General features: G+C 42.5%; 2 protein-coding genes and 1 long non-coding RNA gene across 4 annotated transcripts; 2 read left to right on the forward strand and 1 right to left on the reverse strand.

Annotated features, from left to right (window-relative positions):
* The first annotated feature begins 2,350 nt into the window (after positions 1-2,350).
* On the forward strand, positions 2,351-23,421 carry LOC308584970 (cytochrome P450 2J6-like). The gene is made up of 9 exons (XM_081190381.1): positions 2,351-2,994; positions 11,698-11,860; positions 13,523-13,672; positions 14,849-15,009; positions 15,539-15,712; positions 17,266-17,407; positions 20,470-20,657; positions 21,092-21,233; positions 23,084-23,421. The coding sequence occupies exons 1-9, from the start codon at positions 2,824-2,826 to the stop codon at positions 23,281-23,283; spliced, it is 1,491 nt and encodes a 496-aa protein (XP_081046507.1). The 5' UTR covers positions 2,351-2,823; the 3' UTR covers positions 23,284-23,421.
* Positions 23,422-27,926: 4,505 nt separating this feature from the next.
* LOC308584979 (cytochrome P450 2J4-like) lies at positions 27,927-44,946 on the forward strand. Of its 2 annotated transcripts, none has more exons than XM_081190394.1 (9): positions 27,927-30,597; positions 34,584-34,746; positions 36,795-36,944; positions 37,149-37,309; positions 37,697-37,873; positions 38,996-39,137; positions 39,748-39,935; positions 40,482-40,623; positions 42,265-42,756. In XM_081190394.1, the coding sequence occupies exons 1-9, from the start codon at positions 30,430-30,432 to the stop codon at positions 42,279-42,281; spliced, it is 1,308 nt and encodes a 435-aa protein (XP_081046520.1). In that variant the 5' UTR covers positions 27,927-30,429; the 3' UTR covers positions 42,282-42,756. The 2 variants fall into 2 exon arrangements, with proteins under 2 accessions (XP_081046520.1, XP_081046519.1); XM_081190393.1 differs by lacking the exon at positions 42,265-42,756 and adding an exon at positions 43,570-44,946 and having other exon boundaries at positions 27,929-30,597.
* On the reverse strand, positions 31,993-34,160 carry LOC308585205. The gene is made up of 3 exons (XR_014007148.1): positions 33,972-34,160; positions 33,538-33,728; positions 31,993-32,885 (listed from the first exon to the last, which is right to left on the reverse strand). It is a non-coding gene; the product is annotated as an uncharacterized lncRNA (long non-coding RNA).
* Positions 44,947-52,006: the final 7,060 nt, after the last annotated feature.

Below are 52,006 nucleotides of genomic sequence, written 5' to 3' on the forward strand. Positions count from 1 at the left end.
GGGAAGGCTTCCTTTTTAGGTAGCCTTTAATAAATTGCTTGTGGTGCCTATAAACCCGCCCCCCTCCCCACCGTTTAGCGTGCTTCCCTTAGGGTGGGTTCTGACTACGTTTGGATAGATACCGGTCGCCACTTAAAGGAACCACCACGTGGTTGGATCACTGTTGTACAGGCATCTTAACGTGGGAGTATTTCTCCTTAAAACTTCCGTTTCAGTAGCTGTTTGCAATTTATCACACTTTTAAAACTTTTATAGGGATTTAATCAAAGTGCTTCTGCGCTCCAAGGTTACTTTTGATCTGAATTATAATTAATCAATTGATTTAATTAAAGTGCTTGGCTCGATAAAACAAATTGTCTGGCAATTACCTCACAAGTGATCTTATCTCTCTGTTGCATTTAGATAAATTCTAATTTGGTTCGTAGGTAAATTTAAAGGGTGATTTAAGGAGCAATTTAAATCTGCAAGGTGCTGCATAAGGCAATTCAGCCTTCACTGCTTCACTGCTTTATTACTTTATATTACTTTGTTGATATTATTTTACTTTGCTTTATTTTACTTCGATTTTATTTTTATTTATTTTATTTTAATTTATTTTACTTTGCTTATATTACTTTACTGCTTGACTGTTTGATTGCTTTCCTGCTATAGATTGCCGGGTGACAATCTATAGTATATAAGTGAAGGTCTTGGGATAGCTCACGCATTCCCTATTTCCCTCTCCTCTCTGGTATTGCAATTACAGTTTCAATAAAAGTTCTATAAAAGTATAATCAAGTGAAAGGTTCTAATTGAAGTTAATTGACTAATCAAAATAATCAAATAGGTAAATAAATAACTTAAATAAACAATTAATAGATCAAAATTTTGTTGCAGAGTTAATTAACTAATCAAATATGCAAATAAGTAAATAAATAAATAAATATTTACATAGATCAAATTTCGTTGCAGAGGATTCATTAAATCTAAAGCCAGCTTGAGTTCATACCAGTGCAGACAACACTGAACTACTGTTAAATTGCTAATTGCTAGACACAGCTGGCAGGGTTGGCAATTTTGGTTTGCATTAAGACTTACCAGTGCAGACAATACTGAGCTACGCTACTGTTGCCTGCCGCTCTCAAATATAAACCAATCTACGTGCCACTGTTTGGTTTAAGCTAGGGTATCGATAGCAGTTATGTCGGCTCAAGGTAACCAGAAAAATGCTGTTGTATCCGGGGGGGGGGGGCAAGGGAACCAGGAGGAGTCCCAGCCATTTATAATACCAAGTAACCCGCAGGCGTTGGCGCAGTTTTTCACAGCTTTTCGGGAATTTTACAAGCAAAGCAGGTCTACAGGCCAAGTGACACCCACAACAGGGGCAGCAGCATCAATGATGGTTAACACTATATCGGGGGAGTCTCCCGCCGAGGCACGTCGACTAGGAGCTCCCCTGGGTCACCGCTCGGGGGCGTGCCTTTGGCCCACACCTCCATAGGCTTCGGACAGGGCCACGCGCCCCGGAGTCCTTTAACGGACCACCCTTCGCTCACTGGGGGGAGGTGATGGCGTTCCTCCACACACACACACACATCCTCTTAACCCCTTCTTACCAATGCCTACCGCCAATGCCGAAGAGTTGTGACGAGTTGCTACGAGGTAGGCAAAAAACCACATGGCTGTAAATTGCCAATTGGGAAAAATTCCTACCATGCCCCATGCGGCAACAGACCGAAGTCCATAGCAAAGTCAGAGACCTACCTAGAGCCTACCTAAAGGAATGGAGTGCAAAGGGGGGAAACCCCCAGAAGGAAAAAAAAAAGGCCCAAATTGGTTTCAGCTCTAAAACTAGAGATAACAACTCCTGAACATCAAGCAGTTTAGAAATCAAGCAACACCAGCAGCGAATGCTGGAAATTCTCTGTAAAAGGAACTTGCTTGGACAATTCAACAACGGAATCCTCCAATAGATTTTAACCTTTGCTGGATCCAGAACCACAGGGATTAGAAGGGACTCAGGCATTATGCAGACTAAACCCCACAAACTGACGACAGTTAGTCTATGTGCATATAAGTCTCAGATGAATTTCCTGTTTGTCAAAACACGAACTTATCCAGACATGTAAGCCTACTCAGACCTGTAAAAGCTGACATGAGTTTTTACTTCTTTTTAACTCAATGTTGAAGAGGCAACAACAAAGCCGCTGGGCTGCCCTTGAGTTCCTGGAGCAAATGAAGCAGAGTCGAGAGGATCCCAATCTAGGGTGAGGTTTGTCTCAGAAGCGGTGTTGGGAAAGCCCCAAACTGTGGTGGTGAGGAGTTCCTGGAATGGGAGGTGCTGTGGAACTATTGTGTATGGGGTGGGACAGGGAGATATTCCAGACAGGGGAGCCTTGATGCCAGTGCACTGGTTCTCTCCATGTCTGAGTGCAAATGAGGGTGTCATTGCTACAAGAAGGCACTGGCAGCGTTGGTATGGAAGCTGCTCCCCCCTCCTTGTAGTTCTGGGCGGGGTAAGGGTAGGGCATTGGCTTGGCATATTTATGCCTGCTGGGTAACTGGTGTGCAGGATTACTTTGACCAAACAGGCTTTTCAACTACTGTATTGGTTAAAATGTTATCAGGCTTAACTATCTTGATAGCAAACTATCACTAATTGAAGATGCTGCAATGAAATCTTGTCACTTGCATCTTTGGCTGGGGAGTATATAACATGCTGTTGATGGAGAAACAGCCGCATTTGGCAGCCGTCTCAAAAAGAAGCAACAAACCACAGGAGAAATCACAGTTAACTGACAGCTGTACAAGGAGGATACAAAGACAGAAAGAAGAAGCAAAGAAATGGCAGGGATCTGGGAACTTTTTATTGTCCTGTCCGTGAGTCTTCTGATTCTGCACTTCCTGAAACAGGTCTGGTCACGAAGACACTACCCTCCTGGTCCTCTTTCACTTCCTATCATTGGTGGTCTCTGGCGGATCGGGATCATAGCTACTCAAGAAACGCTCATTCAGGTACCTTTTCCTAATAATTAATCAGCCGGGTAAGAAGCTTAGCAAGAAGAACTGCAAATTATTTTCTTCCTCAGGTAACTGGGGATAAAAGTGTTTTGTTGGAAAAACCTTGTGTCTACATTAATCAGTCCAGGGATTTTGGCTTGCTAACGATTCTACCCAATATTCTCTCCTTCTTGTTGACTTCTCCACCAAAAGTAATTTCAAAACCAAATCCTTTGAGGGGTGGTTGAAAGAATTGGGAAAGTTTAGCCTGGAGAAGAGAAGATTAAGGGTGTGACATGACAAAAGTCTTCAAATAACTGAATGGCTATTATCCAGAAGATGGAGCAGACTTGTTCTCTGTTGCTCAAGAGGGAAGGACTAGAACGGATGAATAGAAATGGCAAGAAAGTAGATTGTGACAAAAGGCTTAAGAGAAACTTCAGAATTGTAAGAGCTGTTGAGTAACAGAACTGACTTCCTTAGGAGGTAGCGAGCTTTATGGTCTTATGCTAGGGATACTGTAGTAGTCAGTACTATTTTTCTAGAAAAAGAGGAGAACTCCATGAGCTTCTCCTGTGTTCTTTTAGAATGGCAAAGGTGCCCACCTTAGAGGTGTCAGAGCTCAGCTGCTGTGAACTGGTGTGTGGGAAGCCCTGGTAGTAGTTGTAGCCTGCATTGCAGATCCTGTGCTGAGCAAATGTTAGAGCAGATCAGACACATAAAACCGGTCGACAGCAATTAATAGGCAGATCGTCGGGTAGTTCCTTATCAATCACGGTCGATCTGCATCCCCCGCCCCTGTCAGTATTTTCCTCCGCCTCTGGCTGAAATCCCAAGGAATGCCTCCTGTCTTAGTGTTTCATTATGCATCATGATGTAGCCCCCTAAAAAAAGCAACTCTTGCAACTCCCCCTAAAAAAATCTCAACAACTCTGGCAACTCTCCCCTAAAAGAAAGTTCATCAGCTTTTGGCAATTCTCCCTAAAAATAGTTCAACGACTTTGGGCAATTCTACCCCCAGCCCACCCCCTGCTTCCAGTTAGCCACCACCTTCCACCCACCCACCCCATACATGCTCCTCCTCCCTCCAATAACAATGGGTAGATCACTGCCAGTTTTTTTTTATACTGGGAGTAGTCTCTTGGGAGTTGGACATGCCTGGAGTAGATTACCTTCAAGGCTCTCGCATGCCCTTCTGGCTTGCACTCTTTATAAATACTTGAGGAATGAGATTATCACCCCTCTTTTATTGTCCATTCCGGGTCACCCAACCACTGCCACAGTGTCCTTTCTTTTGGCAGATCAAGATGAGCAGGTGACAGCAAAGGTTGCAAGGTTTTTAGCTGGGGCAATCAGAATAAGATCCACTATTTGATTATTGATTCAAAACCCTAAAATGTATTTTATATCAGTGTTTCCCAACCAGTGTTCCGCGGCACACTAGTGTGCCGCGAGATGTTGCCTGGTGTGCCGCGAGATGTTGCCTGGAGGGAGGCGGGCGAGTCGGGCGGCGAGAGGCGGGGCGGCGGCGGCGAGGAGAGGCCGCCCAGCGCGGGGCTCTCACCGTCTGCCTGCCTGGCTGCCTGCGAGCTCGGCAGGCAGCACCTCCGTCCGCAGCGCCCGCCTCGCGGCTCTCATTCCCTGCCCCTGCCAAAGCTCACCCAGCCAAGCCGCGCTCTCCTTCCTGCCTCGCTTTGCTGCCTCCCCACCCCCACCCCCAAAGCTTGGAGGTTCCCCGGCAAGGGGGAGGGGAAAAATTGAAACTTACACTTTCGTGCGTCCCTCCCGGCGTGACGCTGCGCGCTGACGTCACGGGGCTGTAATGGTGGTGTGCCTCGAGATTTTTTTCATCAAACAAGTGTGCCTTTGCCCAAAAAAGGTTGGGAAACACTGTTTTATATAATTACTTTTTATTTCTATCTGTCGGATGCTGTGTGGTGGTTGCTCATGAGTAACCAGGCAGGACTCCGACCTGTCTTTTGCAGGTTTTACCGTGCAAACTATTTACAGTACAGATACACAAAGTTCATGTCCGTCTTAGTCACTTGCAGAATCCGGGAGAGGCCCCTTCCGGCTTCTCCCCCAACATAAGAACTTCGGCACCCCAAGCCTCCACCTCCCCTCCTTGCGTTTCACCCCTCTGCACAAGGTGGGCAATGGAAGTGGCATGCGTCCCTCCTGGCCAGCCTGCCTAGGTGAGGTGCTGGGGTTCTCAGCAGCATCCTCAAGCCATTCCCTCGCTTGGCTGGCCCCTTCCCTCTCTTCTCCACTGGAGGTGTGGCTTTTCCCACCGCTGGAAGAGGAACTGCTCCTCAGGATTTTCGGGGGCTCCCTGTATCCCAACGGCCCCCCTGCCTCCCTCCCCTGTTCCGATGGCAGTCCCCTGACACTATCCTTTCCATATTGTATTGTTGTTTTATTGCTATGGCCGATGGCTCACAAAAATAAATATTCATTCATTCATTCAAGGCTCTTTGCAATTCCATCACATGGTGTCTCCTATTGTCTCCTATTGTACTAATGTCCCACTTGTAATTTAATTTGGCACCTTCTAGCAAGCATCCTGCTTCTTGGGGAAAATCTCAAGCAATATGTGTCACATTGATGGAACAGGTTCTTCTGCATATGGTTACTTTTTGCCAACTGCTTTGAGGGTTTTTGACGATCAAGCTGTGTATACATTTTATGAAACTAAATGACTGTAAGAAAAAAAACCTCAAAGCAGTTTACAAAAATATAAAACAGAAAAATGAAGAATCATTCACAACCCTGCTTTAAAACATACAAAAATTAAAAGATAAAAAAAAATTAAAATCTTTGAGTTGGGGCATTGTTTAGCTGGTTTTGGTTTTGCTGGTATGGCTCCAATTGTCTAAAATGATTTAACTGTATTTAACTGTTCTTAACTTATATGTTTTTTAATTTGGTGGTTTTGTGGGATGTGCCTGGGAAGAGAGGGTTGTCCCAGCATGTTACCAGCCCAACACACGTGGCAGGTTATACTCTGGACCTTGTTTTCTCAACTGGGCAGGAAGGGGGTGATCTGAAAGTGGGAAATATTGAAATCAGCCCCTTGTCATAGTCAGATCACCTCCTGCTGAGATTTAGGCTTTCAGCACCTTTTCCATTGTGTGAAGGCAGGGGGCTGATGCATCCAATGGGTTTCTAGACAGCTTTGGGGGAATTTCTGTCTTGTTTGACTGGCGCTCCTGACAAAGCCCTGGTCAGCCTCTGGAACATCCAAGTGGCTCAGGCCATTGACACAATCGCTCCCTCTGAAGGAACAGGCTTAGGGCTACTTCTGGGTCCTTTGCTGTCACTTGAGGCTCAGGTGGCCTCAGTGGCACAGAGTGCCTTTCATCAACTTTGACTGGCAGCCCAGCTGCACCCCTATCTGGAACAAAGTTATAAATGCAAACCAAAAAAGCAGTTGGTCCCTGGCGGGTTCCCCAGCCAGTTTAGCCCTCTGAGGCTCAGGGCAAATATACCCAGCTGCCTCCCTTCCTCTGCATGGGTCTGGACTGAAGTGGACAGTTTTCTGAAGTGCCAAACCAGGATCCGAACAGTTTTGTGGTCAGTGCACACCTCTACTAGTACACACACACACACACAAGGGTTTCAACTGCAAAATGATGTTGAAAACGAAATATCCAATGGAGATCTAACTTGCAATATTCCCAATTAATGAACAGTTAATGACCTGTCCCCCATAACGTCTGGTAGTGCTGATTTGGCATTTGGTTGCTGATTTGGCATTTCCCATGTAATCTAACAGATTACTCAAAAAGTTGTCTCAGAGGACCTTCTCAGTAGTGGCACCCACCCTGTGGAACACCTTCCTGTCAGATGTCAGACAAATAAACAACTATTTGACTTTTAGAAGACATCTGAAGGCAGCTCTGTTCAGTGAAGTTTTTAATGGCTGATGTTTTGTTATATTTTTAATACAGTGGTGCCTCGCAAGACGAAATTAATTCGTTCCGCAAGTTTTTTCTTCTTGCGAGTTTTTCGTCTTGCGAAGCACGGTTTCCCATAGGAATGCATTGAAAATCAATTAATGCGTTCCTATGGAAACCGCTTGCCAGGCTGGCAGTGCGGAAAGAGTTTTCTCCCCACCGCAAGCCTTCAGGACAGGTACGGGAACAGAGGGGAAGGGGCGCAGCGCTTCTCCTCTGTTCCCGGGGCTTGCGGTGGGAGGAGGGTTTTTCCTCCCCACCGCCAACATTCAGAACAGCATTCTGAATGTTGGCGGTGGGAAGGAAAACCCTCCTCCCACCGCAAGTCTTCAGGACAGCCATCCGAAGGCTGGCTTTCCGCCCCACCGCCTGTCAGCATCGCCCTAGAGCCAGTGCACCAACTGGACTCTTGCACCTCAACCCCGACTGGGCTAGGCGAGCTGGGTAGCACCGCCAGAGACCTCCTTTCTCACAGGAACAGGTCACAGTGCTGTGGACTCACTATCTCAATAATACAGTCGTTGTGCAGCAGTGTTTTGCAGAGTCTTGCAGAGTATAAACCACTCGGAGAGCAGCTCTGTAGAATATCTTCCTTTTATTCTGTAACTACAACTATGATACAAAACTATATACAGAGCTGAATATTCTAAGCATAAATCAATGCTACACTGAGAGTCTGCAGCTGCTCTTAGCAGCAATCTTATCTCTAGGATCTCCAACACTCTCACTCTCTCCGATACACTGACTGACTGACTCTCTCTCACACACACAGATATGTTGCTGGGCAGAATAAGTATATAGGCAGGACATGCCTCCTACTCTCTGTGGAGAGTCAGCAGAGACCATCAGGAGATGGTCAGGAGATTCTTGGGTATGGGTGGGGTGAAATCTCCTCCCCGCCAGCCTTCGGAGCAGCCTTCCGAAGGCTGGCGCGGGGAGAAGGGCTTTCCGCCCCACCGCCAGCCTTCGGAGGAGCCTTCCGAAGGCTGGCGCGGGGAGAAGGGCTTTTCTCCCCACCGCCAGCCTTCGGAGGAGCCTTCCGAAGGCTGGCGCGGGGAGAAGGGCTTTCCGCCCCACCGCCAGCCTTCGGAGGAGGTCCGAGGACAGTGGGGAAGAAGCGCTGCGCTTCCCCGCTGTCCCGGAGATTTCCCTATGGGCTTTCGTCTTGCGAAGGAAGCCCATAGGGAAATTCGTTTTGCGAAGCGCCTCCAAAACGGAAAACCCTTTCGTCTAGCGGGTTTTCCGTCTTGCGAGGCGTTCGTCTTGCGGGGCACCACTGTACTTTGTTGGGAGCCGCCTAGAGTGGCTGTAGTGACTCAGTCAGATAGGTGGCATATGAATAATACACTGTTGTTGTTGTTGTTGTTGTTGCTGCTGCTGCTGCTGCTGCTGCTGCTGCTGCTGCTGCTACTGTAAACCTGGATTCTCATTAAGGAAGAAACTATATTGAAAACAATACGGCTTACCAAATGTTGTGGCCATTTACTTATGAAACACAATTCCATGCACAACTGCATTCTAATTGTAAGATGGAGATGTTGAAAGCAAAAGATCCATTTCACAATCCACAAGATGGCTAAACATGCCCAAGGAAACATGTCTGGGGCTGTGTTATGCCAGAGGCAGAGCTAGCTGCTCTGGGACCCGGAGTGCTCACGGAGGCGGGGCTAGCTGCCCACAGGGGTGCACCGATGCCGGCGTGCATCCCAGGGGGTTGCACCGGTGGCGGGAGTGTCCCGGGTGGTGCCGCCCGTGGCGATGTCACCCCCCTAGGACGGCACCGCCCCCACCTTTCTCTGCTACTGTGTTATGCTCACTCCACTTCTCCCAACAATGAGGATTCCCAGGGATATACTGCTTATCAGGATCCAGTTTCTTTACGTCAGAGACTTATGTCATTTTGTAATATATAGGTGAAAATAGTCAAATCCACTGATCCCATGCCAGATTTCCATCTAAATGTTGTTAGCTTACAGAGTGCAATGTCTGCTCTCTTCCTTTGCCTTTAGTCACATCTACACTAAATAATCCTTCCTCCCAAAGAATCCTGGGAACTTTTGAGGGTGCTGGAAATTATCATCATCAATCTTTATTATGGTCCAGAGACCAAACAAATCATTACAAAGCAATACACAATTCATACAGCCTACCTCCAGGTTAAACAAGCATTTTGTTCAGAATATAGGGATCATTTGTTTTTGCAACCACTGATAAAAACTTTGCCACTGCTAATGTTCTAGCATTTGTCCAGTCTTCCAAAAGGAACCTGACATAGTGAGCCTCTGATTTTCCCGGAAAAGGTACCAGCAAGGGTAGTATCAGTTCAACCCTGGCTTGCTCATATTTTGCACAATGCAACAAAATATGTTATATGGAATCGATGTATTGACCACATGAGCAAAGTTTGTCCTGGTAGGGAACTCCTCTCAACCTGCCATCCAACACTGCAGAAGGAAAGACGTTTAGTCTGGCTTTGGTGAAAAGCCTTCAATAGTTTGGTACTGTCAGGTTTTTAATGTAAGATGTTAACTTAAAGACATACCCATATTGTACTCCTACTGCCAGCGGACTAGAGACTGCGTGTGATCGAGATCGCAAGTCACTGTGTGCATTATCCCATAATCTTTGCTTTAACATCTTTTGGGCGCCTTCATAACCCAGGTAATACAGTTGGGGGGGGTGACAGACCAATAGAGGTGGCTTTTTTAGACATGGTTTTCTGCCATTTGCTGACAAATTCCTCATTGGTCAAGTGTTGGTACAAACCCTTCCCTAGATCAAACACTGAAATCCTGAGCCAATGTTTTAGGGCAACCCACCACACTTTAGTTGAAATTGGGCACTCGCCAGCTTCTAACAGAAGTATGGAGTTGGGGACACAGTTGGGTACCTGCACCAGAGATTGTAGAAATTTTGCCTGAAAGCCATCTAGCTTTGGCAGGTCCCCATTATGCCAGACATTTGCAGTGTACAGGAGTTGGGAAATGGGTTTTGCGTTGAAAACCCTTAAGGCTGCTGGAACATATTTGCCGCCCTTTGTGAAAAAGAATCTGAGTATGGCTAGCTTTGTGATCTCCGCCTTTTGAAGGGAGGTTTGCCAGTGGTGCTTCCAAGATCCTGTATGATGGAATGTGAGCCCTAGATAACTGAAGTATTTGATCTGTTCAAGGTTATAGCCACCCAGCACCCATTTAGACCGGGAGAAGCTTCTTTCAAAAACTAAAATTTTAGATTTGTCATAATTAATGGATAAACCATTTCCAGAACAGTAATCAGAAAATTTCCTCAGCAAATAATTCAAACCTGGTCTGGAACGTGAGATGATGGCCGCGTCATCAGCATATAACAACAAGGGGGTCCTTCTCATTCCTGTTTTTGGAAGGTGTCTATCTGGGTCCATTAAGTTCTCTTCTAGGTCATTTAAGAATAGACAAAACAATGTGGGGTCCAGAATGCATCCCTGTCTCATCCCCCAAGTCATCTCGATGCTGTTCGATAACTGTCCCTGCTGGAAATTATAGCTGTGGTTGACACCCGCAGGAAGAAGACAGGTGTTAGCTTTGGGCATTGACTCTACACTAGCATGTTAACGTTTGTATGAATGGGATTGCAGGATCATGAATGAACCATTGTGGAATAATTTTTGTGTTTTGTGTGATTTTGTGAACAGTTTCCATAGCATAGTAGACCCAGTAAGTGATAATGTGGTGGTGTTTTAGCACAGACCAACCGATACAGTTGCACTTACACTGACAGTAGCAGGAACATTTTCATAACCTTAACAATACGTAACACTACATTTATACAGAAAGATACGCTTATAGAAGAAACATATACTTATAGGCTGAAACAAAACATACTTATAGGAGAAACTTATATATTGAAACAACAATACATTTGATACATTTTCAAAGAAGATTACATAGAATCAGTATTGAGAAGTAGTATTGATATGTGTTTTTCTGAAATATCACAATGGTGTGCAGCTTTATTAATACAATAAATCATTTCTCATAACAAGAGCTATGTGGAGAGTTCCTGGGATTCTTTGGAGGAACTCATGTGCTTTAAATGTAGGGGATGGGGGTGACCTAGAAAATGCAGTCTACTATTCTACACTCCCAATATCTTACCCCTTTTCCACAGGCTAGTGGATGGTAATCAGGACAGGACATTTTCCCCAATAATCTCATAGCTTTCTTAAACTGTTAACTTACTGTATTTACTCAAGCCTAATGCACCATCGAATCTAAGGTGCACCTTATTTTTTGCAGTGGTAATTTGACCAAAAAGGGTGAGCATTAGATTCGAGTAAATACGGTAGTTTCCCAAACAAAGGGTGTGTGGGGCAGCTCTGTCTATCAAGGAACATTTGCGATCATTCTGGTCCCATTAACCATCTCCTAGCTAAACTCCCAATTTCACTAATGGACTGTTTGTCACTTAATGCATTGTTTTTCTGGTTGTGAAGAACCTTGTCAGTATCCCCACGCCTGTACTGTTCTAATTCTATGCAAGAGCAAGGCAGTCAGGGACAGGAAGGGGGTGTTTGCTTCAAATGGGTGTTTGGAAGATGGAATGACCCAGAAGAACGAAGGGAAGGTGATAAGGCAAGCAATAGGAATCTGACAGGAAGAGAAAACTAGAGGAAAGCTGCACACAGCCAGAAGCTGGAGCGGTGAGGAAGGCTGTAGTCAATGCATTAACTTGAATTGATCTGCTTGGTTTGAATGCGATATTTCTCTTTTGATCCAAATGGCAGATAGCAAAGCAATATGGAAATGTGTACTGTATATGGGGAGCATATGTACCAGCAGTAGTACTATCTGGATACCAAACAGTGAAAGAAGGCCTTACAAACCATTTTGATGACCTGTGCGACCGACCAGTAACCCCATTCCTGAAAACTGCACTTAAAAAGAAGGGTAAGTTTTTGTACCACATTTGTCAGCAATGTCTTTAGGCACTGAGATTACCACATCATCCTTAGTTTATATAGTCTGTTACATAAAAGCCAGAAGTCTACAAAAGTTATGCAAATGTGGAAGACATAGATTATCAGGAGGTGCTCAAAGAGGAAGTTTTGCTTGCTTGGAAGGATGAAGTGACTGATAAGGAGCAGAGTAATTGAATGTACACGAATCTGGGGGGAAATCTAAAAGAATCCAGAGTAGGTGGTTGTAAGGAGGATAAACGAAGGTAGTGTGGGACTTGTAACTTAAGTTATCCTTTGGGAAATGCCTATGGAACACTGAGTTCTTGAACCTGGCAAGCCCTGCAGCAAAATCTGCATACATCCTGAACAGTGTTGATCTGCCTGTTGGCCAACTTGGCAAGCCATCAAAGAAAACTGATGACGTTTGGGCCAAGTTGCCCCAAAATGTCAGCCAAAAGGTGCAGCTAGGAGTCTTGAGCTGAGTGACATCCATGTGCGCCTAAAACATGTGGCTCCTGGTACTTTTGGATAGAATCTATGGATGATAGCTCAAGTCCAGCTTGAAAACATGTTGATGGAGAAACACCTGTTGCCTTCAGTGGCCATGACATGGGCTGCTAATTTAGAACAGAGGCACAAGATGTGCACAGGTCATCCCACTGAGGGCTCTCTCTCTCTCTCTCTCTCTCTCTCTCTCTGGAACATATAAGGTTGTAGTCAATATTAGGCATACTCAGAGCAGACCCACTGAAATAAATGGGTGTGATGAACTTGGGTCTATTAATTTTAATGGGTCTGCTCTGAGAAACTGGATACAGCCAGTGTTTTTTTCCCCCTAGAAAATTGCCAAGGTTCCAGGTTCGATCCTGCATGGGACAGCTGCATATTCCTGCATTGCAAGGGGTTGGGCTAGACGATCCTCAGGATCCCTTCCAACTCTACAACTCTATGATTCTGTGATGTCCATGAACAAGTGAAGGCAGTGGCCCAAGCAAACTGGAGTTAGTAGGCCCAGGGTCTTGGATGGCAGGCCAAGAGAACCAAGGTGCAGATGCAGGGGCATGTTAATAATAATAATAATAATAATAATAATAATAATAATTCTACCCCGCCCATCTGGGCGGCTTCCAGCAAAAGATTAAAAATAGATTAATACATAAAATACATGTAGACTATACAAATTGCTTCAGAGAAGCCTTTAAGCAACTGGTAGAGCTTTCTTGTCAAGATGGGTTCCCCACCCACTGAGTGCTGCATCTGGACAGCTGTAAGGCTGCACCTCAGCAGTAATAATAATAATAATAATAATAATAATAATAATAATAATAATAATGCATTTATTATTAATACCCCGGGCATCTTGTTGCAGTCCCAGCCCACATAAAGCATGTTTAGTTGCTGGCCTCACCTTAGTGTTGCTGGACCTGTCCCCAATGAGCGTACATCAGGGGTAGGTCAGATGTCAATTACATATGTAGCAGTCCTTGTCCGTACAAACAGGAGGCTCAGAGTTCTGCTCTGCCCTGTCAGTGAGCAGCCCTCCAGTTCCTGCTAGGCAGGGGTTAGGGGGACATGAGAGAGCAATGCCAGATAAAACACTTCTTTGTAACACTGTAAGTAATATTTTCTCATTGATTCTTGATTGTCTTAGGCATGGTATTTTCAAATGGTCACATCTGGAAGCAGCACAGACGTTTCGGTGTGATTACTATGCGGAAGCTGGGGCTGGGGAAGAAAGGTATGGAGCACCAAATAGAAGAGGAGGCCACTGAGCTTGTGAAGATCTTTGCGCAGGCAAAGGGTATGTGATGCTGGATAATGACACTGGATGATGGTGATGGATTTTGTAAGAATCAAGCTTGATACCAAGCTCTGCATGTTTATGAATGTTTGCAAGGTGATCAGCAATATTTAGCAGTGCAGAATTTTTTTGCAGCAGACAAAAAATAGTAAACCAAATGACAAAATTTTCAAACATCCATTAATTCTACAACTCAGCTCGTCAGCTCTGAATTGTTTTATTGAAGTGCTAATTAACATTAACATTCAGTGGAATTCAGTGGAACATTCAGTGGAATTATTGGGGGGTTGGTAGCTTCCCTTTTTCTTTCAGTAGCTGCTATCAGCTGGAAGGGAGAGAACAATAGATGGGAAGTTGAGGTGATGTTTCTAGGAGGAAAACTTAAGTCTAAGCAGAACTGGTGTGTGCTATCACTAGTGGGGAGGGGAACAAAATGTGGGAGAATCAGCTGAAGAAGGTTAAAGGGAAGGAGGAAACTGAGCAGCTACAGTGGTGCCTCGCAGGACGAAAAGAATCCGTTCTGTGATTCTCTTCGTCTAGCGGTTTTTTCGTCGAAGCAAGCCCATTGACGGATTAGCGGATTAGCGCTATTAGCGCTATTAGCGGCTTTTAGCGGCTTATCTGCTGATCGGATCAGCTGATAAGCGGCTTAGTGGCTTAGGAAAAGGGGGGAAGGGGGAAAAACCAGCAGGAACTCGCAAGACATTGTCGTCTTGCGAAGCAAGCCCATAGGAAATTCGTTTTGCGAAGCACCTCCAAAACGGAAAACTCTTTCATCTAGCGAGTTTTCCGTCTTGCGAGGCATTTGTCTTGCGGGGCACCACTGTACTATTAAGCTCCAGGTATGGTGGTGAGAAAGGGCTTTCAAAGACTCAGCAACAACCACCTCCAAGTCTTGCCAGCAGAGTCCCATGCACATTTACTCAAAAGTAAGTTCAATTAACCTTATTTCCAGATAAATTTGCACAGTATTGCACCCCAAGCACATTTTGGATAAGAGGCTAGCTGTTTCTTTGCAAAAATATATATATATTTCCAAAATGCAAGAGCAAGCTGAGTTAATTAGCATTTTACAAGCTTCATACAAAATGAGTTCATGCAAGGGCATTTCAAGAAAAAGAAAACGTGTGAATTAATGCAAGCCTCATCAATATCTGTAAATAACTTCATTTTCAGGACAGCCACTTGATCCATCACTGCCCATCACAAATGCAGTTTCCAATTTAATATGTGTTTTGGCTTTTGGGTACCGATTTTCCCTCGAAGATGAAAAGTTCCAAAAAATGATGGAAGGTGTTGATTTTTGCTTAAAACATGGAGGTTCCATAATTCATTGTGTGAGTATATTTTTTTTTCCCCTGATGGGTGTCAGAGAGGCCTTCACCACCATAAGTATTCACAGAACTATTCTGGTACTACTCTTAGAGTAGTATGTCATGAAGGTATTCAAAGCAGACTTGCTAAGCACTGGACTAATAACCTCAACTCACACACTAGAAAAACACGCTTAAATAAGGATAGTAGTGAATATTAAGGGAGGTAGAAGTTAGCAGGTGCAGAAGCCTACTAAATAAGATTAACCTATTGATATGTTTGCCTTGGACTTCATCAGATTTTGGAATGTGGCCCTAGGTAGGCAGGAAAAAAATTTCCCCAGCCCATTTTAGAGAGTTTGGCTTAGGACAATGGGTTGTTTTAATCTGTGCTCACTATCACACAAGTGTACCTACTTCTCAGGGTTGTTTTGAAAATAAAGTGGGCGAGGGAGATATATCACACTGAACCGCTTGGAGAAAATGTGAGATTAAAATGTATTGCTAGACCAAATCATGAGAGTGACAGGTTTTGTTTTCTTCTTCCCTGCAGATGTATGAACTCTTCCCATGGTTGATGAAACATCTCCCAGGACCTCACAATAAGGCATTTTCTTCCATAGAGCTAGTACATTCATTTGCAAAGGAAGAGGTAGAAAGGCATAGAAAGCAGCAAAAGGATGAGCCTCAGGATTTCATTGATTTCTATCTACTTCAAATTGAGAAAGTAAGTATCCAATAATAGCTCAAGACACTTTAGTGCATGAAACGAAGCAAACTCGGTTGGATTTAGCAGAAGTCCAACACCTGGAACCATCTTGCTGCACCATTTAGACACACATTCCTGGTCTCATCTATGAATTCTGAAGGCAGAATCAGAATTCAAAATGACCTTAACAGATTGAAAAACTAGGCCCAAATTAACAAAATGAATTTGAATAGGGACAAATGTAAGGTTCTGTGTGCTATGTGATCATGATTATGAAGCCCAGCTCCCATACTTCTGAGGATTAGTGGCTATTCCACACATGATTCTGTCCTACAACAATGGAAAAAGATATGTTACATGCCACCACAATCTCCACAGCAGTGCGAGAGTCCAGGGGTCTGGGACTTTACCCAGGGTCTGTGTATCCTTTGAAAATGTGGCACAGTAGAAACGGTGGTATCTTTATGATATATGGTTTACACATATATACAGCCTGAGAATGCCTTGGAGAGGTTCAGAGCATTCACACCCTAAGAAGGCCTTGCTTCTCCCATAAATACAGTTCTGGATTCAAACAGAAATCAAAGATGCTCCAAAACATCACTCTGGCCCCCCTCTATAGCTTGCTGACTACCCTCCCTCACATATCAGGCAAACTGCCGTCCTAAGATTTTCCTCCCTCACATATCAGGCAAACTGCCGTCCTAAAAACTACCAGAAGCCTTTTGTCTTACTAACTAAAACCAGGGCCTAGGGATGGGCTTTACCCATTTGAATTTCTGGCAGTGATTCTCCTAATGATCTCTCTACTTTTTCTTCAGTTCACAACTTAGTCTTTACCAGGCTTTGTTCCCCTAATGACCCACTGTCACAAGGCAGGAGTTCAATGCATAGCACAGTTTAACCCCCAAATTGTGATTAATTCTAACTTTTATTGGACCCAGGAATTTAGGATGTCTCGCACCCCACAAACTCATATCAGATCTATCTATCTATCTATCTATCTATCTATCTATCATCTATCTATCTATCATTTATATGCTGCCATGTAACATTATGTTCTTGGGGAAGAACTTAAAAGCAAGTCCTATCAAAATGAAAGATCCCCCCCATCCCCACCCTTCACCCCATCACCTCTCATGCTGTGGGTGCTTCCCCAATCAGTTTGATTCCATTTTGGGGGTAGGAGAAAACTGGTTGATGAATGGTTTTCGGACAACTGAGCTGCAGAGCTATTCAGAAGTGTAGGAAGTCCCAGATCTGCTTTGAGAAACATTGTTAGTGGGGTGATTTGATTTGGAAACTTTTCCCAGATCACCCCAGTTCACCTTGTAATTCTGTGTTTTCTTTTTATTACCTCTTATGGTACATGTCTTCAGAAGAAAAGATCATTTCTTGTACCCTTTACACTGTAATGCTGTTTTAGATTACTACTCCAATCCATGACTCTGTACAGATATCTCCCAGTACACTCATCTGCAAAACATATTATTAGGTGTTGCAAGGTCAGATAGATTTTGTGTGGCCTGTAAATAATTCCAACATTTCACTTTTTCCATTATCGTCAATAGAGCAAGGATGACCCCAACTCTACCTTTGATGAAGACAACCTGGCACAGTGTGTTCTTGACCTCTTTATCGCAGGGACAGAGACGACTGCTGCTACTCTGCAATGGGCACTGCTCCTCATGGTGTCTTATCCAGATGTTCAAGGTGAGGGAGAACTTTGCAATGGAACCAAGCACCTCCCTGGATCCCTGTAGGGAAGAGCTTAGATTTATCTGCTTTTTTAGTAGTAGGTTGTGATTCTTCCAAGGTTTCATAATGGGTGGATGACAAATATTCATTCATATCTGACAATCAACTAAAATGTATATATATATGTATTTTTAAACCCACACAAAACACTTCAGGCCCAACTGTGATTGGGCTCATCCCTGAAAGGGAGGGTGAAACGGATTATAGAGATGAGGTGGAGCGGCTGACAAGAGTGGTGCAGAGCTAACAATTTGCTCATAAATACAAGGAAGACAAAAGAGCTTGTGGTGGACTTCAGGAGACAGAAGAGCAACGTCCAGCCACTTTTGATTGATGGGGTCTGTGTGGAGAAGGTAACAACGTTCAGATTTTTGGGCATTGAATTACAAGAGGATCTGTCCTGGAGTGTCAACACAAGGGGGCTTGTGAAGAAGGCGCAGCAGAGACTGTATTTTTTAAGAATACTAAGGAAAAACCATCTCCCGCAGAAACTGCTGCTTGCCTTCTATCACTGTGCCATTGAGAGCGTGCTCACTTGTGACTTATGTGTGTGGTACGGAAGCTGTACTACCCAGGACAGGATGGGGTTGTGCAGGGTTGTTAAGGCAGCAGAGAGCATTGTTGGCTGCCCACTCTCCACCTTAGAGCAGATTTATGCCACAAGGTGCCATAGGAAGGCACTGGACATAGTAAAAGATCCATCGCATCCTGGTCACTGTCTCTTCGAGCTCTTGCCGTCGGGACGGAGATACAGGACGATGAAGACAAGAACGAGCCGTCTTAAGAACAGCTTCTTCTCCAGAGCGATCTCGGCCCTGAATGGGAAGCCCGGACTTTGAAAGTCATCTAATCTCCCTTGCTGTAGTATACTGTATTGTTTAATTAGTGTTTTTATGGAGCAGTCAAGTAATTTCGTTGTCCCCGAAGGGGGCAATGACAATAAAGATATTATTATTATTATTATTATTATTATTATTATTATTATTATTATTATTATTATTTTATTACCTATCTTTGAAGTTTAATTGAATAGGTGGGACATGTTCCAAGGAAAGGTTTTATGGCTGTTTTGGAAAGACTCAGTGAACTGAACTGAAAATATTTGATCTATATCTGATATGCAAATGTAGTTTCTCCTACACTTGGCCGTACATTAGAAGCGATCATCAAAGGCATTCTCAACCGCAACAGCTTGGTACATTAAAATCAAATAGATAGAAGTTCAGTCTCCCCCTGGGCATCTAGCACTTTGGCGGTATTTCTGTCTACTATTTATTTATTTATTTATTTATGTATGTATTTATTTATTTATTTATTTATTTATTTTATAACCCATCACTGACTGAACCAGTCCATACTTCACCTGTCATACCAATTTCCACTGAATGAATCAATTTGGGAAGCCTGAGTGGGAAAAGGTGAGCCAGATGGATTTGGCAAAAATGTTGCTTGTTGTGTGTCAAGTAAGCTATGTGGGTGTATAATATGTATATTTAGCTGTCTGCAGATTAATACTACCTATTAGAATATATGGGAACAGAGATTCTGTGCTGACTTGTCAACTGTACTAGATTAGTCTGCTGGGATAATGTTATTGCTTCTATGCAGAATGCTCAAAAAGGTGCTAAAATGCGTCACCACTTGGATAATGAACATCTCTCAGAGGAAATACACAGAGAAGGGCTTCAGGTGGCAAACTTAGAGCATGAGTAGGTTTTATGGAGAAAGGCAGCCCCCAATGTGCTGGGGTCCTGAGCCAAAGAAGTCTTGGTCTGTGTTCTAATGTAAGCTACTGTCATCAACAACGTAATTTTGTCAGTATCCCCCCCCCCCCCGCTTCATTGGAGGCTCACAGCTGCCACTCTGCGCTTTTTACATTCTTGAGCCTCATAAGGGAAAAGGAGGGGAGTTCTATGATCAGGATGGGGAAAGCACAGAGCTCTCACCACTGCCATTTTACCTTTTTACATGGAAAAAGGAGGGATAGCTGATAAGGATAGGCCTCAGTCCTGCTGTTAGCCATCCTTTTCCCCTTTCCTGCCCTGTCTCTCTGAGGCACTGAGAGGAAAAGGCAGGCCAGAGTGACCAGGCTGCTGCTGGTTACATTCCTGAGGTAAAAAAAGTGAGGAGAGGCCCCAGAGGACTCTGTGGGGCTCTAGTTGTGGCCAAATGCCATTTTGCTGCTGCTGTTGCAAGCTGCTTCACCCCTGCTGCTTCTGCCACCTCCTTGGTGTTCTTTACATGGCGTCCCAAGATGGCAGCTGCAGGAGGGTTGGTTGGCCCTCAATCCGACTCAGGAGCATCATCGCCAGCTCTCCTCCTCTGCAATGCATTTGTGCTTGCTTTGCAGATTTCACCACAGAAGCATTCGCTGCAGCAGAAGGCCTTGGGGCATGGCTGAGCAGGGCACGGTGTTGGTCGCCACAGTGGCCAAGCAACCACTTTGCCCTACTCCTGGCCAGGAAGAAGACAGGGGGGAATGGGCAGCCATATAATTGTGCCAACTAGCCCCTTTTGTTTCCGTGCCCTGGCTGCAATCCTGACTGACAGCAGCTCTCCAGGGTTTCAGAGAAGGAACACTCCCAGCCATTGACGTAGCCAGGATTTTTGTTAGTGGGGGCAGGCCTTTTGTTAGGAGGGGGCAGAACCTCAATTAGCTATTTATTTATTTTTATTGCTATAGGGGGACATCTGCCCCTACCTGGCCCCCCTCCCTGGCCCCCCTTGGCTATGCCCATGCTCCCATCCCTGACTGGAGATACTGGGAATTGAAGCTGGCACCTTCTGCATTCAAAGCAGATGTTCTACCACAGAGCAATAGACCTTTTCCACATGCAACTGCATTTACTTAATTGTTAACTTCTTATTTTCAGGATGCTGCCAGCATATATCAATGAGCTTCACTTAATATATCAGGGTCTTTTCATCCCACCCTACACAGCTTGATTGTCAGAAGTTTCTCACATTTAAACCAGGGTATTTTAAAATAAAGCTTCATTTCCCACTTTTTCCTGCAGATAAAGTCTACAAGGAGATGGAAGATGTTTTTGGTTCCTCCCTTCCCATATGTTATGAAGATCGAAAGAAACTGCCTTACACCAATGCGGTGATGCATGAAATTTTGCGTGCAAAATATCCCTTATTAGTTGGGATTCCCAGACGAAGTGCAAAGGATATGAAGATGCGTGGTTTTCACATTCCAAAGGTAGGAAACATCTGTATATTTTGAGAGAAAAGAGCATCTGATGGTGACACTTTGAATTAAGCATCCACATGTGTAATGCAGAGTCTGAGAAACTAGGGGGGGGGGGAACCCTGAAGGTTAATAAACTGTTACGATATTTATAAGCCAGAGACTGATTGTGTAAGCAATGTGGGATGAAGCCCAGATGCTTAAGACATAACAAACTTTATCAAGATTAATAACTTCCCTTCACTATATGATGACTTTAGAATCCAGTTTAATTATCTTTTTCAACTGAGTCCTGGTTAATATCACTGTGTTGCCTGGGGACAATGATGATACAGTCTTCCCATAAATCTACTGCGTGTGCCAGCCTGCCAGCTCCTAGTTTTTCAAAGCCATTCTGAAGTGTGCTGGTCCGGATGCATTCTGAGCCAACTGTTTCTTCTTTTCAGGGGACATTTGTTGTTCCAGATCTGAATTCTGTTCTTGTTGATCCCACACGATGGGAAACACCTGAAGAGTTCAACCCACACCACTTTTTGGACAAGGATGGAAATTTCAGGTCTAGAGAAGAATATCTCCCATTTGGAGCAGGTATGCACAGAAATAATTTACAGTTATATTTAGTAGCTTGCTTCAAAGAAACTGATGGTCAAATGTGTGTGAACAAATAAAAATGTGCAGGCACCATTCTAACTAGTTGCTTTGTGGGTAATGAATCTGCTCCCACTTTTCACTGTTTTTAGCTAAAGACTACTAGAGGGCCAGTGTACCTGCAGGAGCATCTCCACCCCTATCATTTAGCCCAGACACTGAGATCCAGTGCCAAGGGCCTTCTGGCGGTTCCCTCACTGTGAGAAGTGAGGTTATAGGGAACCAGGCAGAGGGCCTTCTCGGTAGTGGCGCCCGCCCTGTGGAACGCCCTCCCATCGGATGTCAATGAAAAAAACCACTATCTGACTTAGCAGACATCTGAAGGCAGCTATGTATTGGGAAGTTTTTAATGTTTTATGTTTTATTTTGTTTTTAGTGTTCTGTTGAGAGCTGCCCAGAGTGGCTGGGGAAACCCAGCCAGATGTGCAGTGTATAAATATTATTATTATTAATAAAAATAATTAAATTTAGACAAACACACACAGAGTGGGATAGGCACCAGACAAAAACATTCCTCTTTACCCAGGCCTTTGGCTGCTATAATGTATGGCCTGTTAAATGTGGATGAGGGGAACTGATGTTATGATTATTTTATCATTTTGCTGTATATTATTTTGTTGTGTGTTGCGGTTTTTATTATGCTGCATAAATTATGTTCTTAATGTTATACACCAGTTTGGGATCTTAGGATAAAAGGTGGTATATAAATTGAATCTTGTTGTTGTTGTTGTTTGATTAAACAGTGAGAGGGCCATGGAAGGATCACATGTGGTTTAAAAATCAGGCTGGGGTCACAGTGCTGAGAGTGTGGGGATTTAACACTTTTCTTCCATGTCACTTTTCCAATGTGAATTCTCCTTCAAAACACTTTTTATGCCTTAGAGCAGGGATAGCCCTCCGGATGTTGGACTACAGTGCCCATCATCCATGACTCTTGGCTATGCTGCCTAGAGCTCGATAGTTCAAGAACCAGACGGAACCACATTGACTATCCCTCCCATGGAGCAACTGTCATCTCTTGAAGAGAAATTCAGTTTGGGGAAATGGTTTAGAAGTAAAGGGGTTAAATCCTCAGCTCCACCAGCCACACAGCTGCAGTAAGAATTGGGGCATTTGGTTCCTGTGCTTGTTTTTTTTGTGGGTTTTTTTATTTATTGGCAAAACAATATAGAAAAAAGAATGGATCAGTTAGAAACCGTAGCTCTGCTGTAAATTGCATGCACTTCCATGTACAGAATATTTTTCTCTGCATGGCTACTGCAGGAGCTGAGCCCAGAACAAACAGCTGCTCCAGCCTCTTTCTCTCTTTCCATCTCTTCATTTCTTCTTTTTGTTGTAGCTTCTGTTACCTCCATCACGGTTGGACTTGGTAGCTGCCACTATTGGCCACCAGGTGTCAGCTCTGAGATCACACACAGGCAATGTGTGATGGAATGCACTTTGATTTATTCCTTCTCTTATGTCCTTCAGGCAGTAGTTAGACCTGCTTTCCCAAAGTACTACATATAGTGATACAACCATGACCAAATGCTCACACTGCTTTCAAGCATAGTCTTCCTTTGGGAACTGCAGCCACTCAAGGTCAGCTTCCAGTATCTCCTGGAGCAAAGCCAGGACCCTCAGGATGTCAGCCCAGAGGATGAAAGGGAGATACTTTGGGAGTAGCTGTTTTCCAGCTTTTTGTTGCTGTTGTTCTGGCTAAAACTACTGGCTGAGCAAACCAGATGAACTGGAGAATAGATGGAGTTGGTTATGTCTCACTTACTGCTTCCCCCTTCTTTCCTCTGCAGGGGCTCGAGCCTGTGTGGGAGAGCAGATGGCCAAGATGGAGATATTCCTCTTCCTAACCACCCTGTTGAGGGCATTCCGCTTCCAGCTGCCAGAAGGAGTGAAAGAACTCAATAAAAAGCCTGTTTTGGGGCTGACATTGCATCCCCACCCTCACAAACTCTGTGCTATTCCCCGCTGCAGTGCATCAGGAAGCATATAAAAATAATTACCGTGGTTTATTTATTTATTGCCATAAATTTCTCCATTATTATTATTTTTCACTTTGACTGACATTCAGTCCTTGGCTTTCTCAGTTCTACTATCATTGGACCAATTAAAATAACCCTCATTTGTTGCAGGGGCAGAGTTGGTAATCTTTGATAATATGGCACTCTGAGCTAGGCCAAAATTTGGCACCCCCAAACAGATATTCTCAATGATGTGTCTTCTCAATTTTGTGCCCCCTCGGCTCAGTGCCCTGTGGAAGGGAACCTCCCGCATTATTTTTATTTAAAATAATAAACCCCAATAACCCCCCAAACTCATTTAAAGGGTCATAGAATGTTTAATCAGCCAAAGGCCTGATTATAGAGAATTTTTTTTCACCTGGTGCCTAAAGGTGTATAATTAATGTGCCAGCCAAAACTTCCTGGGGAAAATATTCCACAAACAGGGAGCCACTGCAGAAAAGGCCTGTTCTCATGCTGCTGCACACTGGACTTGTATTGATTTGTATTTGAATTGGTATTGCTATTTGGTATTGGCAGTCACGAAATTAAAAGACGCCTGCTTCTTGGGAGAAAAGCGATAATAAACCTAGACAGCATCTTAAAAAGCAGAGACATCACCTTGCTGACAAAGGTCCATATAGTTAAAGCTATGGTTTTCCCAGTAGTGATGTATGGAAGTGAGAGCTGGACCGTAAAGAAGGCTGATTGTCGAAGAATTGATGCTTTTGAATTATGGTGCTGGAGGAGACTCTTGAGAGTCCCATGGACTGCAAGAAGATCAGACCGATCCATTCTGAAGGAAATCAGCCCTGAGTGCTCACTGGAAGGACAGATCCTGAAGCTGAGGCTCCAAGACTTTGGCCACCTCATGAGAAGAGAAGACTCCTTGGAAAAGACCCTGATGTTGGGAAAGATGGAGGGCACAAGGAGAAGGGGACGACAGAGGACAAGATGGTGGGACAGTGTTCTCGAAGAGACAAACATGAGTTTGACCAAACTGCAGGAGGCAGTGGGTGACAGGAGTGCCAGGCGTCCATGGGGTCACGAAGAGTCGGACACGACTAAAAGACTAAACATGGTGTATATTGGACTTTTGTAATTGAAAATTAATTAAAAAATTATTTAACAATTATCTCAGGGTCTGGGTCAGTTCATATGGAGAGAGACAGTCCTTCATGTATTGCTGTCCTGAGCCAATAATAGGTATAGCCAACATTTTGAATTGGGCCCAGAAACTAATCTGCAACCAGTACAGTTGGGCCAGGATTAGCATTACAGTGGTACCTTTGGATACAAACGGGATTCATTCCGGAGCCCTGTTCGCATCCTGAAGTAAACGCAACCCGCGTCTGCGCGTATGGCGATTCACCACTTCCGCACATACGTGTGACGTCAATTTGACCGTCTGCACATGCCTGAGCAGCAAAACCTGGAAGAAATGTGTTTCGCTACTTCCAGGTCGCCACGGAGCGCAACCCGAAAGTGCTCAACCTGAAGCAACTTCAATTTAAGGTATGACTGTATATGCTTGAACCGTCTTGCAACCTGGCTGCTGAATTCTGCACCAGCTGAAGTTTCTGAACAGTCTTCAGAGGCAGCTCCACTTATAACACATTGCAACAATCTAACCTACAGGTTACCAAAGCATAGATGACGGAAGTTAGGCTATCCTTGTCTTGACAGGTGTGCAGGTGGGCCACCAGCCAAAACTGGTGGAAGGCCCTGTGTGGCACTGAAGCCACCTGATCCTCAAGCAACAGCAATAGATCCAGAATTACCCTATTAACTTGTATAGGAAATTTTTAGGCGGATTGTTTATACTTCTAGGATGTAAGAGTACAAATATATTGCCACAATAAATGCTGAGCCTTATAATTACTATCATTTAATTTGTTCTAACAGTTAACCTATATTTTCTTATAATTGCTTTGATGTTATTATGGTTGTATAACTTTTGGCTCAGTTGAAAATGAAGAATAAAGGATGGGAGGTTAACTCTAAGAACAAATTAAATGATAGTAATTATAAGGCTCAGCATTTATTGTGGCAATATATTTGTACCCTTACATCCTAGAAGTATAAACAATCCGCCTAAAAAATCTCCTGCACGAGTTAATAGCCCCAGACCAGACTGGCTTTGTCCCTGGTTGCAATATAATAGACCCCATCAGGAAACTACTGAATCTGGTTTAACACAGCAAGGCAAGCAAACTCCCACTGACAATTATGTCCCTAGACATCCTCAAAGCTTTTGATTGCTTAGAGTGGAAATACCTATTAGCAGTACTAACTAACATGAAGTTTGGCCCCGACTTCCTACAAATCCTCGAACAAATATACTCCCAAGAACTCATAACCCACCTACTCTCAGCAACCAGAAACATCATAGCCAGACACTGGAGAGACCTGTCAAGAGTAAGCATGGACCAATGGTACCAAATAGTATAAGAAACAGCCCTACTAGAAAATTTAACCAATAAACTGAAACTGACACGGGGACAAATAGAAGACGATACCTTCACCCCGGTATGGCTCCCCTTCATCACATACACAGCCCAACAAGACAACGACAAGAATCCACCAACAGCATATGAATCAATATGGCTAACCTGATTCAAAAACACACACTCACCCCACTCACACACAAAAACAAAGTTCAACACAGCCAATCACAAACAAGCAACCACACCCTAGGCCAACTACAATTTTTCTCACCACCAAAGGAACACAAGCGAACAGCAAAGAGAACCTGCACAAATGACGCTGACACAAAAAAACCCACATACATTAAGCAAAATAGAAATATCGCCTCCCGACCCCACCCCCACTCACCATGGCCACCTCTTCTCCCCATTTTTCTTCCTAATGTAACCCTAATGTCTCAACAAATGAAACTGTTCTATGGAAAATGTCACTTGAAAAAAGAGACATTGCGCATACCTTTGTAAACCAAGAAAACTTTAATAAAATATTATTTTTTTAAAAGGAGGGGGTAGTATAAATAATGCAAACAATTAAGGGCCCTAAAGCCAGAGAAGGTTAGTTGTGCTTAAATTACATTAAAATCAATGGGACATGTCTTAACATAATTATTTTGAAACAACATACAATTGACATTTGTCATGATAATACCCAAATGTGTTACTTTTTTCCTCAAATTGAAACCCTATTTTCTCCTTCAAAAGCTTTTGATCTTCTATTGTCATATTCTTTATTATCATTATCATTTTCTGGTGATTAATCTTAAAACCGGCTAATGTACAAAAATAATTTAATTTATTCATAAGAGTCTGCTCTCTGTAGTGGATTTTCCAAAACTATCATCCAATCATCAGCAAAGGCATGTAACTTGTAAGTTTCTTTTTTAAAATCTTTACCGCCAGAATTATTTCATCTTGTCTAATGTCTCTAAGCAAACCTTCAAAATAAAAAGTAACAGGGACAATGGACATCCTCCTCAGCAACAGATTGTTGACAATGTGTCACATCAGTTAAGGGTATTCAAGGACAGTACTGTAATGAACTTTGCAGTAAGAGGAGTGGTTTTAAAGGCTGAAATGCAAGGCACCTGAAGTTAAATCCAGATCAGTATGGAACACCCTTTGGTTTATGGCTCATTTGCCTGGGTTAGCAACATTCACCTTGTTTATTCCAGGATGCCTCCTTGACCTGCTGTGCCTTTAACAATTTTATACTGGTGCACTAGTTGCAGTTCTAGTTTGGCCTGCGTGAGTCATGCCTGGGAAACAGATGAATGCAATTCATAGTGCTTCCTTTGAAGATTTGGTACCGGCTCTCAGTAGTTTTCCGGGCCCAATTTAAACTATAAAAGTGTTACCTGATAGAACGCTTTCTCATATATTAAGATCCTTTACAGAGGCTGTGTTTCATATGAACCAGCTAAGCTTTCAAAACGGACATTGTCCCCCTGTTCACTTACATCAGGCAAACTGCAATCCTAAACAGAAACTACTAATCTTTTGTCTTACTGGCTATCTTCCAGCCAGTATGTGACACAGCCTTAGCTTCACTGATGGCCAATCTTAATAGGTTATTACTGCCTCCAGGCGATTCCCTGGCCAGGAAAACAAGTTTAGCCTGTATTTTTACACTGCCACATTAAATGACTGGCTCCTTTTCTTAAGTATTGGTTAAATTCTAACATTTGCTAAATCTAGGGAGTACCTTGCACCCACAAACTCTGGCACCCAAAACCTATAACAGTGATTTTCTTACCTGGTTACCTAGTTTCTTTTGAACAGCCTTAGGCACTCTCTGTTATTTTAATATTGCATTTTACTTGTTTCATAAGCCACACAGGAAACAGCTGTTTATGGTTGACCATAAATTCAGGAGTTCGGCCTACACTCAAGTAGGACCCTGGCAGAGACACAGGCCCGACTGGCATGTTCCCTCCCTCCTGGTCGATCGGGAGCTTCATAAGCTTTCTTCTGCCCAAACATCACAGCGACCGATGCCAACCAACACCGGCACACTTAGGGATCCGCAGAGTTTGTGCATCATGCATGTGACAGACCTCAGCAACTCAGCATTTTGGCTAATCTACTTTATTTACTTATAAACATACACGGAGCACTGCAACATGGCTCCCTCTCTCTCTAGCATTAGACAGCAAAGAGAAAAAAACAAAACAAAGGACAATAGTCCCACTTCACAGAACACAGTAACACAAACATCCTGTCTTCGTCATTTTCCACTCTGTGGAGTCCAAACATAATACTGTCATGTGAAAGACAACCATCCCATGACTGCAATCAGAGATCAGGAATTTTAACATAAATATGGTAATAAAATAATAAGATGGTTTAAACAGCAATTAGTCCAAAAGACAGCTGTAAGGTTGTTAACCAGGACTTGGCACTGATGCCCTATTATCCCAGCATTTTGCTAACTGCTCTGGCGTCATGTCTTCTTTTGGACTCAATTCAAAATGCAGGTTTGACCTCTCATTCTCCTGGCTTGAGACCAAGGACTTTTAGACAGACTTATTCCTTTGTCACAGCACAGGTGGATACATAATGCCGAGATGCAATTTTCCTGGCCTTTCACTACAGAGACAGCCTGAATTTGTGGATGTGAAGTTCCATGTTATTCTAGGGTTGCCATTTTTTCAAAAAGTAAAAACCAGGACACCCCTAAGTTTTTCTTTGATTGATCCAGGATGAATTCCCCTCCCCCCCTCCAGATATCAATTCCCCCTTCAAAATCCCAGTAATATCCGGGGAAATCTGGACATATGGCAGCCCTATGTTATTCAGAAGACCAGGGAATACTATCTGACTCCTCACATCCATGAACCAGCCCCAAAGCAGACTGCAGATGTTCTGACTATTTCCTGCCTCCCTCTCAAATATTTTATTGGGAGGAAGGTGGCGGCGGCAGGACCTTAGTCCCTAGGTGTTGGCTCCTATGTTGTAGAGGAAGAATATGCTCTTCACAGCTTAGGACAGCCTTTTTCAACCTTTGGTCCCCAAATGTTGGACTACAACTCCAGTCATCCCCAGCCAGCAGAACCTGTGTTCAGGGAAGATGGGAGTTGTAGTCCAACAGCATCCTGGGACGAAAGGCTGATTTAGGGATAACCTGGATTTCTTGGGTGACAGGTTATCTTTTGTTTCTCGCCCTTTGGCTTATGCCTCTAGGTGGTTGCTCCCAACTAAATACCTGACAGGTAAGAAGGACAAACAAAAGCTCAGGATAATCCTCCTAGACTAATGTGTAAATCATAAGACAATTATCCTTCTGATTTCACACTTCTTTAACTTTGCATTGTTGTTTTCAGCTAAAAAATAAACTGATATAAGTATTCTGAAATGTATTTAAGAATAAAGTAACTTTAGAAATGTTACCCCTTGCTTTTTCCTGTAATTCCAATTGCAGTCGTTAACAGTCATCAGCAGGTTTACCACACCTATCAGCCAATCACCCATTCCCACCACCCTTTTGAGTAATACCCCTTTCCACCCTCTCACTATATATAAGGGTCTGGTGAATTCTGATTCCGTGTATCTGAAGAAGTGTACATGCACACTAAAGCTCATGCCAAGAACAAACTTAGTTGGTCTCTAAGGTGCTACTGGAAGGAACTTTTTATTTTAGAAATGTGAACATTGAGAGGAAAATATGTTCAAATACATGCATTTTAACAATATGAATTTCCGCTCAGACTTCCTTTTTTAAAAAAATGGAGTGGGACAGAAGACTTATCCTGAGCACATATGAAAAGAAGTGATATAGACAGAAAGTAGATTGACCCATTCACCAAGCAGGGCATAAAAATGGAATCTACACTATGAAACAACAATCAGTGTTATACATACATTTGCAAACTGAAGGTTTCAATATGGATGCCATGTGCAAAAATACACATTAGTTTTCGTGGAGTTTTCAGTGAGGAATCAAGTACCCATTCATAGAAGTTAGTTGGCAAAGCCAGAATATCTGACATACTTTGTGGAATTTTCATCATCGCAGAGACTGTGGGGAGGCAAAGCCAAAGATTGTGTAAAAATAAAAGGACAGCTTTTGTGTACATATATTTAATGAAGAGCTGTTAAGTTTGTATTCAGAATAAATGTGGTCACCACCATTATCTATATCACCTGGTTGGCTTGGATTATATTAGACTTTGATATGGAAATCTCTTTCCAACAGAAGCAACTAAGAACGTTTCCAGATTGTCGCTTATTTGTGAGAGAAATTTGGTTCATTTTTTCTTTCTTTTTCACTTTTTCTTTTTGCAGTAATAACAGTGACAGGAAAAGGTACTAAAAAGAGTGGGAGACCAGTTCTTTCCTATGTTATATTATAACCTCCCCACAAACTTTGCACAAACAAATCAAGGTGACTACAGTAATTAATAAATAGGTCTAGAAGTAACCACACGTGCTGAAATAATACATGCCTATCCGATCCCATTCTGAAACTTATTAGATGTGCAAGAGGCCTTGCTGCTTACTAATATGTTAATTATAGTATTTAAAAGGCAGTGAGAAGAGAAACGAAGACCGGATGCAACATCTCTGAGAGAGCCAAAAAGCCACAGGAGAAAAGAGCATTCACCTCTCACAGGTGTGCTGGACAGATACAAAGATACAGAAAGAAAAGGCAGGAGGATGTTGGAAACAATGATAGACTGGATTAAGAAGATTCCATGCCCAGTTCTGAGCTATCTGAGACAGCTCTGGTCACTTAGACGCTACCCTCCAGGGCCTCTTCCACTTCCTCTCATTGGAAGCCTGTGGCGGTTTGGGATCAGACTTTCTTCAGATGCTTTCATTGAGGTACATCTTTCTAATTAACTGATCTGCTTAATTAATTAATAAAACCCACAATGTGAATTGTGAATTGTTTTCTTCCACTGGTAACTGGAAGAAATTATCCAGTGATAAATCATTTCAAGGTGTGAAATGTAAAGTAAGTAAGAATGTAGGAATGTAATGCAAGAATTGCCATATGTCAGTTAGCCCATTTACAGCTAAAATAACACAGAGTTTTGTGGAGCCTTTAAACACTAGCGACTTTATTAAGCTTATGCTGAGGGCCTCCTAGGTAGTTGCACCCGCCCTGTGGAACACCCTTCCACCAGATGTCAAGGACATAAAAACTATCTGACTTTTAGAAGACATCTGAAGGCAGCCCTGTTTAGGGAAGTTTTTCATGTGTGACGTTTTACTGTGGTTTTATAATTTGCTGGAAGCTGCTCAGAGTGGCTGGGGCAACCCAGAAAGATGGGCACCATATACATAAATCATCATCATCATCATCATCATCATCATCATTATTATTATTATTATTATTATTATTTTATTATTATTAATGTGTTGACAGTTTAAGATGTCAAAAGACTCTTGACTATAAGAGTGTGTGCTTAGGAGGAAAAAAACCTTATTGACTTGTTTAGTCTACTGTTCAATAAAAGTACTGATAGTTTTTATTGATTTTATGTATCTTATAGTAAATTTATATGCACAATTATTATCGGTCAGTTTTCATATCATTTACTCAATAAACAAAAATCTTCTGCTTGCCTATAACTCCAACAGTAATGATTATTTTTATTTTACAATCATAAAATGACTAGCTCAGCTCCAGTTTGCCTGTGAGCATAGTAGCAAAGGAGACCATTAACTTTACACAGAGCTGGCCCTGGAAGGCGGGGTTTTCTGTATGACAGAGGTTTGAAAACTGTGGCTCTCCCAGCTCAGCTGGGATAGCTGGATGGTAAGTACCAATAAGGCATCAGCCCATATCCAGCATTTCCAAAGCAGTCATCAAGGAGCACAACAAGCAGTGACACAGAAGGTGTATAGACTCTATGAGTCACAGCTTTTTATCAAAGACATGCATCTCACACCTCTCTAAAGGCGGTGCGCCTTTGGAGGTAAAGTTAAACTGTTGAAAGGTTGCAACACCTGCTGTGGCTGTAGAGGCCGATATGGGAGAGACATGTTTTGTTGCAGCTGGGGCAGATGAAGGTGTCCGGTTGTGCTGCTGCAGATGCACATGGCGTTTCTTCTCTCTCCATTCCTCCCAGAGGTCATTCTTCCTCTGGTCACTGCTGTGGATACACAACGTATTTGATCATTTCCTGGCACTGCGGTCATCTGCAAGGGATTTCCACATGGCAGGGTTAATGTTTCCAGCTTTCATGTCAGGTCTGCAGACATCTTAGTAGTACAGTGTTGGTCTGCCCCTGGGCCTGGTACCTAAAGCCAGCTCTCCGCAGAGCATGTACTTGGGGATCCTGCCATCTTCCAGTAGACAAGACCAAGCCAGTGTAGACACTGCTGAGACAGGAGTGTTCTGCAATAAGATTCTGAGCCATGTACAAAGTGCAAAGTAATGGCAACCTTCTTTTCACTTCAGACTCAACCAAGTATCTTGTTATGAGCTGGGTGGCAGGGAGTAGGCTGTATGCAAGAGACCCTTCTAATCCCTGGATCAAGGAAGTATTAAAATATAAGGATTAAAATTCCTGGTGAGGTGATAGCCATTAAGGGAGCAAAGGAAGTGGCTCCACACCAGTGGGAAATGTGTGGGCCTCCCTCACTGACTCTGACTGGTAGTTAGAAAGAGTGGAGTGATGTGAGCTAGAAGCTAGAAGCAGCAGGCTGGGAAGCCAGAGAGACAGAGTGATTCTTGATTTCTGTTTGAATACAAGACAGTGGCTATGGGGGGAAGCAAGGCCCTCTGGGGTGTTAATGCTGTGAGCCCCTCCAACGTAGGCTCAAGCTGTATATATGTGTAAATAAACTATATATCCTAAAGCAATGGGGTCAAAAATGGCCAGATTTGATGAATGAAGGGCTGTGTGGGCCGACCAAAGTTGTTGAGCTTCTTTTAGGATTGAAGTTTAGGATTTTATCCCAGGAAATAAACCGCCACAGGGGCTGGATTAAACTGACCAGAGGGCCGGATTAAGCGCCTGAAACGGACTTTGGACATGCCTGTCCTAAAGACTCCATACATTAGGGGTCTCTAAGGGACAGGAAGATTCTGGTCATTTCTACTCAGTATGGTGGGATTTTATTTCATGTATTATAGTTTCAGATTTACAAGTATCTATCCCCTATCTAGAGCAGTGTTTTTCAACCACTGTTCCGTGGCACACTAGTGTGCCGCGAGATGTTGCCTGGTGTGCCGTGGGAAAAATTGAAAAATTAGAAAGATTAAAAAAAAAATGTCAAATTTTTGCCCACTAGGCGGGTGCCGGACTGTGTCCACCCTATTTTCCATCCGTCCTGGGTGGGGATCAGATCGGATGGGATCGGATGAGAGCGGACAGGCGGTCCGCTCTCATCCAATTCCCCATAGAGAGCAGCGGGGCTCTGACATCTCCCTCTCCGCACACAGTGCGGAGACGGAGCTGTCATCCACCGGCTCAGCGGGGATCAGCGGATCAATCCCCGCTGAGCAGAGTACGGTCTGCAATGTTCGATTCCAGGCAGAATATCAGCTTTGTGTTCAGCCAAACAGGCCCAGGTTGCGCACTGAATAAAGTATTTTATAATTTTTCATATTTCTGTTTACTTACTATTTCATAATAAAGTAATTATAAAATACTTTCTTTGTGTTTAGTTGATTCCTATTCAAGAGAATTACTTTATATATAGTCAATATAGGCACAGAGTTAAATTTTTTAACATTTTCTAATGGTGGTGTGCCTTGTGATTTTTTTCATGAAACAAGTGTGCCTTTGCCCAAAAAAGGTTGAAAAACACTGATCTAGAGCAATATGGATGTTTTGATCTTAGATTGGGTGGTATCATTTAATATGTTTAGGCTTTGTATGCCCTGCATTTAGCTGGATACAGTATAATTTTTGTTTTGTTTTGTTACTGTTCATCTGTCTTTGTGGTTCTAAAGTAATTTGAAAATCAATTTAAAAACCTTTTTAAAAAACCAAACAGTTCTACAGTGGTACCTCGGGTTACATACGCTTCAGGTTACATACACTTCAGGTTACAGACTCTGCTAACCCAGAAATATTACCTCAGGTTAAGAACTTTGTTTCAGGATGAGAACAGAAATTGTGCTCCGGCAGCGTGGCAGCAGTGGGAGGCCCCATTAGCTAAAGTGGTGCTTCAGGTTAAGAACAGTTTCAGGTTAAGAACGGACCTCCGGAACGAATTAAGTACTTAACCTGAGGTACCACTGTATGCTGCTTTGGGGGGCAAAGCCCACCCACAGCAGCACGCATGAAAAAAGGCTACAATTATACAAAGAATTTTTTTTAAAAAAAAATCCAAAATAATATATTTTACCCCAGCTCCAATCCAGCAAACAGGACACAAACTAGTCAAGGGAAGGCCAGATAAAACAAATGGGTGTTTAATAGCCCTCCCAAACTGTGGACTTAAGAGCTGTAACCCTCTTTCCATATTATATTTCTCTTATCTTGCAATATACTTTCAGTGCTGCTGCACCATAAATCCAGTCAACTCACTTCTCCTTCCAGCAGTACTCTTAACTTGTCCTTCACTTTCTCAGAGGATCCCCTGTAACAGAGACTTCCCTTTTTTACATGACATGGTAAGGCATTAGTAAGATACAGGTGCTATTGTTAACAAAGTTGTGTAAGCTTAGTTATTACATGATTATTCAATGAAGAAATGTAAGTGGTTACTTTAAAATAGTAGCTTATGTTTAAAAGGGAGTGGAGAGCTCCACCCTGCCAGAAGCTGAAGAAGGGTGTAGGTCACATACTAACTTGAAATCGCCTCCTCCATATGATTGCTTCTCGCCTCTACTTTGATCCCAATGGCAGATGGCAAAGCAATATGGAAACGTTTACACTATACGGATAGGACTTCTACCTGTCGTAGTACTGTCTGGCTTCCAAGCCGTGAAAGAAGCCCTGATCAACCACGAGGAAGATTTTGTTGACCGACCGGTGACCCCTTTCCTTAGAACAACATTAAAAGGAAGGGGTAAGTTGTGGATAATAAGATGTTTTACTTGTCTTCCCCCCAGGGAACTCATAAGAATTGGAAGATTGAGGGCAGACAAACAAAAGTACTTCACACAGTGCAAAAATTAAACTATTGAATTCAACTATTGAAGGCAAATTGGAGAGCTGTGGAACATGCTTAGATATGGTTGCCATATTTCAAAAAGTAAAAACCAGGACACCCTGAAAGATCCCCCAAATTAGGAAGACCCCAAAACTGTTGAGCTTCGGGGTGTTTTTTTTGTTGTTTTTTACAAAAACACAAATCTTCAGTTAATTTGCCAAAGATCCAGGACAAACCGCCACCTTTCCCCCTGGATGTCACTTCCACCTTTGAAATCCCAGTATGGCAGCCCTAGCCTAGACAACTTTCAGGGAGGATAAAGCTATTCATGGCCACTAGCCACCATAGCGAAGCTCTTTCTCCACAATCAGAGGCAGTATGCATGTGAATTCCAATTTCTGGAAACAAGAGGAGAACGTAGTGTTGAACTCAAGTCCTACTTGTGAGCTTCCAGCGAGCATCTCGTTGGCCACTATGACAGGAGGATGAGCATCTCAGGCTCTTGCTACTGTAGAATGCAACCATTATGGAGCTAAATTTAGAACCTGTTATCATCAGGCGCTGCAGCAATAATCCACTATTATACTTTTTGCCCCCTCCAGTCCTTTTATATTCTAGCATTAAACACTTTAACTGAGCATTGTTATTAAAAAGAATGTGGGAAATCACGTATAAAGTCGACCACTTAACAACATTTAAGTAATATTAAAAAGTGTTTGAATTTAAGGGAGCTGGTACAATGAGCATGGAGGTTCCCCATGTTAAGAAGTCACAATTCTAATAGCTACCGGTAATCAACAAAATCCAATCTTCTACGGATTTATCTGTAACCCTTCTATAATGAATAATTACCAGTTACTTAAAAATAATAACAAAGAGTGTCAACTGCTACAGCTGGACACCTTGGGTGATGACTAAGTGCCTCTTACACACCAGACAGAAGAGTACTTGAAATTAGTTCTGATACGGTGTCCTCTTTCTTTGTATGCCCAGTCAAATAAGATGCTATAATACATGGGTAGGGAAACTAAGGCCTGGGGGCTGGATCCAGCCCAATTGCCTTCTAAATCTGGCCTGCGGACGGTCCGGGAATCAGCGTGTTTTTACTTGAGTAGAATGTGTGCTTTTATTTAAAATGCATCTCTGGGTTATTTGTGGGGCATAGGAATTTGTTCATCCCCCCCCCCCCCGAAATATAGTCCAGCCCCCCACAAGGTCTGAGGGACAGTGGACCGGCCCATAGCTGCCAACTTTTCCCTTTTCTTGTGAGGAATCCTATTGGGAATAAGGGAATTTCCCTTTAAAAGGGGGAAAAGTTGACAGCTGAAAAAGTTCGATGACCCCTGCTATAATAGTCCCTAGTTTTACTAGACATAAGGGCAAGTAGGTAATTTTAAGGCATCTTATCTAGTTTCGCTGTGGTTCTGCACCAGCCTTGCATTTCTTGAGTTCTGAAAGAAAGTGCTGCTCTTGAATGCATGCCTAAGCACTTAATTTGGCCTCTTCTAAGCTGGCAACCGGGACGCGGGTGGCGCTGTGGGTAAAACCTCAGTGCCTAGGACTTGCCGATCGTATGGTCGGCGGTTCGAATCCCCGCGGTGGGGTGAGCTCCCGTCTTTCGGTCCCAGCTCCTGCCCACCTAGCAGTTCGAAAGCACCCCTAAGTGCAAGTAGATAAATAGGTACCGCTTTATAGCGGGAAGGTAAACGGCGTTTCCGTGTGCTGCGCTGGTGCTGGCTCGCCAGAGCAGCTTCGTCACGCTGGCCATGTGACCCGGAAGTGTCTCTGGACAGCGCTGGCCCCCGGCCTCTTAAATGAGATGGGCGCACAACCCTAGAGTCGGACACGACTGGCCCGTACGGGCAGGGGTACCTTTACCTTTACTTTAAGCTGGCAACCAACCCAACAATCTTTTGGGCATGAGTATTTGTGACCAGTAATTTGTCGTTTCTTGATGGCTTCAGGAATTGTATTTTCAAATGGTCACACGTGGAGGCAGCAGAGGCGGTTTGGTATAGCTACTATGCGGAAGCTGGGGCTGGGGAAGAAAGGCTTGGAGCACCAAATAGAAGAGGCAGCCCATCGTCTTGTGGAGGTCTTTGCAAATTCAAAGGGTATGTGATACAAGGGTGATAATGCTGGCACATTCCAGTCTGCCGAAACCTTTATTTGCTCTATCTATGTTGGGGTGGAATGTCATGCATTTTGCTTGTTTTCTTCTGGAACAAATTACTGCTGGAGATTCCAGTATCCTTCCAACCCTAATGTGAAATTTATCAGCTTGACAGTAATATGACAGTAAATGACTTCTTTTGCAGGACAGCCATTTGATCCATCGGTACCAATCACTAAGTCAGTCTCCAGTGTAATATGTGCTTTGACATTTGGAAACCAGTTATCTACAGATGATGAAAACTATAAGAGACTGCTGGAGATACTTGAAATGAGCTTACAATTTGGAGGCAGCTTTTTCCATGCTGTGAGTTCTCCCCCCCCCCCTTCCTTATTGAGCCAGACAGATCTCCCCAATGCCCTAACCCATGGCCAGTAGCACTCAGAAAATCGTTTTGGTCGTGGATAGAGTGTTGGGCATAGATGGAGAAGGCCTGGCTTTAAATGCCTGTTCAGTCACTCTTTCTCAGCCTAACCTTCCTCACAAGGGTTGTTGTAAGGGTTAAAGACGGGGAGTGGGTGGGAATACTCTTCCGTTTTGCAAGGTCCTCAGATCTTTTGTGACATTTCTTTTCTCTTCCCCAGTATTTTGCATAAGTTGTTCTTTTTGCAGTCATGGACAGATAGTACCTCTGATATTTAGTACTATTCTTTTCAAGTTATAAATAATCATTTGGATTTTGCTTCCCTTTAGCTTTATGAAATGTTCCCATGGCTCATGCAATATCTCCCAGGAACTCATAAAAAGATATTTTCTGCCTATGATGAGGCAATTTCCATTGTACAGAAGCAGATAGAGAAACATAGGGAGCAACATTCCCTGACTGAGCCACAGGACTTCATTGATTTCTATCTACTTCAGCTTGAGAAAGTAGGTACAATATCCTCATTGTATGTGAATTCAGCTCATTGCATGCTGAGGTCCCCCAAAACACCCCTACCCCAATAACTCACACATCACTCATAAATTTTTGTTTAAGGTTTTTGGCATAATTTTGGCCACAACTTTATTAAATATTAAACATACAAATTGTGAGTGGTTGCTTAGGCATTGGTTATGACTATCTGTCCCCCCCCCCCCGCCTTGGGGAGCAGCACTGACTCCCGGATTCCAGCGAAATCCAGTGTGGAGGAACAAGATCAGGGATAACTGGAGCTGTGGCACAGACCCTCAGCTTCTCCCCGCATGCTCCCAGGGGCTTACGCGGCCCAAACCTGATTCCAGGGGTTTGGACGAAAGGATGGTAAGCCCCTGAATTCCTTTAACGGAATTCCCGTGCAGCAGCAGCATTGGAGGGGCAGGCACAGCCAATCCGTACCCCTCCACCAACCAATTTAAACCAATGCCTAACCGCCAACCTTACAAGTTGTGACAATTTGCTACGCAGTAGGCAAAAACCAAATGGCACACACTAATCAGCCAAATGGAAAAATTCCTACCAGGCCCCCGCACCAAGGCGGACGACCCCATGACAGGCATAGCAAGGTCAAAGCACAAGCCCAAACAAGGGAGGGCGGGCGGGTGATCTGGTGCCCACAGCGAAAGAGAAAGCAGCTTGCTGTGAACCTTGTTTAAATAACCTCTGTTCCCACCCCCAAATTGGCAACATCTAATTTACCCCAGCAACACCAACCACCAATCCAAGCCAGGCCCCTTCAATCTATCCTGCCTGGCAACTACGGGGTGCTTTGCCTGGCCCCATCCGCAACACGTGCTCTCCTTTAGTGAGAACACGCTTTACAAAAATGCATACCCTTAGCTAAAGTAGGCAAATATGTGCAAATCTTAGTTAAAACAACACACAAAATTGCTTTTTATTAGAAGAAATTGCTTCCAAGCTGTGTATACTGGGTTAGGCAAAACTGAATACAAAAATATGTATATTAAGAGAAAATTGCACAAAAATACTGAAGAATTTTCATGAACACCAAAAAGTGAAATGCTTTAAGTCTGTTGTAAAATAAATTTAATGTTTATTATTATCCTTAACAGACCCAGAATGATCCTTATACTACATATGATGAAGATAATCTGGCTGAGTGTATTCTGGATTTTTTTGGTGCAGGGACAGAGACAACTGCTTCTACTCTGAAATGGGCAATGCTCCTTATTGCAATTCATCCAGAAGTCCAAGGTAAGAGCAATGCTGGATTGAGGGCAGTGAGGGCAGTTCCCCACACAGGGTGCCAAGGCAAGGGTGGAGAAACTGTGACACAGAGCACTTGACAACATGCACAGAACAGAAAGCAAGAGGGAAGCGGGCACCGGAATTTGTCCTTGTTTAGGGCGCCATATTACCAAAGTCTGAGCCTGGTAAGAGATCAGCAACAGCCCATCCTGATCCAGGAATGAAATGGTCTGTATTCCGTCCTGAGACTTCTCTCTCAATCTGGAAAATACTTCCCTTCTATTGGCTCTGCTCAGAGCAGGAAGAAACCTCCCTTCCTCCTTTGAATCTAGTTTCAGTCTAATTCTTCGAGCCTAGAAAGAAGGATGAACTTACTCTTTCTTACTATTCCATCCTGAGACTTCTCTCTCAATCTGGATATTATTCAACAAAACTCCACAAAGCTCTCATACATAGATTTATTGAAGAGAATCAAAGCACATGTAGAAATATTACTCACATTCCAATAGTCTGTTGTTTAGCTCTGAATGAAGATGGTTAGAAAGCTTTATATGAAGTTCTCTTTGGAGTTTGTGGAGTTATGTAAGACAAGTAAGTAAATATTCTTTTCCCTCAGATAAAGTCTACAAGGAGATGGAAGATGTTTTTGGTTCCTCTCACTCAATCTCCTATCAAGATCGTAAGAAACTACCTTATACCAATGCAGTGATTCATGAGATCCAGCGTGCTAAATATATATTGCTTTTTGGGCCACCTAGGCAGAGTGTGAAGGATGTAAACATACTTGGTTATCCCATTCCCAAGGTACAGACTCTGCTTTCTCTGCTTCATAGCCATTTGGGTCCACTGTGCACATTCTCTCCACATCTCTTCTCTATATATTATGTGGACTGAAGATAACATGAGCCTGGTGAAGTTGATTTCTATATTAAGAGATGTATTGTTTATTTATTAAATTTATACACCATCCTCCATCCAAGGATCACGGCAGTTTACAGTGTAAAAACACAAAAATACATAACATAATAACAAACAAAACAATAACCCAGCCATGCCTCCAGGTGCAATTCTGTTAAATCAGAATTGTGCAAAAATATTTTTTTAAAAGAAAAATGAACAAGAAAACTGAGATTTAATTTTGTAAGCTACTTGGGGATGGGGGAGGGAGGGAGAAAAATACATACCGTGGATATTTTCTGCCAGCCTCCATCCAGTGGTGTAGGCAGCAAGCAGCAGAACAGCAATGAGCCTGTGCCAACTGAGTACGCAGAAAAATTGAGTCTCAGCAACCGGTTTGCGAGATAATGCCCTGCCTGGATATAGGTTGAGTCATTTGTTTCTTCCTTGCAGGGAACCTTTGTTATTCCAGATCTGCGCTCTGTTCTTTACGATCCGAAACAATGGGAGAATCCTAGAGAGTTCAATCCAAATAATTTTTTGGACAAGGATGGAAATTTTGTGGCTAGAGAAGAATTTCTGGCATTTGGAGCAGGTAAATCATTAAGTGATTCATAACCATGCTTATCCGGGTTGCTTCAATGAGGTCAAGCTTTGATCAGGAAGGTGTGATAAGGTACAAAATATAGGTGGCATTGCAGTACCAGGCACAGAGCCAACAGAAATGAACTTTCATTTCGTAGAATGGATGCTATGAAGCAAACACTACAAGCAGCAGTTAAAACAATTGCTCTGTGAGATACGATCCTACTCCCACATTGCAGTGTTTTTAGCCAATGAGTGAATGTGATTGGGTCTTGGAAAGCGCAGAGATCTCAGGGCAGGCAGAAAGAATAAATAACTGCTGTGTGACAGGCAGATATTCAATAGGTTCATCTTTTTCTAGTATATATTTGCAAATATAGGAAAGCTTCACCTGCTGGCATTTGTCTTTTATTATCTGTGTGTGACTCATTCCTTATTACTGAGTCCTCTGTCCACCCCACCTGCAGAAGAGAATACAACTTTTCATATGGAATAAAGTGTATGCATATTTAATCCAAATTTGTGTCTTCTTCTGCAAGTACTTGGGATGCGGGTGGCACTGTGGTCTAAACCACAGAGCCTAGGGTTTGCCGATCAGAAGGCTGGTGGTTCAAATCCCTGTGACAGAGTGAGCTCCCATTGCTCAGTCCCAGATCCTGCCAACCTAGCAGTTAGAAAGCACGTCAAAGTGCAAATAGATAAATAGGTACCGCTCTGGCGGTAAGGTAAACAGCGTTTCTGTGTGCTGTTCTGGTTCACCAGAAGCAGCTTAGTCATTCTGGCCACATGACCCAGAAGCTGTCTGTGGACACATGCAGTCTCCCTTGGCCAGTAAAGCGAGATGAGCGCCGCAACCGCAGATTCGGTCACGACTGGACCTAACGGTCAGGGGTCCCTTTACCTTTACCTGCAAGTACGTAGAGACTCTGAAACAGGTCACAGTAGCCTTCTCAACCCAAGGGAAAACATGGGGGGAAGGGTTGAGTCACATACTTCTAAGCAACCTCTGTTGCCAGTTAACACTGAGATCCAGCGCCGAGGGCCTTCTGGCAGTTCCCTCATTGCGAGAAGCCAAGGTACAGGCAACCGGGCAGAGGGCCTTCTCGGTAGTGGCGCCCACCCTGTGGAACACCCTCCCTTCAGATGTGAAGGAAATAAGCAGCTATCCTATCTTTAAAAGACATCTGAAGGTAGCCCTGTTTAGGGAAGTTTTTAATTTTTAATGCTGTACTGTTTTTAACACTTGATTGGGAGCTGCCCAGAGTGGCTGGGGAAACTCAGCCAGATGGGCGGGGTATAAATAAATTATTATTATTATTATTATTATTATTATTATTATTATTATTATTATTATTATTATTATTATTATTTATTAAACTGGCAGGCTATCTATAAATTAAGGGTAACTCTAGATAGCATGGGTTGTGAAACCTACTGAAAACAGTAAGATGCTCAAAGACCGCCTTGAAACTTGAGAACAGTGGCAAGCCATGTAAAGAAAAGTCATAGAACATGGCTTCAAATAAATTGTTTAGCATACATGACACTTTTAAAGCATTACTGTCAGCTGTGAAAACTCTGGGGAGAGTGCAAATCATTAGCTGCTGAATCTAGGCTATAATCCAAGAAGACTGTTAATGCTATTCTTCAGCAGCCGGAAAGAGATGAACAGGTGTCTGCCTCTTCTCCCTGCATATATCTGGGACAGGTGATTTTGTCTTCTTCTTTTTCCTGGTTAGTGAGTCAATTGATGGAGTGTGTCACACTGAGCTATCAGACTTTCATCATCAGTCTCCCAGCGAAGCCTGAGAATAGTCACAGGACCTAAAGCTCCAGCTCTGGTAGAAGATGGGAGGTTTCTGAAGAGGCTGTCAGCACTTTCCCATTCAATTTAAGCAAACAGCAGAAAGAGCAGTCCCCATCTATAGCTTATGCCTGCTCCATAGAGATGATTGGTGCACAGCTTAAAGGTCTTATCTTAAAGGTGTTTCTCGATGCAAAGGTCTACAGGATGGCTCTTCTGCCAGGGGATCTCTTAGGACAAAAAAACTGGTTTGACCAGTATTTTTGACATTGCTATATTCAGCATCTGGAAACTTCTCTTAGCACTCCAAGTATTGATTAAATTCTAACATTTACTAAACCTAGAAATTACGAGGCGGATCAGGCTCTCCATGAGGCAGAGCTTACTACAATGATCCAAAGTTTAGGGGATCCTTCTGCCCCCAAACTTATAGCTCAGTTGATTAGAGTGTGGTGCTGATAGCACCAAGGTTGCAGGTTTGGTCCCTGTATGGGTCAGCTGCATATTTCTGCACTGCAGGGAGTTGGACGAGAGGATCTTCAGGGTCCCTTCCAACTCTAGAATTCAATGATTCTATGATTTTATATATTTGAGGGAGAACAGACTAAGAAAAAGATCAACAGTGCAGAGCCTATGCATTTTTAAATAATAATAATAATTTAAAAGGAAACTGCCAATTCCAGGAGGCAGAACTTACTACAATGATCCCAATTTTAATGCAATCTTTCCCAAACCAAGTTCTTCTATGACAGAGTATCCCTATATCTTACTTGGTTGTCTCTAAGGAAGAATACCTGAAGTTCCATTAGCCTCATGAGAAATAGGGGGGAATCTTATGCTCTTCCAAAATATTGTGTATAGTATTACTGAATTTGTTTTCAGGATGCAGAACGTGTGGCTAGCTATACTTTTGCAACTGTCTACATTTGGTGAAAGTTATTGGTGGCACTTGAATCATATGACAGTTCAAATTAGAGTTACTGCTGAAATTGGGTTTATAGCAGTGGGGTTTTCCATGAGACCACTTTTGGTGGTAGGTAGGAAACTTGGCCCACCCAGATACCTTACTGAAATTTTAAACTAGTTGCTAAGAGTTGGATTTGGTGGGAAATGTTTTGCTCACTTCCCACTTTCTCCTTATTTCCTCTTCAGGAGCCCGTGCATGTATTGGGGAGCAGATGGCGAGAATTGAGCTGTTCATCTTTTTCACCAGCCTGCTGAGGGCATTCAGCTTCCACATACCAGAAGCGAAGAAACTCGACATAGAGCCTGTAACAGCATTGACAATGCATCCCCGTCCTTATAAACTCTGTGCTGTTCCCCGCAGCAGTTCATCGTAAAGCATATATTGTAAAAAATGTATATACTTCCAGCGTCTTATATCTTACTGTAAATTTCTACATCGTTCTTGTTCTCTTCATCCAACATGCATTACAGGAAGCTGGAGTAGATCCCGTTCAACTCTGCAATTCTTGAATTCTGTGGCTTTCCCTTGGTTGCTCAGGTGCTACTTTAATTGTGTGGTTTGTAGCTACACCTGAGTTTTTAAAATACTCTTTGGGCAAGATATGGAGGGGATGCTACAAACAAATCAGCTGTTGTGCAGAGGAGCGGGACAATGAAGGTATTCTTTGGAATTGAAACAATGTGAAAGGACAATGCCTGCTGTTGACTGGAATTAAGGGGAGTGGGGCAGATTCTTTTATGTTTTATTACCATAGATAATTTGCTATGATGTGCTTGAGAACAGGGGCTCAATACTGCACAATCTAAAAAACAAGTTATAAGCTCTTTTTATTATTATCATATATGCACATGGGGAAGAAGCCTCCAGTTTGAGGAACTACTGAGTAAGATCCCATGGTCAGAAATACTCAAAGAGACAGAAGTCCAAGATGGATGGGAGTTTCCTAAAGGTGAAATATTGAAGGCCCAAATGCAGACAATTCCGGCAAAAAAGAAAAGTGGGAGGCATCTAAAGAAACTGGTTTGGCTGCATAAGGAGCTTACAGATCAGCTGAAATTTAAGAAGGGCGTATACAGGCAACCCTCGATTTGCACAGGAGTTGTGTTCTGGGTCATCATGTGCAACAGTGGAATGCGTGTAAGCCCTGCTAAGTATAATAATTTAATTGACACTGAAATGGGGAAATTCCACTTGAGTGTACTAAGCTAGAAACAGCTCTCTCTGAGCGCCTAGATAAGTTTATCATTAACTATTGTTCTTGTCCTCTGCTACCTAACGCATGAGTGTTTAACCTTAGATCACATAAGAGGCATTGAATTACAACTTCGCCACCTTGGAAAGGTGGTGGCTGAGTCGTTCTTATGCTCTGTGAGAGTAAGATGCACAGCCTCAGGCAAACTGGAAGCTGTAGGAAGAGAGAGGCCTCAGCTTTTAGGTCTGTTTGGAATTATCTTTTATTTCTAAGATGCTGAGCCTGTGCTGGACAGCACAAGATATTATATGGAATTATTTGGTTGAATCATTTACTGCTTTTTGTTCCACAATTAAAGTTTTGAATCAAACAGATGGGTCTAGACAATTTTTATCCATCTAGTCAATTCAAGCTGTGCAATATTAAAATCTGAAATAAGCCCACCCCATTACACCCACCCCACCCACTTTTACTGCTACTTCCAGGTTGTGGTAAGGCACATGTGCAATGATCATTGCCTATATAAGAAATGTAAAAAATGGGAAATCACAAAGGAGGAGCATAAACAGGTAGCTAACAGATGCAGGGTGAATGTCAAGCAGGCTAATGCTCAGAATGAGTTGAGTCTTGCAAGAGAGGTTAAAAATAATTTTAAAAGCTTTCTTCAGCTATGTTCAAAGCAGAAGAACAGGTGAGGTTCCTACAGACTGGAGGTGAGCAAAAAAGAATACCCAGGTAACTACCAACCAGTGAGCTTGACATCAATACCAGAGAAGGTCCTAGAACAGATAATTCAACAGTTGGTTTATGAGCACTTAGAAAAGAATGCTATGATTACTAAGACCTAGCATGGGTTTCTCAAAAGTAAGTCATGTCAGATGAATCTCATTTCTTTTTGATGGAGTTATAAGCTTGGTGGGTCAGGTGAATGATGTAAATATTGTGTATTTTTATTTCAGTAAGGCTTTTGACAAAGACTCCCATGATATTCTCGCAAGGAAGCTGGTAAAATGTGGGTTGAACTAGGTAATTGTTAGGTGGATTTGTAGCTGGTTGACTGATGGAACCCAAAGAGGAGTCATTAATGGTTCCTCATCATCCTGGGAAAGAGTGACAAGTGGGGTGCTGCACAGTTCCATCCTGGGCCCATTTTTGTTTTTAAATGACTTGAATGAAGCAATTGATTGGCTGCTCATCAAATTTGCAGATGACACCAAACAGGGAGGGCTGGGAGAAGACAGAATCAGAATTCAAAATGGCCTTAACAGATTGGAGAACTGGGCGCAAACTAACAAAATGAATTTCAGTAGGGACAAATGTAAGGTTCTGCACTTAAGCAGGAAGAACCAGGTGAATAAATATAGGGTGAGGGACATCTTGTGGGAAATAGCAGATCTTCAGCCAGTAGTTTATGGAAGTGAGGCATACCTTAGCTTCCACTCTAACCAACGCAATCTCCAGTCATAGCATGGCATCTGATACACTTCTAGGGACTTTTACCATCATTCTTAGGAATTATAATTGAACTTGCTCTAAACAGAAGAAAAGGGAAGGTGGTGGTCCTAAAATGGTACCATATAACAGTTGGGCCAAAACTTTAGCCTGGTATAGTTTTGGAGCTGCGTGAGTGTAGTGGCCACCCCTAGTCTGGAGAAATTTGAGGGTGTTATGCACAGATTTATTTATTTTTTACCATTTGTAGCAGGAAACCCCCCCCCAATCATTCACTTTTCTCTCTCCCGATTTCCTCTCAGAGTCTGACTGGGGAAACCAGGGAACTCTTCCTTTCTTTTTTCTTGACGTTTTCCCTCGGAGTCGACCAGAAACGTCCTAAACTCTTTCTCTCCTTTTCTCTTTCCCGATTTCCCTCTCGGAGTCTGACCGGGGAAACCGGGGAAAGTCTCCTTTCCTCTTTCCTCCACGTCTTCCTTCGGAGTATTAGTCTTGTAAGCAGCGCTGAATAAATTCTGGATCCGTGGTTTTTCCGGGTTAGAGAGACCCGTGGTTTCCAGGCTAGTGCCTGTGGTTTTCTGGTAGGCAGGGATTGCCTTTTAGTTGAAGAAAAAGAAAATCAAGTACTGATAGAATATTCTTCTCTCTACCCCCTCTTCTCTGTCCCTTTCTTGTGCTTGTTCTTCTATCTCCTAGTGTAATCTACTGAGCAACCCCTTGGTATTAGAGCTAAAATGGGAGCTCACTCTTCTAAACACCCTAGCTGGACTCCTCCTGGCAACAAAGCTTCCATGAAGCCTTTTTGCCCCTGAGAGGATTCTAATACACCCCTCCAGCTTGTCATCTCCAGTTGGGAAAAATAAATAAAATAAAATAAAGGGGTAAAATGGTCTTTCCAAGTACAAATTGCGAGACCGTTGTAACTTTTAGTGGGTGGCTTAGGCCCACCACCTGGAACCCAGGGCACAGCGGCCACCTCAGAGATCCTTCAACAAAATCAGGGTGTGAACCCTTAGGGAGAGCTGAACACATCAAATTTGTGTTGTTAAACTATAACCTAAAGCTAGAACATGAAACCGTAAACTTAATGGTGCTCAGAAGGCAGTAGATATAATAAGAGCCCACGCATTAGAGATCTTAGTTTCTCTTAAAAAAAAAAATGAATAGGAGATGTACTCAAAGATTTAGAAATATTTAAAGGGTTTGTGTTTACATTGGCTTCGGCATCCACAGACTGTTCTTAAATGCACATAGTTTTAAAATTGCAAGCTTGCTTCAATTTTTTTAAATATAAGGAAGCCATGTTGGGCCTTATCAATCTTAAACAGGACAAAAATGAGAATGAAGTGTGCAAATGTTTGTTATTTGAGAAAGGCTCCAAAGAGTCTTCCTCCAAGTAGCTTAAGTGAGGATTATGATTTTAAGTTGACGGTAAATGATGTTTTGTTGCAACTTTTGAGTTTGTGAGTCTACATCCGTGTTCCAGTCTTTTTGTTCCAGTATTTTGAAATGTGCTGTGAAGAAACTAATGTTTCTGCTGCAAAAGCCTAGTTGAGCCAACTGCTCTCTCAAGCTAAAATGCAGTGTATGTATTTCATTAAGCATATGCCTATGAAAGTATGGTGTTCCTTCTAAGAAAATTGTTATTAAAAGGCAGAAGCTTCCATAGCCAGCAATTGTCTATCTGAGTCCTGATATCAACCCCTATAAGACTTCCTGGCCTCTTTTCTTGGAAAATGCCCCCCCTTGTATCAGTCTCTTTCAGTTTTTTCCCCCTTTTTACTTCTGTGCCAGGTAAATTTACTCCCTTTAAAAGGAAACTGCGGGGAGGGGGGACAATCTTTGCTAAAGGTACCCTGAATCTCACTTTCCTATGTGTGATTATTTAAAAAAATCTTAATTAGGCTTACTGTTCCTAGGCAAGTTCAGAAAAAAATGTTCACTTTTGTATTCCTTTTAAAATCAAATCTATGGCTGTTTTAATTATTTGTGAGTGGTTATATCAATTGAATTAACTATGCTTTATAAAAGATCCTCTATAAAAGATCCTCTCCCTATCTTAGGAAAAAACTGTTCACTTCAATCTTCCTTTAAAGATCATTTCTCTAGGAACTTGCATTCTTTAGTATAAGGAAGCAAACTCACTCAAACTATCTCAAGATCTGCTAAAAGGGTTCTGTGTAAAGTTGGGTACTTTTATTTTCCTATTCCTTAATACATGTGCGTGCTTGCATGATAGGAGCATAGATGTTTCCTTTCCGAGTTGTGCATCTGTACTTAAATGTGTGTGTCTCTTTGGTAGTACAAATCTTGCTGTGAAATCTTGCTGTGAACCCTATATTTTGGAGGGTTGGACTAGATGACCCCAGGGTCCCTTTCAACTCTCCCAATTTGTGGCTGTGTGGAAGGCCATGTGTCTGCAAGCATTGGACAGTAATTCTTAAATTCTGGTGTGGTGATGAGTTGAAATTCAGCCTAGCTTTGCTCTTTGTTTTTTAAAGGGTGAGAGGTGAAAGCCATGATGTTTTGAAGCAGAACTGGTGATATCAGACATTTGAGTGATTACAGTGTTTATCATTTTGTCTATTATTTACAAAAATCAGACTTAAAGGTCTGTTCAAACTTTAAGCACATACAAATGAATAATCAAGTAGAATTAGCCTTGACCATCCTGTAAATAAACGGCGGAATTTTTTTGTCTGCAAATGGTAAGGCTGAAATGACTGAGAATGTTAAAGATCCTATGAATTCTGACTCTGGCCATTTTTTCCCATATATAAGGGCGTGGCTGATTGTTCCATGAATGACCAGAGGGAAATCACACAAAATGATAGCCCACATTTTTTAATAACACCTGCTCTCAATTTCCTGTAAATAAAGGAAGCACTCTTTGCTTGGGCTGCAGGAAACATGATCCCTTAAAAAAAACTGCTAGCTTTGGTGAATACTTGAATTGCTGAGTTTCTTATTTTTTAAATCTAACCCTATTTTTTTAAAAATCAACTCCTTACCCTTCCCTTCCTTATTCTAATTTAGCCAAAAGATGCAACACTTTCAATGGTATAAAAGGTTTGCTGAAATATGAACTCTGCACATGCACAGAGGTTAGATCAGCTTTTAAAAAGAGGAAGGAAGGGGAAAGGGGGAGAGAGAGGAGGTTTGGGCTGCAGGAAGAAACTTACCCAAATTTCCTTATGTAAAAACAAACAAACTTGGAACCATTGAGGGAAATCACCCTTAATGTGTCCTTTCCTCCAGGGGCTACTTAAAACAAAAGGGTTAAGTACTGAACCATCAAAAGTCAAGCACACAAAAAAGTGGTGGGATACACACAGTAATTTAAATATTCTGTACCCAATATTCTCAGAAAAGTCCTTGTATTTGTATTTCTTTTCATCTTTCTTCCCTTACAGCCAAACAGTTACTTTCTTTCTGTTCTGCAAAACAAGTCTAAATCCCTGCTATATTAGTGACTTCCCTCTATCTCTTTGTGGCTTTGACACTTTTTTAGGTTACAAATAATCTGTTTTCGTTTATTAAATCAGTTCTTCCATTATATCTATGAAATTAATCGAAGCACAACCAAACATTGTTTGTGGAATGGTATTTGTTTACCTTTTTGCCTGAGCATTTCTTATTAATTCTGTCATTTTGGCTAGTTCAAGGTTCTTGCACAACTTTAAATTGCCATTCTTTTTTTCTTGGTATTAACTCATTTCCCAGTATTTTGCTATTAACATTCTAGCCGATGTTGTCACATCAAGAAACACTCTTTTATTTTCATTTGGGATGTTAGAATGCCAAAACAGGTTACTTCAGGTTTCTTTAAAAAAATTGTGTGTCTTAGCATTTATTTATTTATTTTGGTTCCTCGTAAGTCATTGTGTGTGTGTGTGTGTGTGTGTGTGTGTGTGTGTGTTTCACTTTGGGGACATGTCAATCACATGTTGAAAGTCATTTTCATCAAGTTCTGCTTATCAGATAGCACATGCTGAATTTTAAGCTTTTTTCCATTTCCCCCCATTTTTTAGTCCAGTAGTAATCTGTGTGGTTTTGATAATATCTTTGTATTATTTAATAATAATTCTTTTCTGAATCTGATGTCTTTGTGTCAAGTCCGTTTTCATCTGACTGGTAATCTATTTTTTTTGCTTCCTTTTATTTTTTAACCTTTGTTGTATTTTTTACAGTTCTGTTTCTCTACATGTGGAGTATTTTTTTTTATTTAATAATATGGAAGAAAAAAAAACCTAAGTGAAGGAAAGCAAACAAACTTAGCAGATAATAACAGTAATTATATAGAAATGTGATAATAATATTGAAATGAATAAAATGCTTAATCCGCTAAGATTTTTATTATTTGCAGCTTCCCACGGAAACTGAAGGACATCCTTTTTGCCTTTTCCCCCTTCCTTTTTCTAACTCTGTCTTTTAAGTCCCCAAAACCCTGCCCCTTACAGGATATCGCTTCTACAGATGTGTTACTACAGATCCAATGAAAACTTCGCCACCACAAGACTATTACCTGCAACAACAACAGACACCAAAGTTTTCAAAGTGGCCACAGCAATTTCTTTCAAAGGGGAAGTGGGGCTGACAAAGGGGGGAGGAGTTGAATTGCAAGGACATTTTCTCACTTTTGAACCTCAAGACTGTGCTCCAGCATTGAGAAGATACATACGTAAAATATCACAATTGTCTCAAGATATGCAACTGATACTTAATTAGTTTGTTTTGTATTATGTGTTATTACGTAGGAATGTTGAAATGTGTCTGACAGTGTGTTATATCCACAAGGGGGGGCTATTTTTGTGTGTAATTGTTTTTATGTTTAATGTCTTATTCCTTACACGCCAGTGGAGGATTCTCATACATTTTATGCGTTCTAATAGGTCAGACTATTGTGTAGTCCAATGTTTAGAATTAGATAGATTTATAACCACATTTCGTTGTTCCACCTGGCACTCTGCCAACTTCCCTACCCATTTTAAAATGTGCTAAAACTCACTTTACCAAAGAGAAGCTGATAAGATACATGAAGGTGCATATGCTTTGGTTTAGCAGGAATGATCCCTTAAAGAGTTAAATTAACTAATTTGGACAGGTGCCCTTTTAAGAATGGTTTTGTTTTAACAGATTGGTTTGAAAAAGTTGAGAACCATGGGCATATACAGTGGTGCCTCGCAAGACGAAATTAATCCGTTCCGCGAGTCTCTTCGTCTTGCGGTTTTTTCGTCTTGCGAAGCACGGCTATTAGCGGCTTAGCGGCTATTAACGGCTTAGCGGCTTTAAGAAAAAGGAAACAAACTCGTAAGGACTCACAAGACGTTTCGTCTTGCGAAGCAAGCCCATAGGGAAATTCGTCTTGCGGAATGACTCAAAAAACGGAAAACTCTTTCGTCTAGCGAGTTTTTCATCTTGCGAGGCATTCGTCTTGCGGGGCACCACTGTAAATTCAAATTGGACTCAGTTTGAATTGGGCAAGTGTATCCAGGCTGCAATTAGCTTTTTGGTCCTTAAAGTGCAAGTGAGCAACTTCCCATGACTGCAAGACCAGAGCCTATAATAATAAAATCCCATAGAATGGCCAAGGCAAAGACATTTCTCTCATGACGTGTCCAAACCTGTGCCAGCTATATTGAGTGCCAGGCAACATGGTTAATATGAAAGCCCTAAGTGGATTCACCAGGGATTGCCACTACTGTAACACCATGCCGGTTTGAGACCACGGAAGAGCTAGCTTGACACCTGAGAACACAAAAATGGCAGGGGACAAAGCAAACTGCATTTTTCAGTCATTAGTGGACCTTCCTCCTAAATGTAAAGCATAGACCACTATTGAGAAAATATTTCTTCCAAGGTGCTAGAATACCACAAGTAACTGAGCAACAAAATATTAATTTTACGTGATATCCTATGTCTAACTATGTACTGTTAAAATAAAAAAATTCCTTCCAGTAGCACCTCAAAGACCAACT

This window comes from Podarcis bocagei (assembly GCF_964188305.1).
Source record: "Podarcis bocagei genome assembly, chromosome: 4".
Lineage (NCBI taxonomy): Eukaryota > Metazoa > Chordata > Lepidosauria > Squamata > Lacertidae > Podarcis > Podarcis bocagei.

What these genes read in the sequence shown, in the direction of transcription:
- LOC308584970 (XM_081190381.1), top strand. Translation starts at nt 2,824, where the DNA reads ATGGCAGGGATCTGGGAACTTTTTATTGTCCTGTCCGTGAGTCTTCTG. An exon ending in CTCAAGAAACGCTCATTCAG is followed by an intron (nt 2,995 to 11,697) that starts GTACCTTTTCCT and finishes TCCAAATGGCAG; the next exon opens with ATAGCAAAGCAATATGGAAA. An exon ending in GATCTTTGCGCAGGCAAAGG is followed by an intron (nt 13,673 to 14,848) that starts GTATGTGATGCT and finishes CTTCATTTTCAG; the next exon opens with GACAGCCACTTGATCCATCA.
- LOC308584979 (XM_081190393.1), top strand. Translation starts at nt 30,430, where the DNA reads ATGTTGGAAACAATGATAGACTGGATTAAGAAGATTCCATGCCCAGTT. An exon ending in GGTCTTTGCAAATTCAAAGG is followed by an intron (nt 36,945 to 37,148) that starts GTATGTGATACA and finishes CTTCTTTTGCAG; the next exon opens with GACAGCCATTTGATCCATCG. An exon ending in TTGGTTATCCCATTCCCAAG is followed by an intron (nt 39,936 to 40,481) that starts GTACAGACTCTG and finishes TCTTCCTTGCAG; the next exon opens with GGAACCTTTGTTATTCCAGA.